The following is a 72,089-nucleotide window of genomic DNA, read 5'->3' as shown; positions in this document are numbered from 1 at the left end:
CTCCCTCTGAAAACAAATGTATTATTAACTGAAAGTGTTTGTTTTGTTACTAAATTGTTTAACATTTTCACTAACCTCTGCCATCCATGAAAATGGAGCAAGATCTTTTCAATGTATGTTTAGTTGGTTTTTTTTCAAATTGCCTCTTTCTGCTGTTTCAACATGTTTGGTTTTATCAAGAAAAAGAAAAAGTGTTTACACTAGTATAACCATCTCCTGGTTTTTTTCTGTCTTACTTAAATGCTTCAGATGAAACCAATGCATTCAGTCTAATCAGAGTGAAGATAAAATGACAGCTGTTGCTGCTGAGGATGGTGCAACCAGTTGTTATGTTTATGGGGCGATTACCTTTTCCCAGTAGTCCATGTTGGTTTGGATAGGTTTTTTTTTTTAAATTAATGTGTAACAGGGTTTTATTTTAATAATATTTTAAATGTGAAGCTTGTCACATTTATTTATTCTGTGACTTTATTTTGCTTAGTCAATAAGTTGTTTCTTCAGACGTTTATTGGTGTATCAAGTTCTGTTATGCTGCTCCTGACAGTTGGCAGTTACCATAGTAACTGAAGGCTCCGCCCACTTTTTTGTTGCTGTTCTGTAATGGGCTCTTTGCACCTCAGCTTCCGCGTTCAGGGAAAAGCGGCTCAATCTTTTCCGATCTATTGAAAAAGGCCCTTTCCACTGGGTGTTTGCAGGGCTTGTCCAAGGTAACAATTAATGATGAACATCGATCTGAAGCCCCGACAAGTAAGCTGGAGAAAGGTTTTAAGATGTTCGCCTCGTTATACACAGATACGAAGGTGAGTTTTACTTTCTTTAAACTTTGTGGCTAACATTAGCTTTAGCTTATGCTAGACATTTTTCTTGTAAAAATGTGCTATTTAAGTATCTAAACATTTTTCATCCATTCTAAGGGACAATGTTTTTACCTTGTTTTCAAGTATATTATGTGCGTTTATTGTCGTTGGTGTCAGAGACCAAGTAACGGGGATTTTACAGTTCAGGCTTTTTGCTTCTGAAGCCTGAGGAACAACAAGCCCATAGCTTAACAGTAGAGCAGCTCTGGTGTCGGAGTTCTAGTTCAGCTGACTGTTCAGGTTCAAAGTTGTTGCTTTTAGTAAAATATGGCCGTGTTCCTTAAGGTCTCCGTGTTATTTCGCTTTATTAGTTTTGCATGTTTCTTGTGAAGCAGGACGGTGTTTACAGCAGTGTGTACAGGCGGATCAGTTGCTTGGCTGTCTGGCTCTGGTCTGCTCTCTGGTTCCCATAAACTCTTTCAGGCTGAATACAGAAGTGATTCCATGGAAATAACACAGGAGGTTCCTTTACCTCCTGCTTTAGGCTGAAGAAGTTGATCCGGAGTGAAGTGAAGGCTGTAAACTTTGCTGTGCAGCGTTAGCTTTAACTGGTAGCGACGAATATTTACAAGCCACCGTCTTCTTAATTCAGGATCGTTTGGAAATCCATGAAAACTTAAAAGCTCATTATATTAGGAAGACAGCAATGTTCATAGTATTGTTTTATTTGCGTCTGAAATAAGACTTTGTCTTTTCTAGCTGTCATGGTAACTCAAAGTGGAAAAAAAGAGCCGCATTTGCGCATGCGGTTGTGACGTCAGCGCGGCAGGTGCAAAGAGCCCACTGTGGTATGTATTAGGATTAGCTGTGTTTTCTTTACAAATATTATATTTTAACATATATTTTAGGCTAATTTAATAATATGCAGTGAGTCATGAGTAAATTTTCAGTGTTTTGTGTATGTTTTTAACTGTTATTGTCCATTTTAGCTATGTTTAATTTTACGAATGTCAACTGCTATTGGTTTGTATTTTATTTAATGTATAGAGGCAGAAGCTGCTGGACTGATGTTAACCACCAACTTGATTTTCTCTTTTCTTAGAATAAATACAATGAATCTGAATGTGTCTGTCGTGAAGTCAACCTATTGATCACATTAATATGTGATCTTTATCCAATATTAAAATTAGATAAAGTTTCAAGTGAGAAAAGCATGATTGGATAGAACTGACTCTGTATTTCTGTATTTAAACATTTGATTTTTCTTCTTTTAAAGTGCCTTGACATGACATTTGTAGTGAAATTGTGTTATATAAAAGTTGGACTGAAATGAATTGAGCATTTGTTCATCATTTCGTTTTTCTAGACTCAAGTCGCTCTTCTTACCTCAGTGCACCTGTTCCCGGTGCAGCAGTCAGTCACTGTGGCTTTATTCCTCCCATTTCTTCGCTCGTCTTTGTGATGCTGTCACTCATTCACGCCTTCCTGGCTGCCATGGCTCCTGATTGCTCTCCCATATATTTCCTCTTCATGGTTATTTCTGTTCTTAGTTCTCTACTTGCTGCCAAACACAGTCTGTACTTAAGACAAGGATAAGACATGAAGCTGACACAAATTTTCCCTAAAATCTAATTTTGATTGCTGGTTTCAGTATCAAATTGCAACTTGTCTCACAATTCACTAGTTTTGTTAGACTAACTTCTTTTCAGTCTTTATTAATGTGATCTACAGTTTTGTTTTATTACTTGCACATACATGTTAACAAATGCACCCCTGTCAGTTGGGGATAAAGGAAAATAAAAGATTAAAATATTTCAGTTTTAATAAGACAATCAAATCAGGAGTGAATGTCCCATAAAGACAAATCTGAGATCAGATCGTAAACTCTTGTGATGCTTATTTATTTAGCCAGAAAAGGAACTGAAGCACATATTTTGAAACATCAAGTCTGTCTATGCGGTTTATGTGAAACTTATGATGTGCCCTCTGTTTTTCATGGCATAGATTAGGAAAAATATGTCAGATATACCACCTGAAGTTTTGCTGAAACTTCAGTTAATAATCCTTTCACCATCAGGGATGAAACTTAAATTGTGGATGCAGTCTGTGAGCGCCACCTAATGGTCAAATAAGCATTGAAAGATTGAGGAAATGGGATGAGTCGTCACTTTAAGGTCTGCACAGGTGAGTGAAACTTTGTCAGCGCAAACAGAGTGTTTGCATAGTGTAGCAGGATATTCCAATGACATTTCTGTTGTTATGCTAATTTAAGAGCAGGGTTTGTATGGTTATAAACCTGAAATGGACATTTTTGACATAAAAAAATTCTCTGTTAGACTTGCTTAGACGCTGATCAACTTATATATGATACAAAAGATGCCAAAGATACTTAAAACTATGATAGGGAGATTGTTTAAAATAAATTCTGAACTTTTTATTTGTGTTACAGCGAACATTCAGTTCATTTTCTTGTCTTTCCGGTAAAGTGACATTTAAAATGGCTTTAATGATCTGCTTTTGGTCTGGTTTGATTCCCCTTAACGAAAACATCTGGTGCACTTTTCCTGCTAAATGACGGATAAAATGGAGCAGCTGATGGTAAACTGTGTCAAACATCTGTTGAGTCATGACTTTAGAGGAAAAGCAAGTTGACATTTTCTAAAAAAATGTAAAGCAGCAGAATTATTAGTTTAAATAGTTTACCATAGTATTTTAGACCTATAAAGATGCCTAGATTATTTTCTAAATGTTGATATTGCATTTATGATAGATTTGGTCCTGCATCACATACAGCAGTAAGACTGCATGTCTTTCCAGCCTGATGTTTGTGCATTTATTCATTAGGACAGACTGATTAGCCGGAGCAGCTGCGGTTTCGGCTGCACCCTGAACTCACCTTCCTGACCTCTTCCCCAACAGCTGAGTCCAAACCAAACCAAGCAAACTGTCAGTCTGTGTGTTGAGCTGTAAAGAGAAGTCTGACAAAAGAATATGTTTCTCATTCCCCAACACGGTCTGCAAACCTCCCACCAGCATTTCTAATTCCACTACAAAAACAACAAACTGCATTCAAAAACTTAGGTCACATTTTTTCTTGGGAGGTGTGAATAAGCTGGAACTGGAATTTTAATGTTAATTTTTTTTAAAATGTTCTGTTCAAAACCATGTTTCCTAAATGGCCTCCCATGGACTTTCCTCAAATATATCAATCTTATTAATAATCAGGTAATAACCGACACAAAAATCCCCCTTCAGAAAATGCATTTATTGAAACTAAAACCCCAACAGCACTTTGTAAATGTATAAAGATGAATGTGTGTATGCATTTCTGGTTTTTATGTGCTGTGTGTTAGTAATGTAAAGTTCCAGTTTCATTTTAGCATTTTCTCCCTGAGATGGGTTTTCTCAGAAAATGTTCATGTTGGGTTAACTTGGAGCTGGACAAAATGACTGAAAAACATATCTGAAATACTGCCAAACTTTTTGTGTGTGTTCTCTAGGGGCCAAGCAATGACATTTTATCGCCAATTTCACTGTTGTGTCTTTGCGAAAAGACAATAAAATATGTAAATAAGTAAGTAAGTAACTAATGGGATAGCCTTTCTGATCTTATCCACAGTTTTCCCTCCAAAACATTTTTTGTTTCCGTTTTTAAGCAATTATGAGGAACGGTGGTGAAACCTGAAACTGCTGCTGCGCAAGTTACTTAACTGGTTGTTGCTAGGTAACCACAAGGTACACACCAGGTTGTTGCTAGGTAACCAAAGAGTGAGTTAGTTAGTTGAAGTCACCAACCTAGTTGAGCTGGTTGTGAGAGGTTGAGCTGCTAAAACCTTTTCTCTGCCTACATCCCCCAGAATGCCGTGTTCCGAACATGTTACCTATTGATATTGATGTTTATCGCATTATGTACTGTTATTGATTTATTGCCCAGACCTTGGTTAACTGGTCTCAATGAATTACTCTCAAAGTTTGTGTGTGTGTGGGTGGGTGGGTGTGTGTGTGTGTGTGTGTGTGTGTCTTCATGCTTTTTTGTTTGTTTCCTACTGATAGACCTTCACCTTGTTCAAGGTGTGCCCCACTTTTCAACCACTGACATCCCCCAACAGGGAAAAGCAGGTTCAGACTAGGTGGATATTTTTGGTCATCTGGTATAAATAATTATAAGAGGCCTTTGGAGAAAAGCCTGGATAAAAACAAAAAATCTCAGGCAGTTCTGAGGCAGCATCTTCTGGAGGAAAGAAAGATTCCCACTGGTGTCGACTTTAGATCTTTAAAGTTACATTCTGCTAAAAAGAAGCTATAAAAGACTGAAACAAGCCCACAACTGTGTCCCATCACACAACAAAGAGTGGTGATTTATTCTCAGTTCTCATCGCCCACTGCAGAACCAGAGCTTTTTATAATTCAGTGTTTCCTTCTGACATCAAATGATGCACTGGTCAATGCCTCACAGCTAACACAGACAGACAAAAGGAAAGCTCAAAAATAGAGGCAGTGATCAACAATCATCCAGTTCAAACTCAGAACTGACAGAGGAAGTAATTCATCCATTATTTCAGCTGTGTTGGTGCAGAAAAACAGCTAAATAATTCAGGACATCAACAAGGATTGTAATTGACCACCTCTGATAAATCACCAGTAGAGCCAGCCTCGCATTTGGGCTGTAAAGTATTCCATGACTCGTTGAGCATGTTGGCCTAAATATGTTGTAATTTTACTATTGAACTAAAACACAGGTGTCAAACTCCAGTCCTCAATGGACCTACAGGCTTTAGATGTGCCACAGATACAAAATGCTGGAATGAAATGGCTTAATTACCTCCTCCTTGTGTAAATCAGTTCTCCAGAATGTTTTCTATAATCTAATTATTCTATTCAGGTGGTGCAGCAGAGGCACATCTAAAAGTTGCAGGGCAGCGGCCCTTGAGGACTGGAGTTTGACACCCCTGAACTGAAACATTTTGTTTGTGGTACATAAAAACTCATGATTACTTCATAAATTGCATTTTTATTGTATTTTTAACCCCCATTTTTTCACCTGATGCATAAAACACCTGGATGGACACAAGCTGCCTCAAAATGTGCCATTATACCAAGATAACTGTTGAAACTAACAAACAAATGTGATCAGCTTGTGATCTACTGTTTACTATATTAGCTGGAGCTAACACACTTAGCTGATGCTAAATTAAAACAAATTGGAAGATAATAAATAGGTCTTTAAAGTGACAGTGGAGCGTCTTTAAGTTATATTTTAATATGTTTGAGAAAATGTTTTGATCTTGATGCTAACTGTCAGCAGTTCGAGTTACAAGCTGGAGCTCTTTGCTCCAGCGTTTCGGTTTTACATTTCCAGCACAAACAGCAGCTGCTTCTTCATCTGTCTGGTCCTCCTCATCTTCATTTCTCCTTGTCATTTTTGCATTACAATTTATTTCAATGCGCTGCGGCTCAAATTGAAAGGTTTCAATGTTACTCATTGTGTAAAACATTACTGTTTTGGCTGGACGGAGCTAGCACTGTTTTTCCCTCATAAAGTAATTGTAGTAATGAATTGAGACTTCATCAGTGTCCTTCATATTGTGTATATTAAACCCAAATCCTGATGTTTTTCTAAAAGTAAAGTCTTTTTCCGGTGATCATCATGCTGCTGTGGGTGCTGGACTTTTATTTGCCAGTTTTTTCAGACATTGAGACTTCAGACTGTAGAGTTGCCGTTTTTTCATTGGTGCATCATAATTGATTCTCAAGTGTCCAGGTCACTGTTGGCACAAAAATGGATTCAACAGTTAATATGGCTTTGACCAAACCACATCTACCTGTGTCTCTGAACTCACCTGGTTTCCCATCTTGATCTCTTGGGAGATTTTAGATTCTTCCAGAACCATAATTAGAGGGACATGAACACTAAACACCTCAATGTTGGATTTCAGCTGGGAGAGAAAACCACTGAATGAACTTTTGCTTAGTCTGTTGCTGAGCCAAAAAGGAGAGAATCTATGGACCTTTTGCATGTTATTGTTTACATCCGGACATTTTACGCATCTGGACAACGCTGGCGGGCAAAAAGACGATTCTTTTATATTTGCCTTCGATAGCCGCGCAGCCGAGGTAGAACGAATCCGTTTACAAATGAGACCTGGAGATGCATGTAGGGCCACAGCAAAGAACAGGAAAGTGGAGACCGTCCTCTCTGATTAAATTCTGTTTTTTATTTTGACAAACTTGTCCTAACATGGCTGTGGCCAGGTCTGAACCTTAAAAAATACATTTTTCTTTCAATGCTTTGCAGGTTCTTTTCAAGAAAGCTGGCTTAAAAGAGTTAAATAAGAGCGAGACCTCAGTCAGGAATGTGTATTAATATGTGAGCTTGTTTCGACATGAAGTCTTAGAAAAACACTCAAAGAACCCACGCCAGTCCCGCTGTCTGTCTCTTTACGTCCATTAGGAACTTCTCCCATTGCTTCTGACAACCTTTTCTTGCCTCTGAAAAATAAATTAGACACACTGCTGCTTTCACACAGCCTGCCAGATTGCATCCTTTTTGTTTTTAAAGATAGATAAGAAAAAGAAAAACAAGAAAACATCTAAAATGTCATTCAGGTTTTTTTTCCACCATCATTGTTTTAAATAAGTGGAGGTTTGGCTTCCAGCCTGTCATGTTACTGTCGCTTTTTGTTTACCTCCTTGGGTGGCAGCATTTACAGAAAGAGTTTGATGGATGGCAACATGTGGGAGGATGCAGAGCTTAAATATCAATCCAAATGAGTGACAAATATTAAAGGAAAATAACAACAACTCTGAACAATATCAGAGCTGAATATCAGAGTTCTTTTCGCAGTTTCTTTGCTCACAACGTTTTTTTTTCCATTCTTGGCATTTATGTCTCATTTATATATGATGCAGGGTTTATCTTTCCTCATAAATAGAACATTAATAAAAGACAAATGCTCAGTTTGGCCTTAGTAGCACCGTGTTGACCTCTTGCTTTCTTGTTTATTGAAATCTAATCTTTAATCACTGTTTTTTATTCCCTCCTTGTATTAGATGCCACATTGCATATTAATTAAATATTACAGTTAGTATGCAGTTGCTCTGTTTTTCTCTTTTCATCATCCTTGGTCATTAATGGCTGCAAAACAACAGCAAAGCAACTGTCACTTTTTGTTGTTATCTTGGAAGAAAATCTGCTTTCCAGGACTATTGAAGTCTGTATCTGTAAAATGCTCTGGCACAATTTCCACACTAACACTTATGGGACAAATAAAATGGCTGATTATGTAGATTTTGAAATGAACATTTACAGTTTATTTAACTGCTTCCATGTGTGACATTCCCATCATCCTGTACTTTTGTCTGACTCAAAGTTCAAGGATTTTGCTTTGAACGACTCCGGGTGTCAGGGGCCTCTTGATCTTTAGTGCATCGGTTTGTTTTAATCAGATTTAACTGAAGTGTATGTTCAATGCTTAAATATCAAGGTTTCTAATAAAATAAAATAAAAAACATTCAAAAATGCTTACAATGGTTATTGCATAGTCAAAAACTTTGGCATTTGCGAGCCTTGCTTTGATTTTACAAAACATTGGAGTTTTAGTGGTGCAATATTTTAAAAAATCTCTTCACTTTGAAACAAGTGACCATGTGAAGATTTCAGATGAAAAACTTTTGCATAAACTAAAAGGCCAACACAACATGATTTGCTTTGGTTTTTAAATTCTGATATTTTTTGGTTAAATCAGTTTGATTCAATATTTATTGTCCTTTCTGAATACGATCTCTCATAAATCATATAAAGGTTTTCACAGTAAAGCCTGAAAGAAACTATATGATGCAAATTTATTATTTAAAATTCAGTTTTAAATGTCATTAAATCTGCAAACATTTTAAAAATATGTGACAGTTTGACACCAGCTTCTGAGTGTAACATCTTTTTATTTTTTAAATTAATATTTATTTGAGTGACTGTTGTTCCATAGTCCAGCCTTCTGCAGACGATGAAAAATGTCTCAAAATCAGTGACTTCCTGAAGCTGCTGACGGAGCTGAAACTTGGGCTTGTTTCTGAGGATGGTTGTTCAACATTTTCTTAAAATATGCAAAAATAAAATAAAATAAAATATGCAGTGTTCAAGCATTGCAACTTGAAATATAACAACGAGCATTTCCACATACTTCATTTTAAACTGCAATATTCATTTTGGATTTACCAGCAGTTGTTTCTCAACTGTTAGCATCGCCATGTTTGTTTATTTCTGGTCTGAAAATATAAATCCACCTGACTGGATGCATAAATTCATCTACCTTAGTGTTTTCTCCACTTCTGTAGATTTGGGATGAAATGTGGTTAGAGCTTCTTGTTTCAGACTCAGCAGAGTTCACAGATTGAAACTCTTGTTTCAGCATTGCTGTGTTGCTGGTGTTTCTCCACATCTCCTAACACGTCAACAGAATTCCTGCCAATACATTCTCCCTCTTTCCGTCCAGTCTTGTTTCTCTGGGACTGCAGGATGTTCTGGATGAGCAACTGGCATGCAATCAGGTCTTGCACAGCAGTTTTCTGCATCCATCTATCAGGATGTACAACTCACTTTGCAGCTGCACAATGAAATGCTTCCCCTCCTCTCCAGTAGGTTTTGCAGTAGCATACCTAGGGGCAACAGGAAAACAATCTCTGAAAAACTAATTTTGTCACATGCACTGTGCAGGAAATGTCTGATATACACAGAGGTGATTCCATCAAGTTTCTCACTGGCATATTGTGCAGGGTGTGAAATGTTGAATATTACTATATTTAATTTTTCAAAGGTGTTACCTGATGGTGTGATCCAGATTTTTATTTTGTTGCATAAACATTAAGTGGCCACTAATTTCACTCAGGTACCTTTTCTTTATGTTTGGCTGTCTGATATACACAGAGGTGTATATCAGACAGCTCAGTGTATCGCTCCTCATTTCAACTGGTAATAAATTACATAGAATTGGTTTGTGTTTTCTCAGTTTTTATTAAATACATTAAGAAATTCCATAAACATTTTGGAGTCACAAACAGGATTTTCAGTTTCTGGCGCCCCAGAGAACCGTCTGCATTGGCCCACATGGATCCATGCGACTCTCTGTGATCTTCACTGCAGTGTGGGTGACAACACACGTCATACAGAAACCTAAAATCTCTCCTTCAGCACCTCTGCAAGCAGGAGACAAAGATCTTCTTCCAGAGACACTGATTTAATTTCTCACCCTCTCTGAGCTGAATAATCTGCCAAAGCATTTGTCAAGACAACGTGTCTGAGGTATGAAGACAAGAGCTGCAGAGCTTCTCAGAGATGCATCATTTCTGTTGGGATAAGGAATAACGATGTAAGCCTGACTGATGGCAGATCAACACTCTGCAGACATGAACGCAGTACAGGAAGTACATCTGTAATGTTTTCTTCAGTTTTGCTTTTACCTTTCTTTGAGAAAGCAGCTGGAAAGCTGTGATGTATTGGCTGAAGGCTTTTTGTTCTTGATTAAAAAATGTGAAATGCATCATGCTACATTGACATGCCCCAGCAGTTTGCAACACTAACAGTTGACCAACCAGACATTCAGATTGGTTTCTTCCAATTCAGTGAAGATTTGATGCAAATACATAGTTTCAATTTCTGTTTTCAAAATTGCATTGAAGGGATTTAATTTTTTTTTAAATACCACAACTTCATTACAGAAGATGGTTTTGTGCTCTTGTATGATGCAAATAGCTAATCCATGAATTTGTTGTTTAAATTATCTTTAATTTCTGCCTACTAAATTGTTCTGCTTCTGTTTTGGTCAACTCTTAAATGATGTTTACAAAAATCAGCCAAAATAAAAAGACTTGGGTATAAAAAGAAAATATGGCTCTGTGTCTTTAATAAATATTCTCTACCAGCAGGAAATCACTCAGTTGTTTTGGTTTGGTCAGGCGTAATGATCTCATTTTTCAGCTGGTCCAAATGGAAACAGAACCAAAGTTAATGGGAGAACATGACCTGAAAAGTCTTTGGAAAACAACATACAAATAAACTGAAATATATATGAAATTTGAGCATTAAAGTCATTATTTAACTTCACAATTCATCAAAATATAAAATGAAAATGATAAGCAATGTCTTTAGTACATGGGACTGAATGGAAGTAGCCTGGACAAAATGGCAACCAGTTGGAGGGAAAAAAGGGGATGAATGGGTGAAAGGGAAATAAACTGGGACCTACTGCTAGCAGAAAGCATGTTGAATATTGATTTCAAATAAATATTCAGCAGAGGTGCTTTGGTTAGCACCTTTATGTCTCTTTACAGTGGCCATTCTGCGTGTGGTTTACATTTTCTCTTCCTCTCTCTGTGGGTTTCTCTGCATTTTGCTAATCTAAAATGCCTTTAAGCATGATGGTGTGTGTAGCTGTCACATCTCCCAGTGACTGCTGGGATAATGTACACAGACCCTGTGCAACCCTGAACAGGATTAAGCAGGTAAATAAAATGGGCTAATCAGCTAGCTGCAGGTTTGTGCAATATGTCCCAAACAAAACAAAGAATAATTTCAAAACTATCCCTAACCTACATACATTAACTTAAACATTTTTGTATTTTTTCTCCCAAACACACGTGGAAGCATTTAAATGTTTATGAACATCTAATTATTTAAAATGTTGGTGTCTTTGTGTAGATTGGAGTTTGGTGTTTTGAAGCCACGCTATGCAAATTTAACATGCTATTTCTTTCTCATAACCAGAACAATGAAGGTGTTTCTGTGAACATCTGCTGCTGCTTGCAGTTTATACAGACACATAGCAGACCCAGACTCTGGGAAAGCTTGTTAGACTCTTGTTAGAGTGCAGTCATGATACAGGTTAAATACAAAATGTGCTTGAGAACGTCTGCAATGAGAAGCTCACCGGATGCCCAGAAGAAGCATTTTGTGGAATCAGCGTCAGAGCTGTGAGCGATGATCATCCAGTGTGATAAATTATGAAGCTCTGGAAAGGAACAGTGAATATTTGACACGGCATGACGCACATCACACACAATGCTAAGAAGTGATGCTGCAGTTCAAACAGTGAGTCAGTTGATATTTAGAGTTTTTCAGTGTCTGGGAAATATTCTGCTAAGGCAATAAATGTATTCCAACTTTTCAATATTTCTTAGGTAAATGTTAAGGGATTCTTTAGCGTTTATTTGCTATTAAACAGTTCTTTATCATTTACACCTTTTTCTGTTTTTATTATTTTGTTCTGATAGCCTTGCTCAGGTCTTAGTATTCATTAGTTTCTTCCTTGGTTTACTACATAATTTGGGTTATTCCTATATTATAAACATGACCAAGTTTCCTTCAAAACACAGTATTTCCGGTAACTTACTCTGCAAGAAGTCTCTGGATCACAAAAGTATTTTTGTCTAGTTTGAAATGCACTTGAAATAAGACAAAACTAACTTTCAAGAATCTTTGCAATAAGATGTAGGAGATTGCTTTAAGTAAATCATTTCAAAATAATGAGAAAATGTTCTGGTTCCACTGGCAGATTATTTCACTTATTCTGAAACATTTTTTTAGTGTGCCTCCAGTTTCATTGTGTGCAGAGACACAATATAAATGAATTTAGGGAATATGCTCTTCTTTTCACTTCTATGCTCTAATTTATATCAGACAAATGTGGAGGAAATACTTTTCACAGGTTTATCAATAAATAATAACAAAATCACTGCTTTCTAATTTTCAGCTCCAGACAGGAACAAACTTCAGAGTAATTGGTTCTTGCTATAGAAACCTATTAATTCAATTGAGATTTTCAATGATTTTTCATGGAAAATGTCAAACAGCAGAAGCTGTGGAGGAGAAAGAGAATGGAGAATCTGTTCACACTTTGCTGCCTTACTTTTTCTAAAAGCAGGAATTGATGAGGTGGCGCTGAGTTTAATTCATTGGGTTTTTATGCAGAAACTCAGCCACATTCATTACCTTGAAGATCAGAACTGAACCTGATCTTACCTCCCTGAAACACAAATCCTACGTCATAGTCCATCATAGCCCCCAGGTGACAAACTCTCTCATGCACATAAATAGTTGAAGGTCATACAAAACCGGGCCACTGTTACGCCAATGTCTCCTGCTTTGCTGTGTGTTCTGTTTTTGTAATATGAGGGTGTTTTCACAATTGATATTTCAGTAGACTTTGTTCGATTGGGGACCAAAGTTTCACATTTGTCACATTTTCAGCTGCTGCGGTTCTTTTTCTAAATGCATGGCGTCAAACCAACCAAACTCTTGGAGCAGGTTGTTCCTCTCCTCGCCTGTGGGGGTGCTCACCAAGAACAAATTACATATAAACCTCTGAAGAAGACACTGGGTTCAACTTCCCTCTTCACTGTATGTAAATAAAATGTGGTTGTAGGATTTCTCTTGTCTTTGGCTGAAGATCATCATTTCTCCTGCTAGCTATAGACTCAGATGCTTGTTTTGGTTGTATTTACCCAGAATGCTTCCTGCTTTTGGAGCGGTATCAGGGCTGCTTGGTGTTCACATACTGCACCAGAGTTCACTTTTCTTTGTCTGATTATACGTTCACACGTCCCCAGATGAAACAAACTTTGTAGGAAAACCAACTACAGCCCAGTTAAAGTGGATTAAACGGGTCTGGTGTGAATGCAGCCTCAGTGTGTTTGTTTCTACCTTCATTGCAGCCAAATCAGAAAATGAACACAGTTTTTCTGCCTCCGTTGACAAATACAATCACAGTCTTTATGTGCTTATGTCTGAGTTAAAATTTTTCTAAGTGATAAAATACTGTGTGTGCCCACTAGAGGTTATATACAATTATGTTTTATAGTGGAAAAAAAAGCTGATTTGTGCCTTTGGAATAAAAAATGTTCCCATTCTTCTGTAATGCCAGGTTATTATATAGGCATGATGAATGCTGGTTTTAAGGGACCCATTGTGCATTTTTCCTTTGGGCCCCATGAGGCTGTAAAATCAGCTCTGCTTGCACAACATAAGCAGTTTGATCAAAGTAAAAGCCTGGCTGCCCGTCTTCATTCTGGGAACAAACCCAAGAGCTGAATGTTACAGTTTTACATCAGCAATCCAGACAACAGATGTTTCTCCCATCATAGTTTCTCTTTGTTGTTGAAATGCCTAAAGATGAATCTCCAATGAGTCGAACAGCATGCTCAACATTTTGGAAAACTGTTAGGAAAATTGTATTAGTAATTATCAAATATTTGTTGTATCATGTAGCTTTGTAATTACATTTTAGATAATGTTTCTGTGTGTTAAATAACTTTGATTCTATCCTGAGACTTCCCTGGGAAATAGAGGTAACAGCTACTCTTAGCAGCTGTTGCCTTGCAGGACTTCCTACAAGACAGAGGTGTTAATTGCTCCCAGCAGAGTTTTACATGCCTGACAATAAACTCTGCTCTGTGCTTCTTTGTGATACAAAGCCGTTGCTTTGAAGCTATGCAACGTGTCTGGAGAAAGAAAGATTTAGAGTATAGATAACATGTGTCTAGATTAGTGAATGTTATTTAGCGCTGCAACCATGTTTTGACTCCACCCTTTTAGAGTTGCAGCGCCCCGTGTGGCAGGGTTTCCTAAAGATCAATAAAAGAGAGGAACAGACAGATGTGTTGCAGAGTGGTTGGAGATTTGTGACTAAAAGCACATCTCTGTCTGCTCTCCTCGCGAGTATAACAGAATCTAACTCTCTTGTCTTTCCTGTATTTGTTTAAATTGTCTCTAATAGGTATTTAGACCTGACATTATTTGGTCCTTCGCAGCCGGATGCCAATATACCGGAAGGATTCCAGCGGGCATGGTGGACCCCAGTAAAAGACCGTGCGCACGGCAAGTTTCCTAGTGGAAGCTTATCAGAACCTGTTCAAGGGCTGGCGCTCTGCCTGCCTGCTGGGATCTTACGGTTGACGGCTCTGAGGGGAAGACAGGAGAGGGTGAGTAGATTCTTGTTTAAAAGTGTGGCGAATGACTGCGGGTCATTGCGCGAATAAGAAAACCCTGTAAATTCTAGACTCTAACAGGTAAAAAAGAAAACTGAATCCGTGAAGGGCGTCCGAAGTCCTTACGTAAAAATTTCGTGGAAAAGGCGCACGGAGCCTAGTATAAACCTGCAATAAAATTTAATCAATTTGGAAAAAAAAAAAAATAATAATAAATAAATAAAAATAAAAATTTTTTTTTTCAATAATTGTAATTGGAACGGATGGCGGAGTCCGACGAGGCAGGCGTTTAAATTCCGTGTGAGTGTGATTGGAGATTGTTAAGGAAGGAAAGTTATTAGGTTAGCTTAATTTTGGAAAAGCATGGCTCTCCTTTTCCTCCTGTTAGCCGGGTCGAGCGGGGTTCTCCGTGAGCGTCCTGCAACCGCGTGCTGCTAAAAACGAAACAACAACAAAACGTGTTGACGTCACAGATCACGGAGTTTTAATCTCATACAAAGCAATCGATCACAAAGTTGCAGAGATACAGAGATATGCATTTTCTCATGAAAATAAAAAACACACAAGGGAAGACAAACGAACACAGAGACAGACAAAGGCGCCCAACGTGGAGTAAAAAGATGGAAAAAAAACTCTCCCCTCTCCGGCGCTGACCTGAAACTATAAACCAAAAGGGTGTTTCCCTATTTAATATATGCAAAGAAGGCGTTCTGCTCTTCGCCCAATTAGAACTCCCTCAGGCCCCCAGAAAAAGCCGGGACTCCCTGATTTATAGCAAAGGTGTCTGTTTTTTATCTAAGCAAAAGGCGAACTACCCCGTGGTCATCTCTGCCTGGTACGGAAGATCTCTGGCGCCAAGAAGTCTCTGACCCCTTTCGGGCTGTAAATTTTATTGCTCTGTGTGTGGGGGAGGCAAAAGGGCCCTGCTTTGTTTGAATGTCTACTATTGTGAGCTCCCCCATGCTCCACAGAAAACTGTTCCAAATAAAGTGTTGACTATCCCTTTACACATGTCATAAGATTAAGTGTATTTTTAGCATTAAATAATCATTTTCCTTAGCAATCCCCCTTTTGAGGTCTTTTTCAAAAGACCTCAATAAAAATTGAGTAAGCCTTCTAATACAGAAGCAAAACTATGTATGAAAAAACGAAAAAACCGAAAAATAAAAAGACAAAAAAAAAATAAATAAAATGACGTACCCTAATTCTATACAATCCCCCTTTGTAAACAAAACCCAAGGTGTAGAAAGACTTATCCTTTCAAAGTGTAAAATCATAAAAGAAAATCATCACAATCCTACCAAAACACAGGACAAACAAAAACCCAAAGTGTAAAACAAAAATAAAACAGGGACATACATAGAAAAAATTAGTAAGAAATAGCCTGCAACTTAAAGGACATCATTCACCACAAAATTACAATCTGCTGCTCGTCTTTTTCTGTTTTTTTTTTTTTTTTTTTTTTAAATTGTCCATCGACAGTCCCTTAAAAAATATGAAGTCTTCGTCAGGAAATATTCAAAAAATGCGCGCAAAAAACGAAACGAAAGTCCTTTTCAGAGTTCACAACGAACGAAAAACACGCAATAAAAATTAACGTCGATCCTCTTGCAGCCTGAACTCCTCGGTTGGAAACCTCAGGGTTCCACCTGAGCGTCCGTTGCTCACTGAAAATGGGATTATTATGTCAATATTTCAAGGAGAGATTTCAAGGAGAAAATGAAATCTCCTCGTGTGGAAAGTAAACCTTAGGAAACGACCTGTCACAGGTTATTAAAACAGACATTTCGTGTTCAACATGAATTTCATTAGCCTCAGAAACACAATTACAACATTCTTTAATATCACCTTCATTACCGTCAGCATAATCAAACGATGGTTTCACCTAAAAAATAAAGTTGCTTTGTTATTTTCCATCCAGGGAAATTATTTTAATCCTTTTTACCAAAGAACGCAGATTTTGAATGAGATCACATCCACAGGGCACCAGGAAAACGGCTGCAAACTGAAACGACAAACAGAGATCAGATTTTCCAAAAGCATCATTCATGTTGTGTATTCAACACAAACATCTCCAATTCACTCCGTGTCTGAGTGAAGCCTCCATCGCTCGGGACTCTGTGGCTGCTATCGTCGAAATAAGTGTGAAGCCGCTTCTCCAAGCAGCCCCACCCCCGCCTCGCATGACACAGCTTGTATGACAGAGTCCAGAGTCTCACCTGGAGCTCGGAGCTCCAGGGCAGTCTGTGTGTAAAACCATGAGCAACACATCACTTGAAACCTTATCTCCTACTTTGTCCAGTTCCGCTCAGCAAATGGTGGATGTGATCCCTTCAATTTACGTTGCTATTATTATATACTATAGCTCCAACCGATGGAAAACACCAAAACCCTGTAATCATTTGCTTCAAAAGACATGTTTCCAAAGTAACGTGTTCCCAGAATGTTAAACATATGCAGATCTTTTCTTAAACCAATCTTGTAAAAATAGGATTAAACAAACAAAACAAAACAGACACAAAAACTTAAAAATGTAGTTGTAAAGCTTACATTTACCACCAAAATGAATAACAATGTGAATTAAACAGTCCAGTTTAAATGACTTTTATAGAACAAACTAGATCTTACTGGTTGTTTGTCTAAATCATTCTACATGCATTCCTTAAACAAAATTCAAAAGAGTTAGACCTGGAGAAATTATAATGTAACAAATCCAGACTTTTTCAAAATATACCAATTTTTACCTCGGCTTTTACTTGTCGTCGAATTTAAAGTTTTATTCAAAATCGTTTTAAATGGATGTAAATCAAAAAATCAAAATCAAGTTTAGAAAAATCATTATAATCCCGCCTGTGTACTTTTACTGATTAGTGATAACTTTAATCAAGAACAGATTCTTCAACACATTTCTTAAAACATTCATGCTCCATTAAATCAATGCTCTGAAAATGGCTGACACAATAATATTTCTAATTTCTATAATTATTTTCCCAAGTCAATTAACCAAAATATGCTTCATTATCACTATGAATTTATCTATTTTCTCAAAATATGTTAGCCCATTATCAGAACATCTTTTAATGGAGAACAACTCAAATCCATTCAAAATAAGCACATATTTGACATGTTCTTCAAAAGTTTTGTTTAAGTAATATAAGTGTTTCAGTAATCTAATTAAGTAATATAAAAATAACCCATAACATATTCTCCCTCCGTATGATACATTACTGGCTAATGTATCATCATTACCTAATATGTTAACTAACGATGTCGATGAAACAGGGTCATTATTTTACTGAGAAATTCCACCCAATACTGCCCCGTCCTAACAGGCAAACTGTCAAAACAAACAGAACAATTTATTATAGCATGCTTTAAACCTTCAAGATTACTACTTTCAAAAAACATTTCACATTACAGTTGTAAAACTCAGTATTCAATTTTACTCTCATGATTATCAAATAATTCGTTGTAGAAACTTCTCAAAAATTTTCAGCAGTGTTTGACAAAGCACGTGTACCAATTAAGACTCTGCGAAGGTTTTGCATAAAGTAGCCAGAGAGACGTTGAAGAGAAGAAAAAAAAAAAAAATTCAAACACAGTTAACAAAGAAAATCCAAAAATAATAAATTGGGCCCCTACTGAAATCAACATAACAAAAAACCACACAGGTAGTAACAGAACGACGTGAGCACAAACTGACCTAACAAGACATGAGGGGAACTTAGATAACGGCTGATCAGACCATTAACACACTAAGGGGTAATTAAACACAAAATCCTAACAAATACTGGTCAGTATATCACTAAACCTACAAATAAAAAAAAAAAAAAAAAAAAAAGTAAACTAAAGATCAAATTTCCCCCTCCCCCTTTCGGAGCAAAATGAGAGGAAACTGGTAACTCAAAAATGAATTCGTGATATTTAACCAATTTCTATTTAACAAGAGAGTGACTTCTAATTTATCCTGTCTAATTATCCGTAAGTCCTGTAGATTTAACAATATTTTATCTATCTTAAAGTTTTGGTCTGTTTGAAAAAGACTGATTGTGAAAATATCTAGAGTCAGTTGCATATTGCAGTTTGTTGTTATCTGAACAATTACCTCTTACAGTTAGAGCCTGTTTCTCTAAAAATCTTCGTTTTTTCTTATCCTCAACTCATTAAAAAAAAAATCCTATTTTACTCATTGTAATTCATTCTATTTCACTACTTCCTCGTCAGCCTAAAAGGAATACCTAACATTTAAGCTAATATTTTAGTCATCAATGCTATATACTTTTAGTTTATTTATTTCTCTACCCAATCTTGTGTGTATTTATCTATTAATTTGCCAAGACAGCATTTCTACAATCCTCTGTGACCTAATTTTCTTGGCTTATTCTTTCTTTCCTTATTTATTTATTTAATTATTCATTTATTTAACCGGAGAACCCATAATTTGTTTCAATTTGTTCAGATGATTCATTTTATCAAGATTCTATCCTTTAATCACCTGCTAACCTCAACACTGCAGGTCACACTTACTGCTGTAATTGCTTAATTGTAGTAATTCAGTCCAATCGAACACACGGTGTGTCATAAAAACTGGAAATTTTGCACCATGAAACAGCACTAAAAAATTGCTCTATATTTATATGACATAAAATACCAAATGGTATCTTATCTCCAATCTCACACTCTTTCACACCAACATGAATTGCAATTCAACACAAGAACACAAAGCACATTACAAAAAACACAAAACACACATCTGGCCAGGTTTATAGTCAGTCAAAGTTTTCAGTCAGTCATCATGTTATCAAAGTTTTACTGTAATTTATATCAAATTTACTGAAATTTATATCAAATTTACTGAAGCTTCAGGAATCGTCCAATGTTTTATTAACCTATTTTCATGTGTCAATTTAATTAATTTTAAACTCCAATCTTCAGGAACCTTTTAATTCCCCGTGCACGTTTAAAAGAGAGATCTCAAAGTTATGTTAAAATCAAACCACAACCAATAATTTTGTTTTCTGGTACCAGTTTAATTTACTTAACTGTTATTTTTATTTTTATTTATTTTTAAACTAAAAGACCACGTGTCGCCATCGTCCTACTTTCCCGTTAAGACTCTTCTACGAACCATAGCGTATAGCACGTGTCGCAACTCAGTGTCCATAATAACTTCACAATAAAACGCAGCAAAATCAATGCAAATTAACACAAGCAGCGCTATTTAAACACAGCTTCTCACTCTGCACAGACGCACAGCCAGCCCGAACTCGCGCACGCACACGGCCACACACACACACACACAAGCGCGCAGATACACACATGCACACACACACACATACACACACACCCAGAGCTCTGGAGCAGACAGCCACGTGTCGCGGCAACAAGCACAGATCGCGACACACAGAAAAACATAAACACGGTGTCGGACAAACGGAAGAGACAACGGGGAAAAAATAAAATAAAATGCCGGCTTTAAAAATGCATTTCTATTCGTCACCACGGCCGACGCAACCCAGCTCAGTCACTTCGTCTTCCTGAATACAAACGATTGGCCGTGTTAAGGCACTTCGTTGTACTGAAGACAGGCGATTCAGCCTTGTTAAGCCAATTGTAAGTCTACTGGAGATGAGTCAGTCTCCGGGCCAATACAAGCCCAAACTACCAAATTGATACACAATTCCCAAATTCTTTTTAAATTCAGAGGTACAAGACTAAACCCTCCGGGGAAAAGAACCAAAAACTAAGAAAACCCCAGCCTTTTTGACAATAGGGTAAGCTAGCCCTACGTCTGGACCCGCTACAGTCCTCTTGTTTGCGTATTTATAATCCAATTACTCAACCATCGACTCTTTTATAAACACAATCTCTGTACCTGTGCAGCTCCGTGAACTCCGCGTGGCTGGATACAGCCGCAACAATCTAGCTCGCCTTTTCCAGCACACGGCGGTGCAAACAACAAAAGAATATTCAAAAGTATCTCACCTCACCGAGCCGAACCAGGCCAACGCGTGACAGATCCACCCGCTCAAAATCCGTAACCGAACGAGCCCCCAAATTGTTAAGGAAGGAAAGTTATTAGGTTAGCTTAATTTTGGAAAAGCATGGCTCTCCTTTTCCTCCTGTTAGCCGGGTCGAGCGGGGTTCTCCGTGAGCGTCCTGCAACCGCGTGCTGCTAAAAACGAAACAACAACAAAACGTGTTGACGTCACAGATCACGGAGTTTTAATCTCATACAAAGCAATCGATCACAAAGTTGCAGAGATACAGAGATATGCATTTTCTCATGAAAATAAAAAACACACAAGGGAAGACAAACGAACACAGAGACAGACAAAGGCGCCCAACGTGGAGTAAAAAGATGGAAAAAAAACTCTCCCCTCTCCGGCGCTGACCTGAAACTATAAACCAAAAGGGTGTTTCCCTATTTAATATATGCAAAGAAGGCGTTCTGCTCTTCGCCCAATTAGAACTCCCTCAGGCCCCCAGAAAAAGCCGGGACTCCCTGATTTATAGCAAAGGTGTCTGTTTTTTATCTAAGCAAAAGGCGAACTACCCCGTGGTCATCTCTGCCTGGTACGGAAGATCTCTGGCGCCAAGAAGTCTCTGACCCCTTTCGGGCTGTAAATTTTATTGCTCTGTGTGTGGGGGAGGCAAAAGGGCCCTGCTTTGTTTGAATGTCTACTATTGTGAGCTCCCCCATGCTCCACAGAAAACTGTTCCAAATAAAGTGTTGACTATCCCTTTACACATGTCATAAGATTAAGTGTATTTTTAGCATTAAATAATCATTTTCCTTAGCAAGATATAAATACCACTTGGTGTTTTATCTCATATAAAAACAGTAGGATTGTAACCAGCAAACCTCTTGAGGATGCAGAGGTAAGAACCCCCACTCGAAAGAGTTGAAGCGTGGGTTACCTCAACAGGTTGTTTCAATTGCTGGCCTACTGAACAGAACCCCAGTTTTTAGGACTCCCTAGGCGTCGATAAACTGGGCTAAATTTAAATGTAAAAAAAAAAAAAAAAAAAAAATGGGCAAAGTATAAGCAAGAATAAGCCAACACACAGTTTAAAATCAAATGACTGGAAATATGTTGAAAATCAGGATCCGCATAAAATAAAACATTTAGATAAATGGTTAACAAACTACAACTTTGACGGCCGTCTAAATTCACAGAAACTAACAGTATTGCAGGATAAAATAAAATAAAAACAAAGTCAAACCCACAGAAATCAAAGAATTTGATGTTTTATAGAAGGGAGGATGATGAGACAAGTTTCAGAAGTGTGAAAAGGCAGGCAGACGAGCAGGGAGCAGCAGGAGGGGGAGGGGACGTAGCTGAAGTTACCAAATACCAACATAACAAAACAAAAGGGGAGGAAAAAATAGTACAAAATGCAAAACTATACCCCGACTTGCCCGCACCCCCACACTATGAGGAAAAAGGTAGTGAGGGACCTATTACTAGATCACAAAAAGCAAACTTTAAGTGGTCTAAGAACTGGGGAGAAATTTTGGTGCAGGGAGCTGTAGCTCCCACTGGGCTTTTTCTCCCTCCCCCATGTTGCCCTTCAGGAGAGCCAAATAATCAGCCACACATGACTGATCTTTATCCTATGATACAAGTAGCAAATCTTAATGCAGGAGAAGATGGAGCAGCGCCCACGATTCTAGTATATAGAACGTGGACCCTGGAGGATATAAAAAAGGCGCTAGAAGGGATCACACCTCTTAAAGAGGATGTGAACCGCTTTGTTGAAGACATGAATAACATACGTGAATCTTATCATTTAAACGGAAATGAGGTTCAACAAGTCTGGATGACTGCTTTAGGCAGTGACTGGCATCATGTTCGAGGAGATTGGACCCCATTATTAGCAGGGAACCCTCCTCAAGTTCTTGCACACAATAGTAACGACTTAACAAACAGAGTTAATGCTTTAGCAGCAAGGACAGTTCAAACATATCAACGCAGAGCAAACTACACTGAGATAAGTAGAGTCAAACAGAAGGAGGAAGAATCGTTTGACGAATACAGCCTGTAAATGACAAAAGAATTAGAAGAATAAGAACAAAGGCGCCTTTGGAGACAGCTGATGCTTAAAAGCAAAAAGCAGGACAGTTGTCTGCATTCTTATTATTGAGCATTCCCTTTTCTAGTGAAGGCGTTTCTCTTGATTCCGATATTGTTATAGTTAGTACATTTTTAAATACATTCCATATACTAGATTAGTACTTGTAGCTTTGGTAATATACTTTAATCTAATACACTATTGCTATTAATATTCAGAAGGTATATCAGAAATTAAACCTAAGTGTTTCCAAGATTCCTAAGTTTGTGAACAACTCCAGATGCAACTCTAAGCTCCTGGGGAACCCCGACCTCTGACCTGTTAGACGGGGAAGATACTCTTTATGGCCTCCTAATTTAAAGCCTTTCAGGAGCATGTTATTTTATGGCTGCTTTAAATTACAGCCTTGCCAGGACAATGTTTGTCTCTGAAGTCCTACCTTGCATCAGCTTGTCCAGATAGGAATGTTGATCAACTTAAACACACATGGCATTGGCTTGGCTGTATTGAACCATCAAAAATAGCCTTATTTCCTTAACAATACCCAAAACAGAGTTTAGACCAAAAGTTAAGCAATATCCTTTAAAAACAGATGCACAGGAGGGTATAAAACTAGAAATTAAAGATCTTATTGTGGCAGGAGTCATAGTGCAGTGTGAAAATTCTTCATGTAACACTCCTATTTTTCCTGTAAAAAAAAAAAAAAAAAAAAAAAAAAAAAAAAAAAAAAATAAAAAATATTATTCAAGTAATATTCAAGTAATATAAAAGATACTGATAAGAGGCATTGCTCCGATAACAACAAATTGTAGTATGCAACCGATTCTAGATAGTTTCACAATCGGTCTTTTTAAACTGACCAAAACTTTAGGATAGATAAAATATTATTAAATCTACAGGAATTATGGATGAATAAGACAGAATAAAATAGAAGTAACTCATTTGTTGACTAGAAATTGATTGAATATAGAAAAAGTGTGCTACACTGTACAAATTTGTTGTTAAAGGATAATATTAAGTTTGAAATACCTTATGGGATAATGGTAAAGATCATATGGAACTTTTGTAGAGATCAGGGGACTTGCAGCCCCCCTTGCAGCCGCTCCAGGGGGGCCACAGAGCTGGGCTGTAACTGCTACCCCACAAGATTCAACTAATTAACATGTGAAGCTTTTTGCATACCATTATTTTTTAAGTGTGAAGTAACCCCCACTTGCAGTAGCTCAGCAAGACAGAACGAGAGGGTGTGATGTAAATCACTTTCGCTCCCAACATCTAAAAGTACCTCCTGACAAAATATCAGTAGTGGTACGACGAAAGGTTTTTTTTAAGTTCAAATTTTACAATTAGAGACTAAAACATATCTGATGCTTTACGTGCCAAAGCCTACTAAAGTATTTAAAGAATTGGGAGTTCTTCCTGACATCCTTATCGGCTCTCTTTCCTGCCATATAAGTCAGTTCCTCCGAGAGGTGAAAGGGGGTTTTATGGTGGGCTCCAGAATTTGTTTTATGGTCTGACAATAGAGATTGCTCAGAATAGGGTAGTGACTTTAAAATAGTAATCTTGAAGATAAAGCATGCTAACATAAATTGTTTTGTTTGTTTTGACGGGTTTTACTTTTTGGGAAAAAGGCAGCATTGAATTTGGTAGAATTTCTCAGGGAACATCATAAACCTGTTTTATCAACATCGTTATTTAAAAGTAGTGGAAATGTGATGCGTTAGCAGATAATGCATCAACAGGGGGGAGAATGTTATAGGGTTATCTTTTATATTACTTGAATATTACTTGAATAATATTTTTTAATTTTGAAGAACATGTTTGATCCGTGTTACACATAAAAAGTGAAAGGAAAGATATGGTCTGGTGAAATATATGTTTCTTTTGAATGGATTTGAGTCGTTCTCCATTGAAACATGTTCTGATAATGAGCTAAAGGATTTTGAAACAATAGATAACAAATTTATAGCGATTAATGAAGCATATTTTGGTAAATTAACTTAGGAAAACAATTATAGAAATTAAAAATATTATTGTGTTAGCCATTTTCAGAGCATTAATTTAATGGAGCAAGAATGTTTAAAGAAATGTTTTGAAGAATCTGTTATTGATTAAAGTTATCACTAATCAGTAAAAGTACTCAGGTGGGATTATAATGATTTTTCTAAACTTGATTTTTGTTTTGATTTACATCCATTTAAAACGATTTTGAATAAAACTTTAAATTCAATGACAAGTAAAAGACCTAGGTAAAATTGGTATATTCTGAAAATGTCTAGATTTGTTAAATTATACATTGACATTATAATTGCTCCAAGTTTAACTCTTTTGAATTTTGTTTAAGGAAAGCATGTTGAATGTTTTAGACAAATAACCAGTAAGATCCAGTTTGTACTATAAAAGTAATTTAAACTGGACTGTCTAATTCACATTGATATTCATTGTTTTGATGATAAATGTAAACTGTACAACTGCAGCAAATTTTAAGCTTTTGTTTATTGTTTTGTTTTGTTTGTTTAGTTTTATTTTATAAGATTGGTTTAAGAGAAAGATCTGCATATGTTTAACATTTTGGCAAAACATTACTTTGGAAACATGTCTTTTGAAGCTGGTGATTACAGGGTTTTGTGCATTATTTCTCTGTTATTACCTGTATCTGTATATCCTACATCTGCGGAAAAACTGATACTCTCTTTGTCTAGTGTTTTGTTACAGAAGAGGCAACACTTACAGAAACGTGAAGTGACATGGAAAATACAGATATTGATCCGACATACATCGATGCCATCGGAGTCCCTCGTGGAGTGCCTGATGAATATAAATTAGTTGATCAGGTTGGTTTTGAATCTACAATTTGTTGGTGGTGCACGATTGACAAAAACGTAGACAGAATAAATTACATCCATTACAATGTGCAAAGACTCGGAAATTGGACACAGGCTGGTTTCGAGGCAGTGCATGAGCAGCTGGCTGCTACTTCACTGATGGCTTTCCAGAACCGTATAGCTCTTGACATGCTGCTGGCTGAGAAAGGAGGGGTGTGCATGATTTTTGGAGAAAAATGTTGCACATTTTTACCAAACAATACAGCAGCTGATGGAAGCTTAACGAAGGCCATTACAGGGCTTCGAACCCTTAATGGCAAAATGAAGGAACACTCTGGAGTGGATACTTCCATGTGGGATGCATGGATGGATGCCTTTGGGAAGTATTAGAAATCTTGTGTCCTCTGTCTTAGTAACAATTGCAGTATTTGCTGCAATTTTGACTTTGTGTGGATGTTGTTTTGTTCCGTGCCTGCGTTCTTTGTTTAACCGTCTCATTACCACAGCGATTTCACCCATGGAGGACCAGATGGCACAGATGTATCCTTTATTAGAGAAAAAATCTGATGTTGACAAAGAATACTCTGATGATGACTCTTCTGACAGGTATCCAGATCCTAATTTTTGGACTGGGTATAACCCCTGAGTGTAAAAATGTTTGCTTTCCAAAAAATCATCTCCCAGTTGAAAATCATTTGAAGTGACTGGTTTTGAAGGGATATGAGAAGTACACCAAATATCTGATAAACAGGGCGGAAATGTTAGGAAAATTGTATTAGTAATTATCAAATATTTGTTGTATCATGTAGCTTTGTAATTACATTTTAGATAATGTTTCTGTGTGTTAAATAACTTTGATTCTATCCTGAGACTTCCCTGGGAAATAGAGGTAACAGCTACTCTTAGCAGCTGTTGCCTTGCAGGACTTCCTACAAGACAGAGGTGTTAATTGCTCCCAGCAGAGTTTTACATGCCTGACAATAAACTCTGCTCTGTGCTTCTTTGTGATACAAAGCCGTTGCTTTGAAGCTATGCAACGTGTCTGGAGAAAGAAAGATTTAGAGTATAGATAACATGTGTCTAGATTAGTGAATGTTATTTAGCGCTGCAACCATGTTTTGACTCCACCCTTTTAGAGTTGCAGCGCCCCGTGTGGCAGGGTTTCCTAAAGATCAATAAAAGAGAGGAACAGACAGATGTGTTGCAGAGTGGTTGGAGATTTGTGACTAAAAGCACATCTCTGTCTGCTCTCCTCGCGAGTATAACAGAATCTAACTCTCTTGTCTTTCCTGTATTTGTTTAAATTGTCTCTAATAGGTATTTAGACCTGACAAAAACCTTCAGCACAGCACTGCCTGGACCAAGAAGGTTGCTGAGGATTTCATTAGTGACTTCTGCCCTCGTTAAGCAGATTTGGCACCTGATGGTGGCCGTGTCTCTAAATAAATGAATGTCAATGAGCCACAGAGCGAGGTGTGTGAGGTTCAAGTAGTGAATCACCTAGTTTCAAGCATCTAAGCCAGATGTCTGTTGTCTTGCAGAAACTGGGCCCTCTATCCACAGCCACTTTATGCTTTGGTTTACATAAATTCGTGTAAACCAATAGTACATGAATAGTTTTTCTTTAAGTACTCTATCTTCCTCCAAAAGTTCAAAAATGTTGATGTGAGATTAACTGAGCTAGAATATGTGATTGCGTTTGCTTGGTGTCTGTTGTGACGGACTGGCAGCCTGTCCCATCCAGGTATCACCGCTTTCACACCATAAACAGATGACAGAATAAGTGAATATTTTCTGTCAGCATGAAAAGGCTTCAGACTAAGAAATATCCATGTGATCTTGCCTTCTGAAAAAGTTTTCTTTAGAATAATCACAAATCTTTTCTGAGCCCAAGTTGTTATTTTTGTCGTTTTGTTCATTTCGGTTGCGCTCGCATCGCTCTGAGAGGACGCGCCAATCTGCACAGATGAACGCAGCAAATTGTTTCCAAATGGAAGCAGAAAACGGAGCTTTCTCTGCTTACTGTTCTCCTGTCTGAGTCTGAAGCGTTAAACACCAGACGTCGCTGAGACAGGAGCTCTTATAACAGCAATTAAGCCTTCACTCAGCCAGGGATTACAGAGGAAAGGCTTTGTAATGGAGTTGGAGTTAAACTCGCTCTATTATTGTGCCGTTGCTACCAAAATAAATTGAAACCACCTGGACTAATGTCACTCGAGCTGCTAATTTTCCTGCAGTAATGTTTGTTCTGTATCATGTGGCAGACTCTCAGATTTAATAAAAGCTCTTCAGTGACAAGTATTTATCTACTGCAGCTTATAAATTGTGCATCTTTGAAGGCTTGTTCAGAATTTGAGCACTTTAAGGAAGTTATATTGTTTTGTAACTGGAAATTGTTGCAATCTCAACTCGCCTGGCTCAGGTAGAACATTATTTTTGTGACGAGGTTACAGTGCAAACAGCAAAAGTAAACTATTTTTGATTAGCAAAAATGTCACAGAATATATTTCTGAAAAACATATTGGTGGTATTTGCCTGTGTGAATGAAGCCTAAGTGAGTTGGTGTTTCTGTCATGGGGCGGTGTGGCGGTGGGCCCAAACGCAGCAGGCAGTAAACGTAGAAATACAGTAAGTGGATGTTTTAATGAAGAAAATCAACCAACAAAAAATCCAAAATCCAAGGATACAAGAAAATCTAAAAACAAAACAAACTGGAAACACGAGGGAACAACTGGAAGCATGGGTAGTGGCGATCAGGATGATGGGATGGACTGGCGAGTTGTGACTGGGATAGAGGAGCTTAAATACTGGGAGGTCAAATAATAAAACTAATTCTGAAGCGAAGAAAGTGCAACAGCCTCTTGAAGCACTTTACTCTTTACAAAAGCAAATTGCATGTCTTACAAACGTTTAGGTCAACAAATCATTTTAAAAACCAGTGAACTTCAGATTCAGATCCTGTCAAAAGTTTCATCCAAATCTACTCTGTCATTCCTCCCACTAACTAAACCCTGAATAAAATGGCACAATGCTTACATTATACTAACGGTTCATTTAGATCAATTTCAGTTATTTGTTATGAATGAAAACAAAAGGCAGGAATCAGGAGTGTTGATGCTTTCTGGGATCAGCATTAGTTTTCTCATGCTGACCAAAACAACTGCAAACATTTGACTTCACATTGGACTCTCATGCAGAACTGACACACATGTCAGCTTCATAGTAAAAAAACCAAACATTTTTTTTTAATATATTTCTGTTTATGATGCACCTGAATCACACTAAAACAAACACAAAACTCATGGCTGGATGTAAAGCTTTGTGTGCAGGAGAATCCGCAGAGCAGCTACAGTCCAAGATTAAAATGAAAATATAAAAACATTCGATTCCCAGTAAAGTTACTGGATTGCAACATGTTAGAGTCAGTGGTCGACGTTTTATCAGGATGCCCCAGTTTTTTGGGTTTTTTTACAGAAAAACTCCGTATGTCCGGCTCCGTCTTGTGATAACAGTAGTTTCTGGAGCTGAAGGCTCTTTTAGATGAAGCGTCAGTGGCAGGAATACAAAGAGGCTTCCTGCTGCCTGCAGTGTCGGGTCGTGACAGTGAGATGCCTGCTGTCTGCTTTATCTCTTCAGTCCTTTCCCTCTCCTGTGGTCACACACTTTCTCTGGGAATGTACAGTAATATGCAACAGATTCAAAGCAGTACTACTTCCTTACATGCTGCCTCTGAGGAGCAGCGCTGCTGTTCAGCCGTCTTCATCAGCAGTTTTTAGGACCTTCTTCAGGTCTTTTGTTTTAAGACCTTAAAATATTTTGTGAAGTATGTGCTAAAAAATGAGGAACGTGTTGCAACGCATGAACTGAAACTGAAATTCAGAGTTTTGTCCTCCGTAAACTGGGAAAAAAATACAACAAATTGCTGGGATAAAAGCTGAGAAAAATCAACCTGCAGATGATCATCCGGTGTAACGCTGGATTGTATTATAATGATTGTGTTGCTATTAAATTGTGCAATATTTGGTATTTTAAGATACTTAAGTAAATAAATGTAATCTGAGTGTCTTTATGTGGGATTTCTTGTAACAGAAACTACTTGAAAAAGTATTAATCACAAATCTAAGACCTTTTAAAGTAACTGTATGTAACTTATTAAAAGAAGGTATTACATATTTGTTACAATTATTATGTCATGACAGACAATCTGTGTCTGATGACATGGTGAGTTTTAATAAATGTGGAAAAAACATATTTTTGTATTTTCCAGCTTTAAATTCGGAATGAAGTCATAAAAAGAATATCTGTAAGTCAGAAACATGATAGGCAGCAAATGAGGCTGAAGTTTTAAAGCAGGAACAAGCCTTGGATGAGATTTCTGAAAGATGTTTTCTTCTCCTTAGTGGGGTGAGTAATGTTTCCTCCTTCAGTGGAAATTAGAGTTGAAGAGTTGAAGCAGACACTAACAGAGCTTTCAAATGCCAAAGCAGGGCATAAACATGCTAGTTCCACCATGTTTATGTCCTGCCAACTGGGAACCAGTTACTCTGGTGCCTTTCTTCCAGCTGCTGACTTATGGCTCCTGCCTGCGCAGCTTATGGATTCTGTTCAGCAGGAATCCCCAGTGATGAACTGCTGTACTGTGAGTTTGTTCAGCTGCAGGTCTAAGAATGTCTTTTTGCTTTCAGGATGTGTGTGAAGGCACCTTTCAGGACATCTTAATGGCACCAGACATTGCTTTTTAAAAATGTAACTTTCTACAAGAAGAAATGACTGTGTGTTTGTGGCAGGCGCTAAATGTTAGCGTCTGCTGGTCCAAATCTTAAGAAAAACTTTACATGCTTACATAATGACCGTCCATCTAATTTTTCTCTGGACTCATTTATTTATACATTTATTTACAGATTAGTATATTTCCATGTGCATTCTTGTTTATGTATTTATTTTATCTTTAATAATATTTAAATCACTTTCAATATCACACTTATGCGTATATTTTTTAGACATTTTATATTGCGTATTGCTATGTTTGTATGTACCAATACTTTAGATGGAGTAGCTGTCAGAATGTAAGAAATTTTCTCTTGAGGATCAATAAAGTATTTTTTATTCTCAAGCCATTCGATTAGTTGCCTCTCTGGCTTCTTTCTAAACATAATATTTTTTATCCAGAATAACTGATTATTATGCAGATCAATTATTTTAGTAACAGTTTCTGCAGTCGGATGAATTCTGCTTAAGCACAGAAAAACCACTCACACCAAAATTTTATTCAAGTTCAAAATGACTTTTTTGATCCCTGAAGGGAAATATAACAGATTTTATTATCGTAGAGACTGATGGCAGGAATCTCCTGTAGCAGTCTGTATTCCAACGAATTTGAAGAAGCCTCTTACTGACTCTGTTTTTCTATGCCAGTTTGATGAAGAGGATGGTCAGAGTTGTTCACAGTTTTCTTTAAATCCTTCTCTTATGTATGTACATAATACTTACTGTATGTATCCAGTCTGTCATGTTTGGTATGTTTATGACCAAAACACAGACAGGAGTTCTGGATGGTCATGAAATACATATTTTAATGAAACAACAAAACTACAAAGAGAGGAAAGTGCAATAAAAGTGGAAACAAAAGGTAAAGTAACAGTAGAGCTTAAACATACTGAGCAGGGAGCAGAAATGACAGAGGAACAAGGAGAGCTAATTACTGGTGAGTGGCTGCAGCTGTGGAGAGGAGCAGGCAGAGGCAAATGAGGAAATGATTAACAGCTGGAGAGAGGAGCAGGCAGAGGCAAATGAGGAAATGATTAACAGCTGGAGAGAGGAGCAGAGTGGAGGAACAATGTGAGAAAAAAAGAAACAAGAAGGAAGAATGAAACCTGAATGTAAAATAAACAGTAAACAGAGAGAAACACTGACATATAGAAACAAATAAAAAACTAAAATAAGGAAACTAACTGGACTTACACAAGACATGAACCAAGAGCGTATGCTATGATAAAAACAAAAATGGTAAAGAATTAATCATGACCATGGATTACAAGTTACATTTATTTGAATAACTTTTATAAAAGTTATTCTGTATTTTAAGGAGTAGCTTTGTTGCACCATACTCTTTAACTTTAAATGAGTAACATAATTATTATAAAGCATCACTAATTTTACCTCAGTTAAATTTCTGGCACCTACAGTTTATGTTAAAGTGAGACTTCTTGTTTTGCTTCATCATGTTACTGATATTTTATATCTACTGAGTCTGTGAGCTACTTGGATGTCAAATAAAGTATTCATTAATTTTACTATAAAAATAATCTGGAAAAATATTTCTTCTAATCAAATGTGGTTTTTTTGCAATTATGTCAGGTATTTATATTTATTATTATTTTTAGTCTATTTGCACTTAACTTTATATCTTTGTTTGCCTGATTGCCTCATATCAGTTAATAAGTCATTATGTTTTGATCTCCAAAAACATATACATATATTTTACTGAATATATTTTTACCCTCACCAGAATATATATATATATATATATATATTGCTACTCTGGGTTCATCTGTAACAAATTAGAGCTGCCAGTAAAGTTTACCGGATATTAAATCAGATCAGATAAAGTCCTGATCAGATATCAAATATGGCAGATGAAAAATAATAACCTGCTGCGATAAAGAAACATGTTCAGCTGTTTATTGACACAGATTTCAGTGTAAAGTTACCACCATCTGTTAAAAGACAGGAAATCAATTTGGAGCACAAATCTCCATCTGTCAGGCTCTACAATATCGACTGAATGTAACCAAACATAAAACTGAATCTGTAACTGCAGCTCACTTGCTCCTAATTGCTAAATGATTTATTAACGTCTCAAATGAAAGCACAGTGGATAAAACTCAGGATCACAAAGAAATGCTTTACATCTCCTGCTTGGCGCACAGGTTTGATTGTTGCTGTAATTTATTACAGACCTGAGAAGCGGCATCTTAATCCCACACATTGATTGTGCAGAAAGCAGCCAGAGAGGCAAATAATTGAATGCCTTGATCTCTGAGGTGAAAGTGTTGTAAATATGCCTGCAGGGCAGAAGGAGGCGTTAATTTGCTTCCACACGTCATAAAGATTTATACACGAAAGAATGAAAAATAAAACAAGCAAGGAATGTCTCAGATTCCACAAAAACAGGCAAAATGTTGGATAAAGAAGCAGCCAGATTTATTATTCTCAGCCGTGTTTATTTCTCATTCACTGAAGCTGGAAGCTTAATCCTAATTTTCTGGCTCTGATCAAAGATCACATCAACATAATTCTCAGTTTTTGCTTCTATTAATAGAAACACACACAAAAAATCAAACATCATATGGAAACCTGGCTGTTTCTCTAACATTTATTTCAACTTATGTTTATTTCACAATAAACATAAGTCCACCTCTGCAGCCATTATCTAGTCAAGTGGTAGACGTTTGAATATTTCAAAATGAAATTAAAATACACGTGTGTAAAACATAAAAGTGTCAGTTTTGGTGAGGAAGAAATGACAACATTGCTCCACTTTGATTCCCACTTTAAACACACAGGTGTGCTGCGTGCAGGTGGGCAGCAGTTTGGAGATTGTTGCTCCGCAGTTTGAAGGAGGTTCGCCCTGATTGGCTGACAGCTGAGACTGAAAACACTGTTTAAAAATCTCTGAAAAGAATCAAAAAATCAGCTGATCCAAGTTTACTTAAGGACAAGTGAACGTAATTAGAAAGCAGCCATATTCAAACTAACTTATCAACAATATGATGGATTTAATCAGAATGTCCCTAATTCTGTTTAAAGTTCTGGGTTTTTCAGTTTAGTTTTATTTTCTTGTGTCTTTTTGTCTAATTCAATTAGTTTTAATTAGTTTTTCAGTTTTTCTTAATGTTGTGTAGTTTTTATTAATTATAGCAGTAGTTTTAGTTTTTTCATACGTTTGGTTAATTTTGAGGTACAGAATTAAAAATGATCATGTATTGTGATCATGTTTACATCAACTGGGTAACGAATAGGTAGGTATTCCCACCTACCTATTAAGGTTAAACTTTATTAATCCCATAGGGAAATTAAGGTTAATCTGTTGCTCAAACATACGCAACAAAACATAGAGTTTTCAAAAAGCATCATGATTCCCTTATTGCTGAACAACCAACTGACTGTCATTTTCTCTCACAACTTTTACCGTCGCCACATTGTGGATGGATTACCTTAATGCGCCGACAACTGACATAAACTCAGTTCAAAAGGCTAATAAATAGATTCATAAACGCAAAATCAAAGGATATTATATGATTTCAGGATGTTTTAGCTGCTTTTATCAACACACAATATAATTCCAGTTAATTACTGTTTTTATTTAAGCTTTTCTCAATTTCAGCTGTTGTCATTTCATTAGTTTTTGTTAAATATTATAACTTTGATCCAAAGAAGCTCTGAGTTCTTCAGCTTTTTCTTGTTCCAGAGAATCTCTGTAGTGAAGTCATGAAATGGTTTAAAGATCTAAGTCTGATTATGCCACATAAAATCCTGACACAAACCAGTAAAGTTTGTGCTTGTAACCCAACAAAATGCAAAAAATGTCCAGAATGAATATTTTTCCACCTCTGCAGCCATTATCTAGTCAAGTTAACTGTAAAAGGATCATTTCTAATTGCTGCCCTGGAACACAGACCCCAAATTACGCTCATCTTCCCTTTTCTATAATTTTCTTCAAAAGCCTCTCAGTGTGTTTTTTCCATTTGAAAATAGTTTTTTTTATCTTCTTTTCACCCCAAGATCTATTAAATATTCATTTGAGCTCCTGCTGTTATCAAGCAGAAGCATATTGCTCAGTAACAGCTTCTTAAACGTGGCGCTGGCTTTGTTCCTTCACCAGCGTGACGCCGATCGCAGAACAAAGCGCTGCAACACGCTGGCGGCAGGGTGAAGGTGAGAAGACGAGGTTTGGATCAGAACCCAGAGAACACGAAGAACTTCAGTCTCCAGAGTCAACAGTTGGACTTTTCAGAGTCACAAAACATTTCAGCTCGACTTTGAAGAGCCGATGATTAAACATTTGAATATTGTGCTTTGCATAAGACAACATGAAAGGAGAAAAGATTCTGTGACACTCTTTAAACTTTTTACATTGATAATAATCGCTTATGAAAAAATTGTGCAGCGTCACTCTGAAGTCTTTTCATGAATTTGCTTTGCTACAAAACTTTTTGAAAACAGTCCTATTGATGGAGAATGTAAAGTTCTGTTATGAAGACAGAATTTAATTATTGAAGTTATTATTCAGCCATGTTTGTCCTCTTGTGTTATACAATAAATATTAATTGATTCAGTAAAATTTGATGGTGGGTAAAAATGTTTAAAGTCGCATAACTTAAGCCAGAGATGATCACCTTGCTTTTCAAATATATAAATAATATTCTAACTACATCAAACACTGCTTTAATATAATAGCTTTTTCCCAGGTTTAACGTAAGAAATAGAACTGCTTTGTATTAACAACTGGATGCATATTTTTTAATAAAACGGCTGTAATTGCATTCGAACTGGAGCCTTTATGTTTAAATTAACCAGTTAATTAATTAGGAGATGAAATCTCATTTAAGTTACATTTCTATAGAGCCTGCTCATGAGACTGTCAGGTTGTTTGCTCATTATTCCATCCATGTGAGAGAATTCAGCTCCTTGTCATTATAAAAACAGGAAACGTCCATTAGAAGAATTCACCACTTAGGACATTTTACCTTTTTACTGCTTTTATTAATCAGTTGTGATCAACATATTTTTTGACAAAAAATCACTAAAAAGTCCTGATTTCTACAAAATAAAGACAATTACATGAAAATATTTAATTTAATATTTAATTTCTGAGTTTGAAAATTGTCATCTTTAGAAAATCAGCAAATTTTCAAAAGCTGAAAATTTCAATTTTTCTTTTTTTCCAGATGTGGTTTTTGCTTGAAAATTTCAGATTTTTCTTTGAGTTTTGAAAATTTCTCCTACTTTTTTTTCTATCTACTACGCCGTCATACTTATCCAACCCTTTCTGGCCGTCAGTCAGATGTGGAGAGCGACAGGTAAGAGCAGGTGTGGGCGTCGCCATGACAACAGGAGAAAATATTTCAGCCTGTGCGTCACTTTCTGGCTGGAGGAAAACCTAGACAAGTCTGAGGCTCTCACTTCCTCTGCCGCCTGTATAAACTCATCTGGGATCCGCTGGAGAAGACGGACGGCTTCGCATCAAAGCTGATTGGAAATTAGATCTGAACAGCAACACAGTGTTGATGTGTTGGGTGTGAAATTGGAGGGAAATGATTATGAACAGAATTGAAGGAACTCCAGTAAATACGTTTTTTTTTGTAGTGACTCTCATTTTCCTGACTGGAATCCGTATTGATGTTTGCAAAAGTGCAACGCTTCAAGCTGTGGGCCAGGAAGTTACTTAAACACTGAGCTAAATGGGTTTGTGGGTCAATCATAGGAGAAACGTGTGTGTATGAGAGTTGTGTATCGACCAATCACATTAATTATTCACACACCCCACCATGAAGAAGTATTTATTTCTCACAGGCTTGTTTCCTGCAGGGGTTGATTAGACTTTGACAGGCGGTGTGGGTAAAAAAATACCCAGATTCCTTGGGACCGGGTTTCTGGACTTTATGCACATTTAAAAGAGGTTTATCGTCAAAGTCAACAAGTTTTCTGCTTGGTTTCCCTGTAAAACTTTCAGCTGTTTTCAGAGAAATTAGTTTTGTTTAGTCAATTTGGCACCTTGCTAAACTATTCCTACTTTACATTTTACAATTCCCTAAATGTATGTAAATTTAAATTCTTTTTCTTACAAATGAATTAAAGAACAATTTTAATTCATGAATTTATGCTGAAAGTTAAACACACAGACAACCAAAAGGAGCCTTCTGTTAATCATTTAGAGGAACTTTCCACTTAACATGACTGTAAATGCAAAATATTATCATATCTGTACAATATAATTATCTTCCTATATGATGATGTTCAAAACTGTATTTTCCTAACACAATCAAGTAACTATTTTAACTTCAGTTGTTATAGAAATGCTTTATATATGAAATATGACTTCCTAATTTAACGCCTTGAAATTGGGCTTCTGTCTCTCTGTCATCCCAACATGGCTCCTCTATTAACAAGGTTTTTACCAGCGTCGCTCCTATAATGTGTCAGGATCTGTGTTTTCTGTGTTCATTTAGAGTTTTTTGTGTCCTTAAGTCTCTTCGTTGTCCTGTCCTCCCCTTGATTGTTCCCAGGTGTGTCTCGTCTCTGTGATTACCCTCCTGTGTATTTAACTCCACCTGTGTTCCTTGTTCCTCGTCGGGTCCTCGTCAATGTTAGCTTCTGTGTTGTCAGTGTTTCCTCGTGCCTGCTGTTTGTTGTTTGGACAAGTTATTTTCATTAAATCCTCATATTTTTCATCATTCCTGGGTCCGCTGCCTCTGCCTCACCACCTCACCCGCACCACTTCTTGACATAATGAGCTCAGCTGATACGCAGTTCCATCAGGTGTCTGCTAATTGCTGCTGTCTAGTCTGAAGGAGCTGAGTGGGGGATGAGCTATGTCTGGAAGGCGGGGCTAGGTCCACCCAGGCGTTTTGAATAGTTGCCATGGAGATTAAATGATTTATAAATGAGGGAATCACATTATAACATGATGTAAAGCTCAACAAAAGTCAATTTTACGTCATACTGCCCCTCTTGGAGTCACATTCATATTTCACAAATAAATGGAGAAATGATGTAAAACAGAGTTATATTTTTGCGCTTAAAATACTTCAGTAAATGTTGTGATTTCTTGTCATATTTCAGGATACTTAGAAAATCAGATTTAATTTTTGTTTCATTTCATTTTGACTGAAAACATCCCACTTGATGCTGAATGAATGTGACTGAGTCTGGAAGCAGTGACACCAGAAAATGACCTGAGGAAGAAATGAAACCTACGCTTGTTTTATATTCACTGCACACTTCTTCTTCTTCCTTGTCTTCTTCTTCATCTTCTTGGCAGGTATCCTTTATTATCTGGTGAAGCGATTGTCAGCAGCATCACGGCTCCTCCTCTCTGTCATCCCAACCTGGCAGGAGGCAGATGGCTGCTCATCCTGATCCTGCTTCCCCTGAAGATTTCCTGCTGTAAAACCGATTGGTTCCTCTCCACCCTTCTGCCCTGCACTTCCTGACGGAGGATTAAATGCAACTCACTTGCTTCCTCACTAAGAGGGTAAAGCAGTGAACTGCTTGAACTAATATTTATTTTTACACAGCATTATTTTTCAGGTCTAAGGTTATAAAATAACACATTTGAGTGCTGCTAGAGGAAATGCAAGTGGTCAAGTCATTAACACAAAATGTTACAAAGTGTTTTTCTTTAGTTTCTAGTCCAAATATGGTAGTACACCTGACATAAGATAAAACTAACCTGAAAGTAAATTTCCAGCAAGATATGAGGTTGTTATAAGAGTAAAATCTGTTGCAGGTAAGATACTAACACCTCATAACTTTTCCACAGTACCTCCTTCAAAACATCCATCTATACATTTTACTTCAGATTCACAGCAGCAGGTGAACAAAGTCAAACTGATTCTTTTTAAATGTATTTTCTAATAAAATACTATTTCTTTGTCTTGGGGTCAGTTTAGGTTTCCTCATCATGTGATTTATCTTTAGATTTTAATATTTAAAAACACAAACTGGATGCACCAGAATTTATTATTGATTTTTTTTTTCTTCCATTTTTTAAACATTTTTGCAGAGGATTAAAACAAATCATACCTAAATATTTGGTTTCCGTACTGTAATGCTGCTGCTTCAGCACTGAGCAGGAGGCAAATCGTGTTCATTTCTATAATTTAAGACCATTTGTTTTATTAAAGACTCACATTGTGATTTTGCGAGTAGACAGAGTGTATATGTTTTGTATTGCTTATTAAAATAAGCTTAATGGCTGTTTGTTCTCAGCGGTAAACCCACATGATGAATCTTCCTTCCCTGCGCGATGTCTCAGAAGACTTCCTGGATCTGGATCCTCTCATTCACACGCCTTCGCTGATTTTTGATCTATTTTCTTCCTGCCTCCCTGAACTCTGCTGCTGCCTCTGGTGCTTCTTCACATCTGATTTTTATTCATTCATTTTGTCCACAGAAGAACCTGATGGAGCTTCCCAAAGCCCTGCTACCGCCTGAAGAGAAACCGCTGATGTTCGACCAGTTTATGAGGAGATTCTGGTGGTAAACAGATTAAAATGTTTAATTACCTTCACTGGAAGTTTGACATCTGTGACAAAATAAATGAATGGGACTGTCATGAAGATGGAGCAATAATTTTTCATTTAACTTCTACAGACTAACCCTATAAAAAACATTTATGTTCTGCCATACACCACGAGAAACTATCTACAGTTTATTCTATAAACATATTAAATATTAAATAGGTTTTAGAGAATCTGATGGTAAGTTTCTATCTGTCATATTAAAAAAATAATTGTCTGTTTGTAGCTAAATAGACACAGAATAAAGGAAAATGTTAATGAATTGTTGATGTATATTAAGAAGAAAAGAAGTAAAAGCAGCTTCAAACTACTGTAAAAAAATGTTTGCAATTTATTCTCTGTAAAGGTTCAATAATTTCCACTTTAAGTTGATAATTTGAATAGAATTAGCATAACAGCGCTAAAAATAGGTAAGTTTTGCTAAGCTATACAGGCTAATTGTAACAATGACTCTACAGTAGAGAAATCATTTGGTTAAATAAATAGTTTTGTTATCTCAGTTTTGTCTCGTTGTTCACTGTGATCTAAAACTGCGTTGCATTTAGATGAAAATGCTATTTTAGTGTGCCGCCCTTTCACAGTTTTCAAGATGTACAAGCTGCTATTTATTTCTACTTATTAATTTCAGGGATTTCTCCTGTTGCGTTGGACTAGAATCTCATCCTCCATTAAATGAATGAGCCGTGATTTGAAGTGGCTCCTGAAGAAAAGGAGAAGCCCCGGGGTGGGAGGGAGAGACGGCATTATGAAGAGTGCAGATGGATTAAAGTCACACTTAGAGAGATTGGTGAGCTCTATTAGAAACACCTGCAGGCCAAGCTTTGGCATTAGAACCTGCAGAATGTGCTGCAGTGTGGAAAAGATCACAGGCTTTGACATGAAGGGGTTACAGGCTGATGGAAGGAAACATTTTTTAGCAGGTTCATCTCAACATGACATCTGGTTGTGTCAAACTGCCCCGGGTGGTGCAGTTTCTCACCAGCGTCAGGAAACAATGAAGGTCAGAACGCTGGACTGTTAAATAAGAGACTTAATACACAAAAACATCTTATTAAATGCTAAATATGACAAAACTAAGCTAAGATGAACTTTTCAGCAATAGGAGCTTATTTTAATTCAGTAATTTCAGTTCCACTGCCGATTATTTCACTTATAATATGGAAAAAATGTCTTGTTATAACTAGAACCTTTTCCTCAATATTAAGGAATTATTGACTTAAAAAAAGATCCTATATATTGCTGAACAATAACTTGTGAGTTAGTTTTATCTTATTGGAACTAGACAAAAAATATACTTGGTAAGATTGAATGTTTTTGCTAATATTGAGATGATACCAGTTTTGGATACACATAAATTATTAAATATTACCAATAGCTGCAGATATTTATAATGAAAGAACAAACAAACTGGGATCTAGAAATAAATAAACAGGGTAAATTGGTGCTGAAAACTTCTGTAGCTGTTTAACACAAAGCACAAAATGCTGTAGAGCTCACAAACCCAAGCATGTGGGGCACCGCAAGGCTCAATCCTGGGACCCTTCCTACTCAAAATCTATATAATCTATATAATCCACTAGCTCAGGTTGTATCAGGAAATAAGATTAGCTACAATAACCACACTCTACATGATGATGCCACCAGGTGACTCTGAACCCATCCAGTCACTGATCAGATGAGTAGAATAAATCAGTGTGTGGGTGAACTGGAACTTTCTCCAGCTCAACAGAAACAAAACTGAAGTTATTATCTTTGGATTTAAAGTTATAGATCTAGAGTTATAGATCTAGAGTTATAGATCTAGAGTTATAGATCCAGAGTCAAAGCACAGCCTCAGTTATTACAACTGGAAACTAGAGATCAGGCTGAAATCTGTGTCTCAACATTCTGAGCCACATGAAGACGGTTACAAAGTCGGCCTTCTATCACCTGAAGAACATTTCCAGGATTAAAGGACTCGGCAAAATCTAGAGAAACTCAACCATACGTTTATCTTTAGTCGCATTGATTACCATTACTGTCTCCACAGGTCTGCCTTGATTGATTGACTGATTGATTGATTGATTGATTGATTGATTGACAAATAATTAAACTTCTACCATCAGGACTGACAGCTGGCATCAGATGCTTGTGCATCCCAGATGAGTCCCAGATTAAATTGGTAAATAAATGATCTTTCTATTTCCTCTGTATGGCAATTAGCAGGTTGAAAACTAATAAATTTAATGGTTTTTTAAAATGATTAAAGGATGTTTAAACAGGTTTGGTTGTACTTGTTTTTGAGGGTTTGTGTGTAAATGTGACAGACCTGGCACTTCTTTAGTGCAGTTGCCTGATTACATGTTTAAGATTTTTTACCATAAAATGTACATTTTTCTTTTTCTTAAGGTTTTGAAACATTTTAGAGAGGAGAGAGTCAGACTGGTTCTTAATATTGATGTTGGGATCTGAATGACGTCATGCCTGCAGTTTTTTAATGCTGAGAGAGATATGCACATTTTGTAATTTTTTATTTATTTAACCAACTCAGCTGCATTTTCCTCTGGTCTGGAGTAGTTTTTATAACCACATGGTCTATATGTTGAAACTTTACCCCTACTGTGTAGTGTTTCATTCTTTATTCTTATTCTATATTTTTTTTTTATTGTCTATTTGTCGTTATTTCCTGTGTCTTTGCCGTTGTTGCACAGAAACTTCCCCATTGTGGGATAATGAAGGATATTTCTATTCTATTCTGAGTGGTTTGCTGTTGCATTACTGTATATGCATAAAATATAAGCTACCATCTCTGAGTTATATGTTTCCTTTTATCTCTGATTAAAGTAGTAAAGGGCTTTTTAAAAAACAGACCCATCATCCTTTGTGTTTTACCGTAGCTTCTGTAATGTAGATGGACTCATCGGAAAAATGTCTATGCATGTAATATCTGACTCAGCATGAAGTTTTGCTTTTACTGCTAATCAGAAATGATGGAAGAAAAACACTTAGTGAGATGGACGTCCATCGTGACATCAGGAGGATGCGAAGGTCGTCCTGGAAGAGGAGCGGCTGCGGATGAAGACGGGGAAGTCATTTATCCACGTCTCTTTTGTTGCGGCTTGGATTGTCCCCAATGTTGGCTTCTTTCATATTATTTTTTGTCACTGTCCAACTCCTCTTCTTCCTGATGCGCTGTCAGTGGGAACAGTAGTCATCTTGTAATTTGAGGTCAGTGCTTCAGTCCTCAGCTCCTTCGTTGGGTCAGCGTGTCCTCAGGCAGGACATGTTGCCCTTAACAACGTGTTCAGCTAAGCGACTGTGCAGAAAAGCTTCAGTTATTCGTATTACAAGGTTCTGAAATCATAAAATAAAAGCTTAACAATATAAAAACACAAAGGTATTATGTAGTGTTTAAACATTTTAGCCAAAATGTTAAATATACATGTAAAATGTTGCATAAGATTGAGGCTTTATAAAAGTTAGAAAATAATATTTATTTCAGCTTTGTTGGAATCTTGCAGCAGATTTTCTGTCTGGCATATTAAAAAATTACATTTTTTATAATTTTCATAAATTCCAATTTATGTCTATTCCTTTTCATCATGCTTGTATTATTAGTCTTGATGCATAATCGTATTAAACTACTTTCAAACAGCCTGACATATATATTTTTTCCTCTCCAATTTTAAGGTTTTAAATAAATAAACACGCCTCGGTGAAATATTCTGAAAGTCCACATTCTGGAAGTTCAGCAATGTGTTGAGAAAATTATTTCTGAATTATTTATAAGAGATGAAGCGCTAAAGGACCGGAGGACGTCGTTATCCCACTGCGAGAGTGAGAAACAAACAAAATAAGCCTCATTATTTTAGACAAAGCTTTTGGATTTTAGTATCAAACAGAACCAAATAAAAATATCTCTCTAGTTTATATAACCTTTTTAACCAGTTTAACACACAAATCAATTTCTAATTAAATTGCAAATAATAAATATGCCTTCTGAACGGTGAAGCTGCAGTGGATGACTGTAGTGTGGATTATATTTAAAGTAGGTTTGTTTGGATCTAAAACACTGCTTTATTGTCAGTGTTACTGTTGCTAAACAGAATGTAATTTTTTGTACAAAAATACAAAATTTTACTAAGTATTTTTGTCTAGTTTCTAGAGCAAATATCTCAGTACACTTGAAATAAGATAAAACTAATTAATAAGGAACTTTTCAGCAAGATATCAGAGCTTGTACTAATCCCATTGGCAGATTATTTTACTTATAACAAGACATTTTCCCAGGTTTTAGCTGAAATAATGTACCAGTGGAACTAGTTCATTTCATCAATATTAAGGAATTATTTACTTAAAGCAAACTGACATATCTTGCTGAAAGTTACTTATTAGTTTATGTCTTATTTCAAGTATACTGAGATATTTGCTCTAGAAACTAGACACAAATACTCAGTAAAATTTTGTGTTTTTGCAGTGCAAATAATTTTATGTCAGCTGAAACTTGGATAAATAATCTTATGCACAGACCCAGATCGGCTCGGGGATGAATAAAGCTACATTAAGCTTCTGGAACAGCCACTGCCAAAGTTCTGTTAAATATTTATGGAGCGTAAAAGCAAAGCTAACAATTTAAATGAGCCGATCATAAAAAGAACCGTGGTCAAATATCCAGGTCATGTCGACAAACACTGAGCTTTCTTACATTACTGCATGTGTAGGATTAATTTTAACAATAAACTAAAAATTGTGAGTAAAATTTGGATTTAACTGAAGTTTTATTAGCCCGAAAATGAACTATTCAGATAAAAATAAAAGCCAAATTGATTGGTATCCATGCCAATAATTTCTTTATATGTCACAGTGATCTGTTCTAATATCTGCATTTTAAATATTTTATGCTTTTAATGTTGTAACTAAATTGACTCTGACCCAGCAGCCAGTCAGTCTATTCACTTTTATCTCTTCCTCATTCATTCTGCCGTTTTCACACTCTTGTGATGGGGTGTGTGTGTGGGGGGTGGGCGTGTGTGTGTGTGTGTGTGGGCGTGCGCATGTGTACACAGATCCTCTATGTGACTGATAGGAGCAATCAGCAGTGTCCTCTGTCTCCTGCAGAGCGTCCATGCTGGCGGTGCAGATTGTGGACACTGATCAGAGGACAGAACAGAGGACGATGCGGACAAAGGAAACGAGGATTCAACACCTCTGGATGCCTGTTGGGACCAGAAGATGCTGAGAATGTGCTTGTGTTTTTGCACTGTGGGTTATTGTCACTAAATAGGAACTATAGGACCCAAATACAGAAATCAAGTCAATAAAGCAACAAGGGGTGTGATGATTACCTGATGATGACCTGCAATCTAGAAAAATCACTTCAGGGACATTTTAGTGTTTATTTCAGTGATTTGACTCAATATTTTAAATTTGTTTACAGTAAAAATGTTCAGGCTATTTTTAGGGTGTTTTCACACCTGACAGTCCGGTAGACTCGGCTCAATTGGGAACCAAAATTGCAAAACTTGTTCCATTTCCAGCTGGTTTAATTCACTTTCACACTGTTTGAAAAACCTGTTCCCCTGCTCACCTATGGTGGCGTTGCACCAAGAACCACTGAAGAAAACAACAAATAAAAACCTCTGAGGAAGACACTGAGCGCAACTTCCCTCTTCACAAAACGTAAACACAAATGGAATGGCATCAGATTTTAGCGGTTGTAGGATTTCTCTTTCGTCTTTTGTAAAAGCGTATGAGCCATTTCTCCAGGTATATACACACACAGGTTTGCTTTGGTTGTGTTTACCCAGAATGCCTTCCTCTCTAATTCACTTCCTGCTTTTGGAGCAGTCTACGGTCCACTTGGTGTTCACATATGCATTCGAACCGCACCAGAGTTCACTTCAGCCGAACCGAGACCGAGGTTTGTGGGCGGACCAGAGTTAACTTTTTTGGTCAGAGTTTGATTCTGCATTCACACCTCTGCAAACAAACCGGACTTTCTAAGCAAGCGAACTGGAGTTTCACTAAAGTGGACTAAACAGGACTGGTGTGAATGCAAGGTACATCAAAGTTTTATCCCTGACTTTATCTTCTACCTTCAGTTTTCTCTCTTCTCGTCCTCGGATGATACTGGTCATGTCTCTAGTTGTTGCTATCTGCCTCTCAATCAGTCAAGTCACTCTAATCCCTCTAAGCTTTCCTGGCATTCAAGTAATCCCCTGGTTCCTTACATTTTCTCCCTCTAAGGAATTTAATTTAAATTGACTTAGAGCACTTTTTGTGTGATATCTTCCACCAAGTACTACGACCACATGGACACAAAGTGCACATGTCTGGGATGATTCTTGGCTTTGTGATTTACCGGAGGTTTGAGGCTGGGTGGGGGATTAAGGCCGACCCGCTGCTGTTGCTAACACCCCTCTGAGCCGCCATGGTGGACAGGCATTAGGCTCAGATAGTGACAAGGTGTAAAGTGGGAGACGGGCCAAGGACTGTTCAACTACAGCCGATGGAGCGGCTGTCACTTACTCCTGATTAATTGGCCAAGGCAGCTTAAAAGGGGTTCCTCTTTGTAGACATGTTGCACAATCATACCTCAAACATAAAGAGTGAGAAAACAAGTGAAAATGGACAGAAATGTCTGATGCAAAAGTGGTGATTTGCTTATGGCTATTTGGTTTAGAAACATCTCTATGGTAACTGCTCCCCAAATCTCCAAACTTAAAGTGATGAACCGGAAAGCGAGTTTCATATTGTACTTTGAACCAGTTTTTTCTCATCAAGCATTTGATGACGTATAAAAGATAATAGGTGACTCCTTGAGGAGAAACTGCAGAACAAATTGCTGAGGGTGCAGCAATTTACTAACATTCAGCATGTGGATGCAGTTTGCTGCAGAGCTGACCAACAGGAAGCAGCGGCTGTCCCTGGGATAACAGGGCGCAGTATTTACGGCTGTGACTACACCTGCTGCATGCCAGAGACTCCTGTTTTAGTTCTTAATCATCTTCATGTGTCTGAGTAAAGGTGGAGATATTAGCATCTAGCATCCAGCAGTGCTGCTAGGTGTTTATTAACTTCAGGTGTTGTGATTTGAGTTTCTCTGTGTGTTTATTTTGAGTTTCCTGTGTTGTCCTGTCTTCCCCTTGATTACTCCCAGGTGTTTCTCGTTCCCTAATTACCTCCTGTGTATTTAGTCTCACCTGTGTCTCTGTGTTTTGTCGGGTCCTCATCGCGTCATTTCTGTTTACCTGTTTGTTTGCCAAGTATAATTTCTGTTGCTACCGGTGTGAGCCCTGGCTTCTGCTCAGCCGTGCCGCCAGAACTTTGTGGACTGTTTTGAACATGATTTATTATTAAAATTACCATCTTCACTTCAACCTGGGTCTACAGCGTCTGCCTCACCACCTTCATCACCGCACCTCATGACATCAGGTTGAGTTTGGACCATTAGATTAAAGGTCAAGGTTATGAAGAAAGTGTGCATCAACCAAACAGCCAGCAAAAAATAAATAAAAGAGCGGCAGCCGCCACAGCGAGCTTCTGAGGATGAGGCAGGAGGAAGAGGATGAGGATGAAGGCCCAGAGGAGGAGGGCAGGCAGAGCCAGGTTGACCATGACTCCCTGGAGAAAGATCTCGGCTCCTGCAACGAGAGTCTGGTCGACGACAATGTCGTCTTCAATGAAAGCAAGCGGCTTCTTTTCTTCAAGAAGAAAGGCAGCAGATACTGGTCAAAGGATGCATTCAGCAGATCATAAAGAAGTCACCTTACTGAATGTGTATAGACCACCTGGAAATAATAAACAGCTTATTAGGAAAATTTTTGACATAATTGTGTAACCAGGATAATTTTTCTATACTAGATTTAGTTATTTTATTTTTTATTTTGTTAGATTTAATTTATTTTTATTTAAAAGTTTAATTAAAATCCCCCTTTCTTTAATTCCTTTAACACCAACCAGGCGAGAACAACCTTGTTCTCGCGCGGGTTTGACGTCATGTGACAGCTGCACGTCAGCGTCCTAAATTGACAGCTACGGCTTATATGGCTGCTAATCACACCTTAGGTAGGAAACGCTGTCGGACCCTGACGTACAGGTAGGCTTCTGGTCTGTTCCCAGATATCTATTGTATATCCTTCAGTCGTGTACCTCTGTTAACTTGCAGACAGGTGATTAATCAACCGAACGTTGTAAAGATCACGGTTGGTCAAGAGGGAACTGGTGAGTGTTTGCTCGGGAGCTAGCATGCTAGCACTAGTCTCCCCAGCCTGTTGTAATTATACACCGATCTAAAGCACATTCAAATTGAAATGCTTACTGAAACTATTGTTGTGTAAAAATACTGTTTTGCATAAGTTGCATTTAATTATTATGTAAACTCCTGCAATTATAAGAAAATACATGTAAATTGATTATTTAGGCCTGTTTACCCAGGCCAGGTGTATTGCAGATCCCCCGCTCAAGGAGTGGCTGAAGGGTCTGGAATACAGCAAGGATTGTCTGGCTTCATGCTGACCAGACTGGCGAGCTAACCGTTTAAGCGGATCCGGAAATACAACACCTATTATCTGAGGAAACTCTTCCGAACTGGTTGGAGATTCAGCTCAACAAGTTTTCATTGAAGGAACTGGATTATTATTATTATTTTGTTTTTTCCCTTTTCATCATCAACAAAGACTGGTTGACTGCCTTGGTATAAGGAACTCTTTTGGACTCTAAATTGTGGACTAACTTGTATATATTGTAAATATTAATACAACTCACCAATTTTTGCACCACCTAGCTGTCTCTGTGTTTTTACAAATTGCCACCTCCTCCAGCTGACGAATCTAGTTTTAAATGGATCACTTGGATTGATTTTAATTTGGATTATTTCAAATCCTACTAATCCTAGAATGCAACACAGGTTACAATTGCAACAGAAGTATCTGGGATATTGATATGCGGGGGAGACTGGAACGTTCACTTAAATCCTTTTCTGGACTCAACCAGCAAAATTACAAAGGCTCAGACAGAATCAATATACATTAAAAGAATGCTTAAAGAATTAGGGTTGGTGGATGTATGGAGGAACTTGCACCCTCAGGATAAAAAATACACTTTTTCTTACTCTCATCAGATGCATCCAAGATTAGACTATTTCTTTATACAAAATGTTGATAAACATAGAATAATAAATTGCAACATAGAGGTGAGAGATATCTGATCATGCGGGGGTGTATATAACACTCCACCTGGATAATGATCACAAAGAAACCCTGTGGAGGCTTAATAATAGTTTACTAAATGATACTAAATTTGACAGCTTCGTAGAAAAAGAATTCAAAGACTATATGGACCATAACACAGAGGACATCTCTCCCTGTATTTTATGGGACGCAGCAAAGACTGTTCTGAGAGGGAAGTTAATTATGTGGTCCGCCTATAAGAAAAAAAAAAGAAATGCTTAAAAGACCTTACTATAAAATTAAAATCTCTAGAAATGGAAAGGGATGTCAAGTCCATTTGCAGCAGTTATTTTAAGCCAACTATTTGTAGCTAGCATGCTCTCATCATTACCAATATATTTTCTGAAAAACTCATCTGTCATAGTACTGACTTGGCTGCCAGTGTCCAGTAAACAATGAGCTGACCTGCCATTAAGTTTTAGATCAACCACTGGACATTTTCCTATGGCACGCTCAATGATTTGTTCTGGTGTGATCTCTAGTGGAGATGAGTCTATGACATGACCCTGCATTACCCGACTCACTGCATCCAGGGTCTCTCGTTTCCCGACTGACCGGAAACAGGGGACTCAGAGTTTTTGTGTCTTTTCTGAGGACACTGTTTGGCAACATGACCAGCAGTTTGGCACTTGAAGCATGTCGGCTTACCGTCCGGGGTAAATCTTGGACCAGTTTTGATCTGATATGGTGTCTGGCTGCTAGGGTTTTTGCTCTGAACAGTTGACTCTTTTACAGCTTCAGTGAGTTCTGTTATCACTTTCCCTTGCTCAGTCAGCACTTTAAGAACGTCATCAATTGATACAGACTTCTCATTAGGTCTAGTTAGATTAGTGACTTTGTCTTGCTCTTTAAGAGTTTTCATCACATCCTCCAGATACATTGGATTTCCTGTCTCTTTAACTGCACAGCACTGTGCTTCTGCTGCAACGTTACTGCAGGTCTTCACTTTACTTCGAACCATTTTTGTGCTAGGGGCTTGGTCTAAGGACCACAAGTAAGCTTCCTCACGCACCTCTACAAAAGTAGATGCAGGTTTTCCTCTTGCATATTTTCGGAGTTCTCGTCTCAGTGAGAGGTCTCTGATGCCCTCAATGAACTGGTCTCTTAACACTGTGTTCTCATTAGCCACGGAATTAGGATGCTATTTCCGTACAAAACTAAAGGCCTGAGATAATGAATATACTACGAATACTTAATATTCGTTAATAAGCTCAATGGGAACCATTTCAACTAGAAGCTAACATCAACAGGCTTCCTTATTTCTGCTCTTGCCACTGGAAAAAAACAAAATATTGGTAAGAGTTTGTGTTTTTGCAGTGGCTGATTCAGCCAATCAGGACCAAGGAAGACAAATGGCGCTCCTGGATTGGCTGCTTTGCAAAAGCGTGTCAGGTACAATTACTACTTCAGCCACACAAATGTTGTTTTTAAAAAATATTTTATATGTCCTCTACGGAAAAAATACAAAAGCAAAAATATGCAAACACTGAACCACAGAAGGCTGGGGGTCCAGTGTAATTTATTTTCAAATATTCTATGTTAAGTTTCAAATATTTATATGTTAATCGCTCCTTAGTGTTTATTCCATTTTGTAAAATGTAGTGTGTGAAAAGAAGTATTCCTGTTTTTATCCAGTTTTCTGAATATATAAAGTCACTTATGTATTCTGAGCAGCAGTGTGTTGTCGCAGAGCATGATTGAGGTGAAAGGGTAACCGCTGGTCGTTGTTTCATGGTAATATATAGTAGGTGTGTGTTTGTGTTTGGTTTATGCACTTTTAATATTCACTGTGAGTGTCAATGTGTCCCTTTGCAACACAGAATCAATCCATAAAGTTTATGGCATTCTGCAGACAGGCAGCTTTTCACTGTCCATTAGGTTTTATGTGTGTGTGTGTGTGTGTGTTTGACTGATAAACCGCTGCGGGGCGTGTCCAGATGTGGGAACACAAAGGTGATAGGAGAAAGGAGATAAAAAAGTGCCAGGCTTCCTGGATTCACCGCCAACAGAAGGTGAATTCATCGTCCCCCTGCCCTCATGTTCTCTGTGCTTACTCTTACAAAGGAAGGAAATTAATTCTGGCCATATTGACTGGAGCGAAACTGATAAACACAGCTATCTAATTAGAAAATGTAACATCTGATCTGTTGTTCTCATCCTGCTGAAACACATTAGGCTGACTGCCTCCTATGTGCCACTGTTTTTACGGCTGGAGTCAACATCAAAAGTAAAAACAGAGCAACAGGGAATCAGAGCAGAACACTTTATTATGAAGTGGAATGAGGACAAAACAAAACAGAACAATTTATGAAAGATATTTGTTAATAGTTTTGGGGAAAAGCTTTCCAGACAGCTTTAGCTTTAACCAGTAGCTGGTTTATGGCTCATTTCTGCAGTAAATATCTCCTCTTATTTTATACATGTTCAATGTCTCCCTCTGGGAAATGGGAGCTGCTTCAACTACTTGTCTTCTCTGTAATGTGATTCACAGTTCAGTTCATTTCAAGCCATTTGTTTCAGTAGAAATCACTTTGCTGTACAGCTTTAGATGTATACAAAAGTAGAAATATCCTTTATTGTCCTATTAAATTCGTGTTTATGAATCTCTTATGTCTGTTTGGTTTTATTCTTGGTTAATTCTTGTTCTCTTTCTCTCTTGTTTTGTGTTTATGTCTTTGGCTCCCTGTGTGCAGGATCTCATCAGCCATTTACTCCTAATTCCTTCAAATAAACTTAGTTACCTCTGCATCTTTTCCTCACAGCAAACATTCATTCTGCTAATTAGACTAATTTGCGTTCACTCTATTTATCATATTGGGGGAAAAAAAAATCTTATAGATTAAGTATTTATGTAAGAAACAGTGTCATAAATTGCGGGTGTTGAGGTGGTGAGGCAGACGCTGTAGACCCAGGTAAGATGAATAAGTGATTTCAATAAAGAAAAACACAGTCCAGCAACGGGCAGCACGGCCGAGCGGAAGCCAGGGCCCGATGCCGGTAGCAACCGTTAAAATGACTGGATAACACGGAGGACTGAACGCACATTAGACGAGGACCCGACACACAGGTGACACTAAATACACTGGGGGTAATCAGGGAACGAGAAACACCTGGGAACTAATCAAGGGGAGAACAGGACAACACGGAGACACAGGAAACTCAAAATAAACACACAGCAAAACACAGATCACGACACATAGAGGCTGAAAGTGGCAACAAATAAAAGAGAAAAAAAGCACAAAAAACAAAACATAGGAATAATTAACATATATGGAAAAACTTTTAAAGCAATACTGAGGAACTGAGTATGGCAAGACCTGATGAGTAATAATAACTGAACCTGAAAGCTCAAAACAGCCAATCAATCAATCAATCAAATTTTATTTGTATAGCACATTTCAGCAGCAAGGCATTTCAAAGTGCTTTACATCATTACAAACACAGAAACACAAACAATCCTGGACTTGCTCAGTTAGGGAGATTTTCATAGTCAATGAATTTGAAATAAAAACATTCAGAAAGTGAATATTTAAAACAACTGGCTGCACAAATGAAAGGATAAAACAATGTTGTGAGCTCATAACCAGTGAGGGTATCTGGGCGGGAAGCGGGGCTTTTCCCAGCAGTCAGAGGGAAGGAGACACCCTTCAAAGTGTCCATCCATTACAAGGCCAACAAGGAGATAAGAAAAACGGACTGCCACGCATACGCAAGCACACCTGAGGGCGCATTCAGTTGCCACTTCACATAATTACCAACGCTAGACTGAACACAATCTGGAGAGGATGTTCTTTCATTTACTGGAAAAACAAAACAGGTAGCAAAGAAAAACAAAGAAACAAAAAACAAGAAACTGAAGGCTGGAAAGAGGTTGGCTGCAGCCAATCATTGTCTTACTAATTAAGACGATTTTCTGAAGAAAGATGTAAAATATCTGGTCAAGAAACAACAGACCTACTCCTGTGAAATCCACTGAAGTTCTCAATTTATGCTTCTTATACAAAAAAGAAAAATCAAAAAGACTGGGGATTCTTTTTTGCATAATAAAAAAATATAAACAATGGCTTTCGTTGTGTAGAAAAAGATAGAGACTTTACCACTGAATAGCACAATAAACACAACTTAATAAAGATTTTTGGGAGTATAGCTGGGCTTGAGGTGGAAACCAGTCACCGAGCTGCAGTTTTAACTTTTTTAAAGCATAAAGTCTTTCTCCATGAATGTTGAAAACTAATATCTTTCTCTCTGACTGCAAAACAGCAGGTACAAAAAGTTGTAGATTGCTTCCATTGTTGAAGTGGTAAAGGGTGGGTTTGAAACGACGGCTGTTTGGTGATGAGATAACCATATCCTGCTTTAACGTGTGTGCGAATAATTTGTCAGAAATAAAAGTAGCTTTACTCTGCATTTCAAACGGAAATTCAACAAAAACTGCTGAGAAACATCCTTTCACCAAGGCCTGATAAGAATGGGAGACCATCAGACTTCCCTTTTCTTCCTGATTGCCTGTGGGGGCACCAGTGGTCTTTATTCACAGTAATCAGACAGGAAAAGGACAGAGAAAAGAGAAGGAGGAAGGACCAAAAGCCTGAGTGCATGAGAGCCAGCTCTACCACAGGAACATTACTCCATACACACTCAGTCCTGATTCTCAGAGCTTGTGTTCTCTTACAGACATTATAAATTGTGTTTAACTGCAGGCTCCTACTGGTGCAGCAGTTTGCATCTTTTCATCTCTACATTAAGGACGCATTAGTTTAGTCCGTTTTAATCGAACTGTAGTTTGTTTGTCTTAAAAGTCTGATTCTTTTAGGGAGGTATGAAAGCGCAATCAAACTGTAAAAAAGCTAACTGATTCGTCTAATAACTCGGTCTGGGTTTGGTTGAAGTGAACCCTGCTGCTGTTTGAATGCAAGCAAACTGGAGACCGCTCCAAAAGCAGGAAGTGGCTTACTGGGTGCAGGGCATTCTGGGTCAAAAGAGCCAAAATAAATATGTGAGTCTGGCTCTAAAGTGGAAAACAATTTGTGTTTTTACCAAAGACAAAAGAGAAAAACTACAAATGTTAAAATCTACTCCATTTTTGTTTACATTTGGTGAAAAAGGAAGTTGTTCTGAGAGGGTCTTGTGTTGTTTTCTTCAGTGGTTCTTGGTGCAGTGCCCCCACAGGCGAGGAGGGGAACCGATTTTTCAACGGGTTTGGACCTTTGCTGAAAATGTAACAAATGTTGCAGTTTTGGTCCTCAATTGAACTGAGTCTACCAGATTATCAGGTGTGAAAACCGGTCAGGTAATCCAGGTTTCTGGTTGGCCTTGCAACCTACTTTGCAGCATTGCTGCTTTGCATCCTTGGCTTAGTCAAAGTTCTCTCTATATTTCCTAGTTTGTCCCATGAAGTGCTCAGAGGAAACCTGGAGGCAGTCAACAAAGCCATGTTCATTGTTTTCAACTCCTTTAGTCACCCTGGATGATCCACCAGCTGCCCTTTTCACTGAAACGTATCAGACTTCAGTTCTTTTTCTTCAGGTGCTTCACTTTCATTTCCTCTGTTTATGCTTAACACAAACATGATGGGTTGCTTCTTTTGGATACGTTCATACCTGTATTGATCCAGTTATCTGGTGATGCACTGAGGAAAAAAGCTCTGCCCTGAAGAATGTTTGACATTTCTGCCTATGAGGCCACAAATCATCAGGGAAAAGTTTAAATTGTGTTTATATTAAAAGTGTTTAATTCTCCAGCTGCTTGAATTTAAGATGGAAAATGTCTGTGTTGGTCAAACTGGGCCTGAAACACCAAAACTCTTGGAGTATTTCTCAACCACTCACCACATCTGAACAAATGCCGAACTTCTGGTCAATGTTTTGTCCCAAACCAAAAACTGTGAAATCAAACAGTCACCTTTTGGTCGCCTGATATAAATAACCACTGACTTTTAGCCTAAGTGACTGAGCCACCCTTTGCACCTCGTGGTCTCTGAGTACAGAGACAGGGTCTGGGAGAACTTCAATTGGGTTTAATTGAAAAGCAGAAACATTTTACTTTTTGTTGTGTTTTTGCCTCATTTTCTGATTTGCCTTTTGGTCTCTTAAAGACAAATTTTTCCATTTAGTTTATTCTTGATTGCAGTCTTTAAAGCAGCTTTTTTTACTGCCTATGTACTCACTGACCTTTTGTAAATAGATTGTTATGCACATATTGAACAGGAGGGATCAGGTTTAGCAGTCCTGTGACAAAGGATTGCAAGGAGTCAGTTTGTGAGGAAAGACTCATTTACTGGGGATTGTTCAGGTGTGTGCAGGTGCCTTGTTTTCTTACTTTAATGTTTTCATGATAACCTGATTTACTGGAACAACAGCACAGCCTGCCAGGTTGTTTACAGTTGAGATCAACAGTTCGACAGCAGATTTTAACCATAAATCTGTTTACCAAACATCTCAACCTGGGAAAACTGAGAAGACGCCATTAGCAGTTATGAGTTAATAGGAAAACTTTGTGATGTTCAGAGGTATGATAGTTGGTATTTACTGTTGTAGTGAGTATTATGCACATTTTGAAGTATCGCATTAGTAAAGGTTGAAGGAAAGGTCAAATGTGAAATAACGTCCTGAAAGTTTTTACACTAGGTGGAATTGGCTTTTCCGAAAAAGAGATAATCTGCTAAAGGGAGATAGAAACACATTTGCCAAAGAAGTTTGATGTGGCACATCCACTGGTGAGTCTGTGCCTTACCAGAGGCACAAAACTCTGGAAAATTTTTCTTGAAAAGTCCAAACCTCAGAGGGGAGGACTTTCTTTTTTTCTGACATGTGTGGTCTGTGCTAGTTTGCTACCTCTACTTTTTATTACAGCCATACGTAGCGTGGTTGATTTGCTCCAATCCAATACATAGAAACTTGTTCTTTGTGAAAGTTCCTCTTTTGCCAGTCCATCACAGAGCAACACAGAGATACATACAGGATAAGAACCAAGCAGGACCTTCCCTCTGTAAGGCAGCAGTGCCACTACATGCAATGGCAGCAGATTCAATGTGATTTATCTATCAGCTGAGAAAATGCTGCAAGCTGCGGCTCTTCTATACCATTGGTCCTAAAATGGCTGATTTTCTTCCTCAGTGTGCCATCAATCTGTGGAGCGTAAAGGCAGCTACCTTTTTTAAATGAGCTTCATTAAACTAAGGAAAGAACTGGAATTTGACACCACCAATTTGAAATAAGAGCTAAAGGCACTGAAGATCAGAGTTAGTGACCATTGTGTTATGTAAGCTAGTGATTGTTTAGTATGTAGAAAAGGCTCGGACCTCCCTGTAGCGCCCATGCACAGCGGCCCCATCGGGAGGCTTCTGAAGGCTAACAATTATTGCAATATATAGCATTTCATATTTCCGCTTGCAGCAGAATGCATGGTGTTATTTGGTAAATCTCTTCCAGGTTAGCTTGCAGAGTCTGTGGTTCCTGCATGTTTGACCTGTTGGTGAGTGTGTGTTTGCACAAGCTCATAATTTTCCCCCTGAAGCAGCTGACCAAACACTCACATGTAAACTGCAGTTCCTAAGGTTACCAAGGACAAAGCGGGTGACAAGCTCTCAGCCGTTTCCGTGACAACTGCTACTGGCGGTGCATTCATTCATGACAGGTGAAGAGAAGCAGAGACCAGTTCACCTTTGAATGGTTCGGTCACACGCAGCTTCCAAAGGAAAAATAAATGTATGACCAAATGTTTTTGTCTTTCTCTTGAAGATTTTCTCATTGTAACTTGAACAATCTCTAAAACAAAATAATTGTATCCAGAACTCTCCAAATTTAATTGTTTTAATGTTTATCCCCAACTTTGTGATTATTTTATGATTCAGGCAGAACAACAATTTAATGTTGGGACACCAGCTGATTCTTCATCCAGATCTGACAGCCACAGTCATCTTAAATAATCATTAATATTTTAAAAAGGTGTAGAGCAGATCTTAATCTGATAGACCCCCACATGTTTTCAAAGGAGAGATAAGATGTTGACTTTAAACGGTCCAGTTTATTTCCAAATACATTGAATCCAATTCCGTCCAAATTGAATCCAGTCATACTGATAAGATTCAGATTCCATCACATCCAATATAGTTATAAACTCCCGGCTGATAAAAAGTTACCCATCTATGGGATGGTACCAGATGGAGGTTGATGGGGCAGAAAACAGGCTCAGAGCAAGATGTGCTCCAAATTGGGACACCACTCTTCCCAGTTTGGAACAACATTTTAGTCAGTGGCTCATTCAGGAATGGACACGTCTAAACCAGAAGTACTGAGGAATACATTCTAGGAGAAAGAGAAACAAATCCCTCATGCGTGGCACGAGTCAGACCTAGTTGGGTGTTGAACCCAAAATATCTGATTTACACCAGACTGCATTGATTGGTCCATCAATGTAAATCAACAACAACTTCCCAACCACCAATCCACTGCTAGACCATTGTGCTGTTACTGGTGCATGTCTGATTTAAAACCGTCCTCATATCACGACTCTGGAGCCCGAAGAACGCTGCCAGCAGGTTTAGTGACAAGGAAACTGAAAACAAGACAATCAAAATATGTACAAGTTGCAGCATAATACACATTCTTATTTTTTTTTTACCCCTCCAGGGGGTCTTTTGTGGGCTCTAGTGTCCCTTATATGATAGTAGGCTGACAGGAAACGGGGAAGGAGAGGGGGGGAAGACATGCGGCAAATGTCGTCGGGTCCGGGAGTCGAACCCGCGACGGCCGCGTCAAGGACTCAAGGCCTCCAAATATGGGTCGCGCTAACCGCTACGCCACCACGGCACGCCCATAATACGCATTCTTATTCTGAATTGCTGCTGAATGACACCATGAATATATGTATATGTACGAATCTATGGGCCAGCCTTGCAAATAGTGAATAATTTGATTAGGTTTACAGCTCCTGTTTCTCATGACCTGCCCACCTTTCTGCCTTTTTTCCCACCCACATAGTGAGGAACACACTGCCAATGGAAACACACCAACTTGGCTACAACAGAATCAGACATTAACCAGCTACTGTAGAGCGAGTCGGTACTGATGCACAAAGTTATACAAAATGGGAAAAAATATTAAATTCTTGTATTTTTTTAAACTTAGAACTTTTTTATTTCTTGCCAAAAACCAAACCAAATAAACCAAATTTAAAACTTCTAGTAAAGATAAACCATCCGATAAGAAAAGTTGTTACTTTATTGGTGCCTATGAGGGAAATTCTCATAGATAAAATCACAGATACATTAATAAAACAGCTGGAATCAGACTGGGAATCCCTGTTTTATAATGGGCTCTTCTGTATTGTGCAACATCTGATTTTCATTTTTATGCATGTGTCCAAAAGGAGTTGATTTCAACTCATTTTCTCTCACGTTCTTTGTGGTGTCTGTCCATCTGTGAGAAACACTCTCAGAAGCTGTCAGGTTCTTGTCATGTTTGTTCCTGAGTGTCCGTGGCAGATTCTGTGAACCATCTGCCAAACTGCAGCCTTCAGACTCATACGACTCGGTGCCTGGCTTCATGCATGTTTGGACTTTTCCATATTTATGTGTGAGCGGGGAAAAGCGTGTGACTTCTGGGTGAATGAAAATGCTGCAGGGAAGAAGACATGTTGAAAAGTCTCCTCTACTTCTCCTCTACCACTAATTTTATTATGGAACAAAAATCTAAAATATAACGCAAAGCAAATTTTAGAGATGAATTTATAACTGCATGTTTATAAAAAATAAAGCCTATGTCTTGATTTGGTATAAAGTAAACATTATGTGGTATTTGTAAGTTTAGTGTGACTGAGTTTTGCCGCCACCGCATGCAGACATTAATTCAGTGACACATGTGAGTGGGTGCAGGAGGGCAGCCGCTCTGCAGGGTGGCTGTAGGCAAAGACACACACCAAGAAGTTTTCCCCCCAGACTTCTGAATTTCCCTGTTCAACTTATAGCAAAGTGCTTGGGAAGTTGGTCGTATGTGTGACTGTTTAATTAAAATGATTCATGGAGAGCAGGCAGGATTTATGGCTTCACTGAGGAACCCTAAGGAGAATGTGACCGAGGCGAATCCGAACATAGGTTTTCATTTGAACAGACCCTTCATAGAAGATGGAGGAGCTGCTGGCGTCCACTCTGTGGGCAGAAACTGTACTGAGTGTCCAAGAAAAGTAATTACTCACATAAGAGTAAAAAAGCATTTTTTAAAAGGACACCTTAGTACCAGCTACCTATGTATTTGATAATATTTAAAGCTAAAAATAAGAGTTATACACATAACACAATCACAGCATATTATAGTAAATATAATTTACCAAATGTATATTTTTAAATATAAAACTTACTGAAATAATACTTACAGTAGGTAATGCATGTTAGAAGAGCTTACAGTTTATTTTCTTCACCTCTAAATGACAACAATCTCAGCAGATTAAACAAAGATTGAGTACAAACAAGAGGTCTCACTTCAATGTGAATTAGTCTTTGGATAAAATGTTTGGTTTTCTTTCGGTGAAGTTACTCACAGTGAGTAAAGTATCCAGAAATTTGATTCAAGTAAGAGTAGATATATTCTATAATATTATTCAAGTAAAAATAAAAAGTATGATGTGGTAAAACATTTTTTCAGAAAGTTACTTGAGTAAATGTAGCAGGTTACTACCAATCTGTGTGAGTGTCAACTGCTGGTAATGAGATTTAGATGTTTGTAACAAACAAATGTTACCAGAAATAACATTTCTTCCAGTGACATGGAAAAGCAAGGCAGATAGCTAACACAGCAACACAGTTTTATGTTCTTCCTCTACTTTCAATTTCAACCTGGACATTAAAAAAATCTTACTCTTCATTTATAATCAACAGCTCAGATCAACAGTACCATTATTTTAAAAGTGATTGAAATGTTTTTTTTTTTTGTTTCTGTTTTCTCCACATGACCAGATGATGAGTCAGCTCTGTTAGCCACGCCATGCTAATGCTAATGTAAAGCTTTAGAAATCAGCCAGTCCATGAGCGATCCATGAAAAATGCATGGCATTCTCAGCTCTTGATCATTTTCTCAGAGCTCAAGGTGTGTTTGGATGTGATTGCTTGCTTATGGGTCCCACACACTGAGGCCTTTCCTTCAGCTGGAAATGATTATTTTCAGAGAACAACAGCTTAGAAAATCTTTCTACAGAAAAAACATCCTTACATGCTTCGTTTCTCATTTTACATCTAATCAATTTTGAACGCAGCGTGGAACAGTAAAAAATAGTTTGTTTTTCTTTTTGTCTTGTTTCCAACTCTATACAAAGCTATAAAACGTTCTGCAAGAGAAATATCCTTCATCAACATGTTTATGACAAAGTCTTTGTTTTGGGTTCAGACATTTTCAGAACACAGACAATTTAGTGTGACGTTGGTTTTGAAACCATAAAAGAAAAGAATCGAGCTGAAAATATAAAGAAAAAAGATGTAGGTGGATATGTAAGTCCTGGACAGTAACTCCATCTGTTGGGTAGCAACTGTTTTGTTTTTCTTGCCGTTTACCGTTGCTAACTGTAGCAAGTTTAAGAGCCACCAGGGAAAAAAGCAAGAATAAGCTGATTTCTTTTCTTACTGTAATTTAAAGTCAAGTGGAAACATTTTTGGAAATTAAATGTTGGCCTACAAAAAATTCAACTGAAAACTAATTTAAGATTCTTTGTGTCTTGGCCAAATGGTTCCACCTTCCTGTTTTTCTCGACATGATGCAGCCAACAGGGGATCACAACTCCAACTTTCTGTTGCACCAAACAAATAATTTTCAGATTGTCTTCCAAAATGAGAAGATTGTAGATGTTCTTCGTGCCAGGCAGCAGTTGACCTTAGATTAAAAGGTACAGCCTAGATAGCTATCAATATAATCCCTGCAAAATCAGCATTCAGCTGCAAGACACAATTATTCCAGTTCATCTCGTTCCAGTGTTGATGACAGAGAACAGCAACTGATTGCTCTTCTAAGGCTTTCTGTGTGAGTGCAGTTCAGTTTATACCCATTTTTATAATAGCTACAGATGTTTTCCTATTTGTGTTTACATTTAGTGTCCTGTCAAAGTGTTTATGTGCTTTACATTTTTGTGTTAAATTTTGTCCTACAAACATACGAGAATCTCTAAATTTATGACATAGTGTGAAATGTGTGAACCTTAAGTTCAATTGCCAGTGAGCTTGGAATGAAAGGTGTTAATATTATCAGGGTGCAACTTTCTTGTGAATTTTCACCAACCATTTTGTAGATTTGAGGGAAAAGTTTTCTTATCTAAATGACAGGAGCTCTTGTAGAGAAACTGTCCGATCAGACAGAAGAACTGGGGAGGAAAAGAGAAACTGTCTCTTTAAAAAGATGTAAAGTAGGTAAAGCTTTGAAATGTGACACTGGAGGAATCGTCTTCATTCTTTTTTTATTATTATTTATCTTTAACACAAAATATTCAATATATATTTTAAGAGTAACTTATTGCACACTTTAGTCCTATTAAGCCAACATTTTTTCTGTAAGACTTTGATAAAATTACATTGTAGAACTTTTAAATGGTAAATGGACTGAACTTATATATTATTTTTTAATCAAAGCGCTTTGCACAAGAGTCACATTCACCCATTCATATTTATACACCGATACGCAGGTCGGCAATTTGGGGTTAAGTGCCTTGTCCAGGGCCGCATGTCGATGTACTGATATGTATTAATATGAAAATAGAAATTTTATATGTAGCTGAAATTACAACGAATTTAATAAATGGAAATAGTCAGCTTGATCAACCTGAATGTGTGAAGTACTGATAACACAGAAGAAATGTGGAGGTGAAGATGGATGCAGCAAAACCCAGGAATGGTGGAGAAAGATGGTTTAATGGTAAGTCAGCAGAACACAAGAAATCCAGGCAGCACAAGTTAGCAGTAGCAAAGCTCTAACACTGGTAGCATCTGGAAAGGAGTCACAACAGTAAGACAACAAGACAGCTGGGAACAAGAGACACAAATGGGTTTAAATACACAGGGAAGGTAATCAGGGGAAACAAGGGACAGCTGTCACGGGGTAGACGGGACAGGAAGACTCAATTAACTGAAAGCTATTAACAGAAACTAAAATTAACAGAGAAAAAAACAAATCCTCACAGAGGGAGCAATTTCATTATGTAAAAAGATCTAAGGAAATATCATTTATATATATATATATATATATATATATATAACTTGCACAATGTTTACATTTAATTCTGACAAGATTAAACTACATGAAACTTTTTAAACCCAACTCATGAATATAGTTTGTTTAAGACAAGTTTTACATTAACTTCTGTTTTTCCTCATCAGGTTATCAAAGTTAGAAAATTTACTAGAAATTCTGCTTGAATTTGATTTATTTCTTCCTGAGATTCCAGTTTTAATTTGTGAAAACGATGTGTAACGGTGATAATGAACTCCTTTATTATCACTGTTTGTTTTAGGTTTGTCTTTGTTTTTGCCATTTTCTCTTCCAAACTTTATTACATATTTATTGATTGTGGACAAGGAGATAAAGTTGAATTTATTATAAACAAAGAAAGTTGTGAAAATGTCAAAACATGCGTCTTAAAGGTCAAATGTGAAACAATTTTCACTTTTATTAAATGAGTGGAACCTGTTTACTGTGTGCTGTCAGCTGTGGCTAATCTAAAAAACTTAACTGATTAGCACCCATTAATTACTCCTGATAGTTTCAAAGCAGCTGTTTTTATTGCGTTAAAATCTGATAAAAACTGATTTTATTTTTATTATGTCTTCTCTCTGTTCATCGGTTTTTATTTTCCATCTCATCCAGAACAACAGGCCCTCTGCACAAGCTGCCTGCGGTTGGTCTTGCTGTTCAGATGTGTTATATAAAGTCTGGCAGAGATGAAATTTTAGTTATTTTTAAACAGACTACCCGCTGAGTTTTCACTAGTGTCAACAGCTTGTCTTTAGAGGAAAAAGAGAAAAGAGAAAAGAAGAAAGTGACACCAGCCTGAAACCAACAGGCTTTTTTCTTGTGTTTTTGATATTAATGTTACATATTGCTGTTCCTCTTTATGTTCACAATCACTTACAATACACAGTAATAAAAATGAGCTCAAGTGTCTATTTCCTCAAAGTTCTTGAGTTTTTATCTCCAACACCAACATCTGCTTCACACCTTTTATGTTTTACTTCATATTCATTCAGAATATAAACTGGAGTCTTACAGATGCAGGACAAATGGGACATTTTATAACTTTACATCATTTTTTTGCATCAGATGAAGGATATGTGCTTGTGTGGCAACCCAGACAGGAGGTCGATATTACACAGCAGGTGTGCACGCGTTTCAGGATGTGATCCAATTAGTGGATGAGTTATCGGCGTGCAGAGCACAGTATCATTGACGAGAAAAATTCTTTGCTATGGGTGTAATTATGTAGGATATCGTCCCTATCAATAAGACTTTGCTGCTCGTATTACAACCTAATTAGACGCCCGTGGTTGTGTGTGTAATAAGGTGGGTTATTTATGGCGGGGTGTGTGGCTGCGATCACACATGGAGCACAAAGAGCGACGGCTTTTCTTTCCATTTGATGGAAATACGACTGCATAGCAACATCCCGACGGAAATCCATGAGGACTGAAACACATTCCTTCCTGCATACAGAGCAGCGTTTGCTCCAAGGTGCAACCTGAGGATCCTGGATTTCTGAGGAAACGGTGATGGATGTGGTGAGGAAAATGTCAGAAACTGGTCTCCAGTGCTTTAACTGCTCCAACAGCAGCCACAGGTCAGGAAACAGGGGCAGCGTAAAAACATGAATACAGAAATCATTTCAACCAGGTAATAACTGAAAGGTTATGTACAGTTGGCGTAAACGTTTAAGGGTCTTTATGACCTTCTAGCCAGTTGTAAAGGTTGCAAATTGTAAAGATTAGCATGATGAAAATGTATAACTGTAAAGTCAGCCTCTCCTCGTTTTCCCTCCAAAGTGCAAGAATTTAACCCAGCTGTAGGATTTCTTGAAATGTTTCCGATTCAAGAAACTTTTTCTTACTTACGGCTTATTTTTGTGTATTCAAGAAAATTAGGTATGAAATTACAAAACCTAAAAATGTATGAAATGACAAAAAATTGAAATGATAACTACATGATAAAAAATAGGCAGTTTCTATTTAATTAGATCAGATGTTAAACTTTAAAGTCAAATAAAATAAACTGTTTCAGTTTTCTTTTCCACACTTAATATTATTCATCTTACTTTCATTATGTCTGTAAATGTTTTAGCAAACATAGCAGCGAGCGTTTGGGTGAGGTAAACAGAAACTGAAACGGCTTCCTGAGTTTCTCCTGCTCTGAGAGGAGAGCCGTGTTTGAATCCCACACGGAGACGGCGCCTCCTTGTTTGGTTTGTAATCGCTTTTAGTGTTCTGGTTATCGTTTGGACAGCTGCTGCTTCAGCACAGACAAACACAGGAGGTCTGCTGATGCTTGTTTAAATAGCAGGCCCTGTGAGTGTGAGTGATTAACACCTGGATGTGCTTGCGAGGTAAAGCATTTATGAGGGTGAGCATATAAATTGTTTGAGCAACAAAACAAAATGCAAACGCAGAGTTGAAAATCCAGTGATGGAGCAGAGAGACGTAGCATTTTGGAACGACATAAATAAATAAATAAATTATTAATGAGGAAATGTGTGCACCTCCACCTTTCTCTGGATTACCTGGAGAGGTTTCCAGTCCAGCACAGGTAACGCCAGACAAACAACTGGACCTCATCAAGGGGCGGAAAATGACCAAAACAACAAAAGCTGGCTTTGTTTAAAGCTGACCATAACTCCAGATCCTATGCAAAAATAGGCTTAGCTATAAATAAACGAATAAAATGCTCAAAGTGTATGATTAGGAATGATGGTGATAAAGGTGGGCTTTATTATTTACATGTTGCAGATCTATATAAATAGCTAATAAATGTATTTACTGTTGTTTTCACAAGTATGTCAAGATGATTTCTGATCTTGCTCTCAATCAAAAAGATCAAAATCAGGGTGTTCTCCTGTCCTTAAAATGTCTTAAATCAATTTAAAAGGTTATTTTTTTGTATGGCCCTAAATAAATTCATCACCAGTCTTAAATTTTGTCATAGCAGGAATATTTCATTTCTCATTTCTTAACAGGATTTTTTCTCACAGAACCTTTCTGTCGGGCAAAGTTTTGAGTCGTGTGCAGACAAACAAGGCTGTTGTGGCTACTGCTAGCTAGCTGTTAGCTTATCCTTGCTAGCTAGCTGTTAGCTTATCCTTGCTGGGTAGCTGTTAGCTTATCCTTGCTAGCTAGCTGCATAAAAATGTTTAAGAATTGTTTTGCCGTTTGACAGTTGTCAAGAAAACTGGCATAAGGGTATGAGATCCTTCCAGGCACACGCAGAAAAGGATGCATAATGGTTTGGAAAGATAAAGTAATCTTGTAAGTTTGATTAAAAGATAATTAAGTTGAATAAGTTTGAACAACATGAATATAAGTAATCACTCAATAACTTTTTGCAAAGCATCTCTGATTAATGATCTGTAATGATTTGAATATGTAATGATTATGTTAATGATTAACAACAAGATGTGATTTATTGTCAATGAATATGAAGTTATAATCATCTGAAATCAATTTAACAACAAGTTGAATGTGTTTACTGAGTTTTAATAGATGAAGTGAGTTATAGAATATAGAAGAGACGAATGTGCAGTACAGCTCTGAGAACAGGAAATGTCGCAAGCAGTTCTGAACAGATGGCCAAGAAGCACAGGAAGAAAGGGGAAGTATGGGAAATTCCACTGTGGTCGGCAAGCAGGTTGGGAAATGTGGGGACTTTTTCATGAGACACAGCGGCCGTGAAGGAAGTCACGTAGGCCAAACCTTCCCATACACACACATGGTGAGGAGAGGCATAAAAAGGGGCTGAAAAGAGGAACCAGCCGTTCCCAGTCCGGCGGTGCAGAAGGAGAAACAACTCACAGAGGAGCAGATTAAGCTACGGACCGCACTTCAGAACCACGGGGAAGCTCGGACTTCACACCGCTAAAAAAGGACTGGGTTCCATCGCCCCATCTCTGGTTCTTTATTCGACCGCTGGTCTCGTCTCAACCCAGCATTCCCAAACTCTGCAACAAGACTTGGAGGAAGGACAAAGGTCCCACGGGGAGGAAGAACTGGGTCTTGCAAAAGGATTCGGACCCGTTCTACTTTGTTTCCTTTCTAAGGAGGATCCTTCCACACAAGGCAAAGACCTCAACCAAGGATGCAAGAAATTCCTGTTGCCAAAAGATCCACCATCGTCTGGGTATGAGTCGAATCTGCTCATTGAAATTCTATTTCAGAACTTGCGACTTAACTCTTAGGGAAAGGAGACAGAGTAGTATGATTGTACATGTAAATTTTATTACACTGTTTTTGATCTATATACGATTGATAATTGATTTGTATGCCGCATATCCCTGCTTAAGCTTGCTTAATAAATTTATACTACAAAATTCTAATGAGGTTGGTGGACATTGGAATTAATAGAGTCATTTAATCTTTGTCCAGTTCTTTTAATCAAGGTAAAACTAATGTACATGATTCCAGTAAATAGGAGGCTTCATAATTTCCTTTGGTGAGAGTAAATAATGACCCTGGGACTTACATCTAAGTCACTAAACATAATCTAGCCGGTTCCAAGTGCAAGTTATGATTTAGAAAGTGGGCTACCGTTAACAGAAGTGGTTATTGGAATTATGCAGCTGCGAGGGCTACTCAGCTGATTGTTTCTTAACTGTAAAGGGTCATAACTTCTGGATTGGAGGTAGTTAGAGCTAGACGAGTCACTTTCGCTACCAGTTTAAATAGATTATCTCTTATAGAGTACTCTTAGGGTAATACCCAGGACTCAGAGATTTTCCGGACCTGTTAGACGGAGAACTGGTCAGTAGGCAGCCCTGGGGAGTAGTGAGGAGTGGGCGGGGCTGACTATTGCAGGATAACCTACATGGCGCCCAACGTGGGGCGGCGCACAACTGAGTAGGCGGGCCCCAAAGTTACCAAGTCAGTGAAAACAGATGTGAGACTCTGAATAGCTCACTTGGGTTGCTAACTCTTAGGGAAGAGAGTTAGTGGTGACTGATAAGGCCATCAGTCACAACCCTCGCAGCAACTGTATAGCATACAGGTGAGGGAAAGCTTCTACTGAGGATGGAATGACCAGATCCAGACAGTGAAGCCAGTAGCCAACACAGCCTGGACCCATCCCTGCTCGAAAGCGCAAAGAGAGGCTTTGGGGGATAGGCGACTCGAAGACAAAGACAACTATGAGTGAAGACGAAGAAGGAGGGGAACTGAATCCCCTGCAAGGGCCGGCAATGGGACAAGGGGCGAGCAACATCAGCCGAGACGAGGGGAGTCATCGACCTAGTCTTTCCCAATCCACGATAGCACAAATTCCTACGAAGCTGATATTGCTCGGTGATGGATTGGATTCCTGGACTGAGATAAACAAGAAAGCTTTCTATGAATCCCACTACACCCTCGACCAGAAGGTGGCCCAGAGAATGATGAAGCACTTAGTGCAAACACGGATATACTTTTGCACCCAGCTTCAACACGGTCACCGTCTGGGGGTCGTCAAATGCCCGGTGAAGGTTGCTAAGAAGGCGGAGGTTAAAGAATGGCTGGAATGGTTCGCTAAGCTCCTTGAAGAGTGGGAAGCTGGTGAGCTGCGGACTGTCTACAGTCCCTCCGAAAAGTATGACAGCGTAGTAAAAACCGCTACATTGGCAGCGGGCATTGACGGGATTTTAGTAGACCATCTTGCCAAGGGGGTGCGCAAGTTTCAAGAATATAACGAAGCCCTGCAGAGACTTAAGTTATACAAAGAGATTAAGGAAAAAGAGCGAGCCCCGGACAGGGCAGAGTCGGAGGTGGCTGAGGCTCCATCCCAACTGCCCAGCAGAGCCACGACACCGACCCACCAGCAGGAGCAACCTTCGAGGGCTTTGATAGACCTGACGGGCGGCAGCGACGACAACGACGGCGGTGACAGCAGCGACGACAACGGCAACGACAACGACGGAGGTCCCTCAGCTCTACCGGGTCCATCGCGGAACGAGGACATCCTACCTGCACCGGCCAATGAGGACGACCCCGAAGGGCCACACGTCGGCAGTCTCTCTGAGGAGCAATGGGAGCAAGCAGCCAGGAGTTGGTCCACTCAACGAGGTCGGGAGCTCGGGTTTCATCCCCGAGTCCACAGCACGGAAAGGAGGCAGCCACTGCCACCTACGAGGACCCCATCGGCCAGCAGTTCCGACGAGGACAAAGAGGAATCGGACGAGGAGCATTGGGGCCCCGACCGCCCCAAGAAGAAGACTCAGAAATCGGATACCTGGAGGATGGCCCGAGAACTGGCCGAAATACCACCAGGGACCGTCAGCATAAGACTGCAATCCGGGCTCATGATTTATCAGTTTATTGGAGGGATATGGGATCTTGAGGGTGATGGACTAATTGTGTTCACTAATGACAGGTACAAGATCCACAATAAAAACTTCCGACGCAACCTTAAGAGCCAGGCAGGAAAGTGTTACAAAACAGACTCAAAATTGCTGGAAGCTTCCTGTAGTGTAGCAACTCGAGGAGGCATAATAATAATGAAAGGCCATAATCTCCCTTATGGTGCTGTAATCCTAGTCCCAATTGACGTTTACCAAGAAGGAGAGAGTCTGGAGGAATATCGGAAGAAGATGTGGCACGGGCTCGAGCGGGGCCTGACGGCAGCCAGCAACGAATGCATGAGAAGAGTAATAGTGAGTGTACAGGGACTAAGATCACCGGATCTGCCAAGGGACACCGCCAGATCAATTGCGGAGAACGGGGTGGTGAATATAGCCAAGAACAACAGCCATTTCTTTGTGTTCAAAGAAGTGGTGGTGGTGGTTGACCCCCGTCTACATCGACTCCGCACTGAGCAAGGGGTGAAATTGGCGGCTGAGATGGAGGAGCAATGCCGCATTAGCCATCCATCACAAGAAATCAAGAAATATCCCTTAAAAATTCCCCAGAGTGAGGTTTCAAACACCACCCAGAAAGGTAAAGTCAAGGCCGTGCAGCCACCCAGGATAAAGATAAAGGAGGCACCTGTTGAACCAGGGTCCTCCACAGCAAGGTACATTAAGGAATTCTCGTTTGAAGAGAGCCGCAGTGAACTGAAAAAACCCAATGTGGGAAGAGTCAAGAATGAGCAACTGACGGTCCCGAAAGAAGAAGGACCGATGAAACCAGCTAAGATTCGACCGCTGAACTCCCCGGGGAGAGAACCTCTTCGACAACGGCAGTATGAGGATCTCAGCGACTCGGAGGACGAAGAGGAGCAGCCGGAGATCGAGCATCCTGGAAAAGAAGAAGAAGAAAGTGATCACGGCAGTGTCTTCTCCGACCCGAAGCAACCACCGACAGAGCACAAGACACTCCGAACAGGACAGCACCGGGGTAAGAAGAAAGAAATGGAAACCTTTGACATCGAGAAATCTTCTGAAAGACTGGCAAGAGACGTAACCTGGGGTCCAGTGCAGGCTAAGGACGGACGGCGTACGTATGTACCAGAGGTCGGCCAGACCGATTACCAGATCCCAGCAGGATGGGCCAGCAGGTTGGGAGACCGGGTGCAGCTCGAGGTGGAAGCGACAATCGGAGAATGGGCTAACATCCTGATGACACCATCCTGCTCCACCCTGACAGCACACTATTCCCTGACTACCAACTTCAGGAACGCATACATTGGAATTATGTATGATGTGATGCTGCGACGACTGAAGAAAGCCGCCTACAAGTACTCCAGGGAAACTCAACAGCAGCTGGACGAAGTGTCGGCTGATGAAGAGGAACCTCAGGCGACATCTTCGGAGCCAGGACCGCAGATCCCGGCGAGACAACCAGAGGTGTCAGCTCAGCTACCTGCCACTAATACGGGACAGGACGCTTACGCCGAGCTGAAGAATCTAAGGCTGGTGATCAGGAGTAAAAACGCAGACGAAAACAATGAGGAATATCTGAAAGATGTTTGGCCAACTGTGCTGTCTACCACCAACCACGAGGGAGCCAAAAAGTTGTGGCTGACCAGCGTGACCTCGGACCCGATGGTTGGAACAGATTCAGCGCAGAGCAACTATGAAAGGCTGGTGTTGGAGGACATGGATGATGAAGAGTCCCAGGTGAAGAGAGCCAGAGGACGGCTGGACAAGGGAAGCCGGTTGGAACCGCTGTGGCACACACTTAAGCAGACCGTTTCCCCTGCGAGATATGTGAAGGTACTGCGTGAGGTGACCAAAGGACGCAGAGGAGAGATCGTGTTCGTCAAGTTGCCAGTGAGAAGCACAACAATCGCTCAGATGGATGTAGCAGTGCAAGGATTCGACCTGGAACAGCAGTACTACGAGGACAAAAGGAAGAAGGAGGCTAGCCAACCGGCAAAGCCACCTGGAAGGGTTAACATCAGACAGCCATCTAACTTCCAGGGTAGACCGTTCCAACAAGGAGCACCGCCATCCAACTTCCAGAGCAGACCGTTTCAACAAGGAGCACCGCCATCCAACTTCCGGAACCGGCCGTTCCAGCAGAAACCACCAGGACCACAAGGGAAACCGACCAACCCTCCGGCTTCATCAAACCAGCCAGGAAAAGGTCAGTTCCTGACAGATGAGGAGTATAGGAAATTGAGCCCAGAAGAGAGGACGGCCCTCCGTGAGTCCCGTAAAGCCGGGGCCGGAGGGTCACCAAAGTAATGGCGTCCAGGTCGCGGGTCATTCTAGAAAATGCCTACTGGGAAGGGGACGAAATCTACGCTAAAGTGGAGGGAGTACCCTACCTGGTGGACACAGGAGCGGAGGTGTCTATGACCCGTAAAGACCTAAAAACAGCAGGACACCTGAAGGTTCAGTTTGCTAATGGAAAAGTAGAAGAAATGCCATATGGAACCTGGAAAGGAGTAGTGTGGGTGAAAGGTCCCTACAATCTCCTCACAGTAAAAGACTTAGACGAACTCAGCAAAAAGAAAAGCACACATCGCAGACTGGAGCGAAGGCTGACAAGCTTGAAAGCAAGATTGGTGAAAGTCGGCCCGACTCAAACGGGATCAGAAAAGCAAGACTGGTACAAACCGGTCGACATACCAACGGTGACAGAACAGAAACTTGAAGAGAGTGACTTCTCCCCGGCTGGGAAAGAGAAGCTGCGTGAGATCATCGTTACGGCGCAGGTGGCACGGTTCAAGAACGATTGTGGAGATTTGGGCCCAAAGTTCGTTCATCACATCGAAGGTGGGGTTCATCCACCTGTTCGGCAGTACCCGTTGAACCCAGGAGCAGTCGAGGAGATGGACAAGATCGTGAAGGAACTGAGTGCCCTAGAGATCATCAGAGAAGAACTCAACCCGATCACCAACAGCCCCATCCAGGCGGTGAAGAAACCTGAATCGGCTGGAGGGGGTTGGAGGCCAGTTATCAACTTCAAGGCCCTGAATCGGAGAACAATAGCAAACCGAGCCAGTCTAATCAATCCACAAGGAGCGCTGAAAACTCTCCGAGTCAAGAAGTTCAAGTCTTGCATCGACCTAGCTAATGGATTTTTCTCCCTACGCCTCGCCAGACAATCGCAAGGTAAAACTGCATTCACCCACAAAGGCAAAAGCTATGTGTGGCAAAGGTTACCCCAGGGCTACAAGAACTCTCCAAATGTGTTCCAGTCAGCAGTGATGGAAGTACTGGGGGACGTAGGAGCAACTGTGTACATTGATGATGTTTTCATTGCTGATGACACAGAAGAAGAACACTTAGAAAGGCTACAAAAAGTAGTTGAAAACCTCACCAAGGCAGGGTTGAAGCTAAACCTCAAGAAATGTCAATTTGGACAGTTCCAAGTGAATTATCTGGGTTTCCAAGTCACGTCGGACTTGGGACTCTCTGATGGGTACAGAGAAAAGCTGACGAACATTCAACCACCTCAGTCAGAAAATGACTTACAGAAAATATTGGGATTGTGCAACTATGTCAGAGACCATGTGCCCAACTATCAGAAATATGCCAAACCATTGTACCACTGCCTGAGGAAAAGTGAGGACGATGAGAAAGACGGAAAAAGACCCTGGGTTTGGACAGCAGCCAATCAACAGAACCTAGAGGAACTGAGAAAGGCCATTCAAGCAGCCGTGAGACTGGAGCCAAGAAGTTTATCAGAAAGACTAGTGGCAGAGATCAGCTGCGAGAATGACGATGCCATGATCAAAGTGAGTAATGAAAATGGAGGCTTGGTTACCCTGTGGAGCTACACCCTAACTTCTGTTGAGAAGAAATACCCGCAGGAAGAGAAAGAGCTAGCGGTATTAGCTCGCTATTGGGGCGTGCTGAAGGATTTAGCACAAGGACAACCAGTTAAAGTCATCACACAAAGTCAAGTTCACAAGTACCTAAGAAAAGGGACTGTGGAAAGTACTAAAGCAACCAATACTCGGTGGGGAAGATGGGAGGACATCTTGCTGGACCCGGAGCTTGAAATTGGGCCGGCACAACCCACCAGTAAGAAAAAACCACAAGAAACACCTGAGAAGCCAGGACAACCGGAATGGACAATCTACACCGATGGATCCAGAAAGGGGTCCGACCAGTCGGCATACTGGGGATTTATTCTGAAGCAGGATGGCAAAGAGAAATGCCGTCAGAAAGGAAAGGCCCCCGGTAGTGCTCAGGCCGGAGAAGTGACGGCAGTACTGGAAGGATTGCTGGAGCTGGTGAAAAGGAAAATCAAAAGTGCCAGGTTAGTAACCGACAGTTACTACTGTGCTCAGGCCCTTAGAGAGGACTTGGCCATTT

The 72,089-nt window shown here is 38.8% G+C and overlaps 3 long non-coding RNA genes across 3 annotated transcripts; 2 read left to right on the top strand and 1 right to left on the bottom strand.

Annotated features, from left to right (window-relative positions):
* Positions 1-15,307: 15,307 nt before the first annotated feature.
* Positions 15,308-42,814, top strand: LOC116718334 (uncharacterized). Its single transcript, XR_004338916.1, has 3 exons — positions 15,308-16,203; positions 23,818-23,822; positions 42,797-42,814. It is a non-coding gene; the product is annotated as an uncharacterized LOC116718334 (long non-coding RNA).
* LOC116718340 (uncharacterized) lies at positions 36,817-48,814 on the bottom strand. The gene is made up of 3 exons (XR_004338918.1): positions 48,804-48,814; positions 43,651-43,654; positions 36,817-36,866 (listed from the first exon to the last, which is right to left on the bottom strand). It is a non-coding gene; the product is annotated as an uncharacterized LOC116718340 (long non-coding RNA).
* Positions 46,962-47,738, top strand: LOC116718327 (uncharacterized). The gene is made up of 3 exons (XR_004338915.1): positions 46,962-47,056; positions 47,126-47,181; positions 47,395-47,738. It is a non-coding gene; the product is annotated as an uncharacterized LOC116718327 (long non-coding RNA).
* Positions 48,815-72,089: the final 23,275 nt, after the last annotated feature.

The sequence above is a fragment of the Xiphophorus hellerii genome, chromosome 1, assembly GCF_003331165.1.
Source record: "Xiphophorus hellerii strain 12219 chromosome 1, Xiphophorus_hellerii-4.1, whole genome shotgun sequence".
Lineage (NCBI taxonomy): Eukaryota > Metazoa > Chordata > Actinopteri > Cyprinodontiformes > Poeciliidae > Xiphophorus > Xiphophorus hellerii.
Note: the sequence above shows the minus strand (reverse complement) of the source record. Positions and strands in the feature narration are given on the sequence as shown.